The following is a 70,957-nucleotide window of genomic DNA, read 5'->3' as shown; positions in this document are numbered from 1 at the left end:
ATCAGAACTGCTGCCATCCTGCTTCTGCCTTCAGTTAGCAAATCATCTCGTCCCACAGCTTCCTCTCTTCCCTCAAGATGTCCTTTGCAACTCCACAGACCAGCAGGCAAAGCAAGGAAACAGCACAGACCTGTTGCAGCTGGAGCAATTCCAAGGCCAAGAAAAGGCTGCTCTCCAGTCTTTAACCTCTCAATGCTCTGCAGTGGTTTCTCCAGGGCCCTTTGGCCCTCTGGGCTGTCAGGGCTCAGAGGCACTAGCAAGATTCACTTCTAACCTCCCTTAACGCTAAGAGGGAGACAGAGTGACCAGGGCCTTTCTTACCAGTCATCGCTGTCGAGCAGGGAGAGTGCCTCCCGCAAGGACTGCTGTGGATCAGGAGAGGCTGTGTCCTTGTGCCCGTTGCCACAGAGCAGCTCCTCTCGGCGCTCGGCACCAGTGGCCGTCTGCGAGGTCACTGTAAGGAGAGGGTCAGCCCTGAGCGCTGCAGCCCCGGGCAAGGCACCCGCCATGGAGCGGCCTGCAGCCCCAGCTCCCACACAGAGTTCCATGTGCTGCACACTGGCACTGGCTCACACACTTCCCTGCCCTCTGCCTCCTTGGGCTCCGTGCTTTCTGACAGCCGCCCCAGCTGGGCACAGCTCCAGGCTAAACCTGACAATTGCCCACACAGCAATTGCCAGCTCCCAAGTGTCACAGGTAGCACAGCCAGCAACAGTTCCTGAGGCAGCAGAGCTCACACTCCCCGCCACACTGTGCCCAACAGCGGGACTGGCTACCCGAGGAGGGAACCTCCAGGGGCCTCTCTTGTCCCAGCACCCTGATTTCCTCCAGCCCTGAGGACAGAGGCACTCTGCAATTCCCTGAGGAAGACCTGCAGCTGCCTCGTGGCAGCACCAAGCCAAGCATGAGCAACCCAGTCCTGCAGGACCCGGCTGAATCCCCACGGAGCAACTCCCAGGGAACAGCCATACCTGACCCTTCACACCTGACAGCACCTCTGCTCCCATTGACTTCAAATATTCTAGACAGCAGGCAGCTGAATGCACATACATGTTAGCCTACTATTGGGAAAGGAGGAGTTTATAGATTTTGTTCTTTCCTAACATCAGGAACCTTTACTATCTCCAAGGTGCACACTGGCTGTATTTCAAACATGCTGAGGTAGAATTTATTTGCCGTCAAATGGACGTGTGTGCACACTCTGCAATACCTAAGCTTTCTCTTGAGGAAAAATGCAATTTTCAGTATAGATAATACATAAATTTATTTTCCAAAAACAACAGGGCATAAAAACATTCAAAAACAGATGCAAATTGTTGACAGATGCACTCTCTTGATAATATGTTGTCCTGGGTTTACTGTAATTGAATTTTTTTTGTTAGCTAAAAGATTAACAAGGTATGAGCAAAATCAGATGATACATGCATTTCTTATGAAACCCATTTGTCATCAAAAGCACTGTCAATCAAAAATTTCATGTCATGCACTCAAAGCTCATTTTCTAATGTGTAGATGAAAACAGCTGAGCTTTCTAAAATGATGCAGTATAGATATGGCACAGAATCTAGATGAAGTAGTCGAGAATCAGTAGGGTTTTTGTGGTACTTTACATGTTCTCAAAAATTGTGAGGGAAACTGTAATATCAAAAATAGTCAGACGAGAGCTAATCTGGGTATCATTGATGTACCCCTGTCACTGACATCAGTGATGTCCTACAGAAGTATGTAGACATACACATCTAGATTCCATAAGAGTGGAGAGCCATGTAAGGCTAGTTCTGGTCAATTGTGAATGTGGAAGTAGCATCACTAGAAAAGAGCATTGCAAGGATCATTCCTAGATCCCTTCTTCTTATCTCACCTTACTTGGGATCATAGCACAGGCAGACTACCCAAAAAGGAGAGACAAGAGCCACTAGGGACAATGTGCTGTGCATTTCCTGCAGGCAGCAAACAGCCTGGGAGCACCAGGCAGCCCCTCTTGGCTGTCATCTGCTACACATGGCTGCTCCATTTGGGTGCGGTGACACAGGAGACACTGCTTGTTCCCTCTTGGCATTGCAGGACGTGGGATGGCAGCAGCCACGAGCCACTGGGCACTTGTGACAGCAGCAGCACGTCTGCACCAAGCCACTGCCTGCCATGCAGAGACAAGCCTTGCTGGGATAGCAGAAAAGCTGGCTGCAGAGCCGGACAGCAGCACAGGCAGAGGGCCCAGATTGTTACCGTATGGACTAGAAATCCTGAATATTGGAATAGAAAGTGTATAAACCATAATAGCAGTAGTAATGCTAAGGCTTGGAGACTGCAGTTCCCAGAGTAGGCCCTGGGAAACTAACTTAGGAATGTGCTGTGCTGAGGAAACAATGTTCAAAAGATTTAGCAAAGCATGCAGAACTGTTAGTGATAAGGTTAAAGTATAATCATAAATAAAGTACTGGTGGTGGGTAGTGGCGTAAGAGGGAGATTAAGGGGGAGAACACTATAGTCCTAGGGTAAGCAACCATGAAGGATCTATGATGTAAAATGTTATCTACAGGATGAATGCATCTATATTATTTAGAAGAATGTGTACTTCTGCACGTAAACCATTTGTAAAAAAGGGTATAAAAACCCTCTAAAAAAGGGAACCAGTGGGATTCTGACTTTGGACGTGAGTCCGCAGGTCCCCGGGCCCCGAATAAAGCACCGCATAAACTGACACTCTGTTAGTTTTTGTTTTAATTTGGGGTATCGGGCAACAGTTTTCTGGCGACCGTGGCAGGACTCCGGAGGCGGCAGGGGCGGTTCGCGAGCTGATCTACTCCCCGCCGGCACCAGGTGATTTCTGGGGAGACATCAACCCGTGCCCGACCCCGCTCCTGACGGACGACTGTGTGAGGTAAGCCCGAAAAGGTGCTTTATTCTTTGATTAAACGACGTCTTAGAGGTTGTGGAAAGGGAAGCCTAGGCGCTGGTCGTCAGACGCAACAGTGATTGCGCAGATCCAGCACTTGCCACTCGCAGTGACGAGAAAGGCAAGAACTGTGGTAAAGGGTGTGTGAGTGTGGAAATAATAATAAAGTGTGTGAGTGTGAGTGTTATGATGCCTTTTAAAACCTTTAAAGCTCTGGCTAGTTCGGGGATGGAAATTCCGAATGATTCACCCTTGGGCTGTTTGTTGCAACACTGGAAGGTGGGGAATTTTGGTCAAGAACTGAGTAAAAAGAAATTGATTGATTTTTGTAATCATGTGTGGCCTCAATACGAACCTGAGGGTATGCAATGGCCCCGAAATGGTACTCTAAATCCTGATATTATAACTCCTCTTATGCACTTCTTACAAAATAATGAGAAATGGGAAGAAATTCCATATCTTGATTTGTTTTATTATTTGAAAAATAAGCCAGAATGGCAGAAGGAGTGTGGCATTATGGTCTTAAAAACAGCAACAGATGGTTGTGCAGGCTGTAAAGGGTGGCAAAAAGAGAAGGAGTATTCTGTTAAATTTTCAGACCCTGAGGAGGATGTTTCTCTGTTGGTAGCACCTAGTGTCCCTCCCCTGGAGGAGAGTGAATCGAGTGAGTCAGACGAAGAGGTGAATGGGGAAGAAAAGGGAAAGGATTTAAAGAAAGGAAAAGTCGTTGATAAGCCACGTACTCCTCTATGTGAAAGGACCCGTAGTGGGCAGGAGAAGAAAGGAAAAAGGGGTGCACAATTGATGGCTCCGTTGCGGGAAGCGGTTGGACCCCACGGGGAGCAAGTAATAGTGAAAGTTCCTTTTTCTCCTAATGACTTGTTAATTTGGAAGCAGTCTGCCGGGGCTTATCGGGAGGATCCTGAACGGGCGGCAAGGGTAGTGAAAATGGTGATTAAAACACAAAATCCAGACTGGAATGATTTACAGGTCTTACTGGATACAATAATGGACTCTACTGAGAAAGAGATGGTGTTTAAAGCCATGATGGAAAAGGCACGAGAAATGATTAGGTTGCAAATAGCAGACGGTACATTAAATGATTTAGTGCCGCAGGAGGATCCAGAGTGGAATGTTAATTCAACAGGGGGTTACCGTAGACTTAAGGCTTATCAAGAATTGTTGGTAGAAGGAATACGGAGCGGGATACCTAAGACGTTAAACTGGTCCAAGTTGTATTCAGTAAGGCAGGAAAAAATGAGTCCCCGTCAGCTTTCTTAGAAAGGCTTAAGGAAACTGCTCGAAAATATACCAGTTTAGAAATTGAAGGGGAATCAGGGAAATTGCAGCTAGCTTTAATTTTTATGGGACAATCCCAAGAGGATATTCTAAAAAATTGCAGAAATTAGAAGGAGAAGATACACGAAATTTAGATAAACTTTTAGAAGTTGCGTGGAAGGTGTATAATAATAGGGGAAAAGAGACTGCTAAGAAACAACAAGCTAGTATGTTGGCAGTACTACAGCAGATAACGGGGAATGGTATGCGGGGAGGTGGCCGAGGGCGCGGACGGGGACGAGGAATGGTTAGGGGAGGAATTTCGATGGGTGGAAGGGGATTCCCAAACCAATTACAAATGGGACAAGGAAAAATGAGATTGGGATTGGATCAGTGTGCCTTGTGCAAAAACAGAGGACACTGGAAAAACGAATGTCCACTTAATCAAGGTATGGGATTCGGGCTAAATAGCGGGGAAGGATTGATAAATAATTCAAGTGCAGTTCAGGGAGGGCCACAAGGTGTCGCCCAAGCCTTTATGATGGGAAGCTACCAGACTCAACGCTGACTAGATCAGGATCTGAAGGTAGTTTTAGAAGTAGACGGGGAACCATTGGAATTTAGAGTAGATACAGGGGCTACGTATTCTGCAATTAACACCAAATTAGGACCTCTAAGTGATTCTACCATTCGGGTGGTAGGGGTTACAGGACAGGTTGAAGAAAGGGCATTTTTACGTCCGTTGGATATAAAGTTTGGGGGGAAAGAATTTGATCATCAATTTTTATACATGCCAAATAGCCCGGAATCATTAATGGGGAGGGATTTGTTATCAAAGTTAGAGGCAAAAATAATTTTTGAAAAAGGAAGAGTAAAATTAGAAATTCCAGAAGATAATATAGCCAAATTATTTACGGTGAAAGAAGTAGAGGCAACAGAAATCCCCACAGAAATAGAACGGGCTGTGGTACCATGGGTATGGGAAACAGGGATCCCTGGAAAATCAAAAGCAGCACAACCGGTAGTTGTGAAATTGAAGGAAGGAGCACAACCTGTACGGATAAGGCAGTATCCTCTGAAACTAGAGGCTCGGAAAGGAGTGCACCCTTAATAGATCAGTTTGTTAGTTTAGGGGTATTACAGAAATATGAATCAGAATTTAATACCCCCATACTTCCGGTAAAGAAGTCCAATGGTAAGTACAGGTTAGTTCAAGATCTGAGGGCAATCAATAGTATACCAAAGGATATTCATCCAGTAGTAGCAAATCCATATATATTGCTAACAGCTGTCTCGGAGAAATTTAAATGGTTAACGCAATTGACTTGAAAGATGCATTCTTCTGTATCCCTTTGGCATTTGAAAGTAGGAAAATTTTTGCTTTCGAATGGGAAAACCCTGCTACAGGACAAAAAAGACAGCTCACCTGGACACATTTACCACAAGGATTCAAGAATTCTCCAACCATCTTTAGAAACCAACTAGCCCGGGAACTGGAAGAATGGAAACTAACCCAGGTAAAGGAGTCACCTTTCTCATTTATTCTTCTACAGTACGTAGATGATATTTTTCTAGCCTCAACAGAAGAAGACATCTGTCGAAGACTCAGCATTGAACTCCTCAACATGCTCGGACAAGCTGGATACCGAGTGTCAAAAGAAAAGGCCCAGCTGGTAAGAACACAAGTCATTTATTTGGGATGCGAGATATCACAAGGAGTTCGGAAATTAGGGGTGAACCAGATTCAGGCAATATGTGCTATACCGACACCTCGAAATCCACAAGAGTTAAGGTCCTTTTTAGGAATGGCAGGGTGGTGTAGGTTGTGGATTCCAGAATTTGGACTAAAGGCAAAACCTCTATATGAGGCAGTCAAAAATCCTGAATTTAAATGGAATAAAATACAAGAAAAGGCATTTCAGAACTTGAAGCAAGCTCTGAAAGAGGCACCTGCATTAGGGTTGCCAGATCTCACAAAACCCTTTCAACTATATGTAAATGAGAGGCAAAGACTGGGGATTGGGGTGTTGACACAAAAATTGGGAACATGGAAGCGCCCGGTGGGATACCTCTCGAAACAACTGGATTCAGTAAGCGCTGGATGGCCTGGCTGCCTTAGAGCTGTTGCTGCAACAGTGCTTCTGATACAAGAAGCTAGAAAACTAACTATGGGGCAGAAAATGGAAGTGTTTGTCCCACATATGGTAATAGCAGTTTTGGAACAAAAAGGGGGGCATTGGCTCTCCTCCATTGGCAATCCTTAGGAAACATGATGATGTTGAAATGAAGGTAACTAACCATCTCAATCCAGCCGAATTTCTTAGAGCTACCCAAGAAGAAGGCAACCTGGTACACGACTGTGTAGAGACCATCGAACAGGTATACGCTACCCGCAAGGATCTAAAGGATGAGCCCTTAGACGAACCTGAATAGGAGCTTGTAGAGAGCCTGGTGCAGGAATGGCTGGAAGAAAAAGGCCATAGTCAGATCAACTTAGTGAGGCTAGCAAAGTGGGCCTCAGTCTCAAGAATACAGTGTCCTTGAGATAAGGAAGGCACGCAGAATTGAGAAAAACATGAATGCCGAAGTGCTTAGCTAAGCAGCACATCTAGACCAATAAGGAGCTAAGATTTTGCACTATGCATGAGCTAATTAAGCATTGTATTTAATCGCCACTCTGCGTATCAATAAACGAGACTTTGCTGATGACCATATGGTGTCCGCGTCTCCCTTCTCCGACAAATGGTGAACCCCGACGTCCCTCCGTCGCTGAAAAGAAAACGGGGGAGAACGCGCCACGGTCGGTGAAGTAGAGTTGGGGCCTGCTGCAACCGGGTCGGTGTCAAACGACGTAGGGAAGACACCCCCAGGAGCTACAAAGGTGGTCCTGGGCCATACGTGCTGCCGAAGCCGGAGAGTTGCAACAGCGCTGACGACAAAAAATGGACAGGCAAGCAGCATATGATTTATTTATAGTACATTTAGATAAGTTAAGGATAAAAGAGATTAATCCCAGGAAGGACATACCGGGGTTGTTAGCCTGGGGTTATGCTAAAGGTTTATTCTCTAATCCTCACACCGTGCATGATTTGAATGAGTGGCGTAAGTTAGGGGATGCACTGTGGGAGGCGGTATTAGAGGATGATAAAACAGCAAAAAAGCTGGGAAAGATCTGGCGGGTAGTTCATAACGCGCTACTGAAGCAGCAGGCGGAGAGAAGGGCGGCTCGGGAGGCAGTAGAGGCATATAAAAGAAATGCTCAGTATGGCGATAATGAGCCCCGAGCACCCAGCACGACCAGAGTAGAAATACCTGTCGCTGGGGGGGCGGCAGGAATGGCAGACATGGCCAGCTGCGCTTGGCCCTCGGCACCCCCCTTAGAAGAGCTTGAGGAGGATTCCGCCGCGGCGGCGGAGACAATTGCAGAAGGCGGAGCACCTCCGCCTTCCGAGGGCGAAGGACCCCAGCCCAGCGGCAAAAAATCCCTTTGCCGGTCTGAGCCTAGCGTCCCTAAGCCTGCCGCGAAGCCAGACCCTGTCCCTGGGGCGGAAAGCGACCTGTGGGAGGAGATGGCTAAACGGCGAAGGGAGGCGTGGAGTATGTTAGCCAGACACGGCTTGGAGACTGGGGACGAGGGCGCTGTTGACGCAGCGAAAGCCTGGGCTTTTCCCGTCACGTATACACAGGGAATAAATCAACAGGGACAAGCCGTCCAAGTGGGAGCGTATTCGCCTCCCGACTGGAAGCTGCTAGCCCAACTGAGACAGACAGTGAGTCAGTTTGGTTTCCGGAGCGAGCCAGCTAAGCAGATGCTAGATTTCTTGTTTGATACATACCTGCTGTTGCCAAATGATATGAGAAGTATAGTGAAACTGATTTTCACGCAACATCAGCAGTTGCTATTTAACGCGCATTGGCAGGCTCTTGTTCAGGAGTCAGTTGCAGCACAGAGGGGCCCGGGAGATCCGTTAGCTGGAATTACCATAGACGAACTAATGGGATTGGGTCAATACCGCAGGACAGAGGCTCAAATGATTTCAGGACCCGACAAGGTTAGGGAAGCCATGCGTCTAGTAAGGAGTGCCATCGATCAGGTCAAGGATAGCTCAGGCATACCCATGTATATGGGAATAAAACAGGGAAGAAATGAATCCTTTGGGGACTTTGTAGATAAGGCTGCTGCTGCTATTGAAAAGGCAGGAGTCCCAGAGTATATGAGAGGGGCGCTGCTAAAGCAATGTGCGTTGCAGAATAGCAATGAGGCAACAAAAAGGGTATTATCAACTTTGGGGGCCAATTGGACAATAGAAGAGGCATTAGAGAGGATGGCACTACAGCCGTCAGGGGCGCAGGCCTTCCTAGTTAGTGCACTAAAAGAAATAGGCTTGGGGCTACAAAAGCAAGCCGAGTCCACACAGTCGCAGGTGCTAGCCGCTCTTGCTCCGCTCTGTGCTTCTACAGCAGCCCCGGCCACATCGAGCGACCACCGGCCTCCTTCGGCGCGATGCTATAGATGCGGAGGAGGAGGCCACTTCCGACGTGAGTGCCGTGCCCCAGAAGTATGGTGCCAAAACTGCCAAAGCAACACGCACAACACGTCAGCTTGCCGCCGCAAGTCGGGAAACTCCCGGCGGACCGCGCCCGGACACAAGTAGCCGCCGTGACATCAGCGCCATCTCCTGTCTCCAGCCAGCCACAACAGGGAGCCTGGGACTCGACCTAGCAGCCGCTGTAAAGACATCTTTGCTGACAACACGCCCCACCAAAATCCCAACTGAAGTTCGTGGCCCGGTGATCATCAAAGGACAAGCTTTTGGAGGACTAATAGTGGGACGCTCTTCAAGCTCCATTGTAGGACTGTTTGTGCTACCTTGCTTGATAACTTACTTACAAAATTTTATTCAAAAGACTGTTAGCAAAGCTTGACAGGCCACTCTTTTAGCTCAAAAAGAAAACGGGGGAAGTGTAGAGAGCCTGGTGCAGGAATGGCTGGAAGAAAAAGGCCATAGTCAGATCAACTTAGTGAGGCTAGCAAAGTGGGCCTCAGTCTCAAGAATACAGTGTCCTTGAGATAAGGAAGGCACGCAGAATTGAGAAAAACATGAATGCCGAAGTGCTTAGCTAAGCAGCACATCTAGACCAATAAGGAGCTAAGATTTTGCACTATGCATGAGCTAATTAAGCATTGTATTTAATCGCCACTCTGCGTATCAATAAACGAGACTTTGCTGATGACCATATGGTGTCCGCGTCTCCCTTCTCCGACAGGAGCTGTATACCGATGGATCTAGTTTCGTGGAAAATGGAACCAGGTACGCCGGGTATGCAGTGGTAACTCTAAGACAGGTTATAGAAGCCAGAGCCTTGGCTCCCGGAACATCAGCAAAAAAGGTGAAATCCAAGCCCTCATCCGAGCCTTGGAATTGAGTCAAGGGAAAAGAGTAAATATTTGGATTGATTCTAAATATGCATTTGGAGTAATACATGTACATGGGGCATTATGGAAGGAGAGAGGACTATTAAATTCACAGGGTTCGTCAATTAAACACCGAGAACAAATTGTGCAACTACTGGAAGCAGTACATAAGCCCCAGGCGGTGGCAGTAATGCATGTAAAAGGACACCAGCAGGGAGAAGAAAGAGCATTCCAGGGAAATCGTCTGGCTGACAGAGCAGCCAGACAGGCTGCTCGCAAGGTATGGACCCAAATGGCATTGCTACCAGCACGTACCAACCCTGCAGGAGCTTTTATGGACAAAGTACCAGTATACCTACCAGAAGACGAAAAATTAGCACGGCTAGTACAAGCTAAGAAGAATGCGGTCGGATGGTATGTAACTGCCGTAGGACAAGTGATATTGCCGACAAAAATAATGAAAATGATATTAGAAATTGAACATAACAAATGCCATTGGGGAGCAGAAGCTTTAGTGCAATTTCTAAAACGAGAAATAATCTCCAATCAGATGTTAACAATGGCCAAAAGGATCAATGCAATGTGTCCAGTTTGTATTGAGAACAACCCAGTGACACGTAGGCAAATGCAAATGGGAAAATTGCAAATAGGCCCACAGCCAGGAGATTATTGGCAAATAGATTTTTCAGAATTACCAAAAGCACAGGGGTATAAGTATGTTTTAGTCTATGTATGTACCTTCTCAGGCTGGCCAGAGGCATTCCCATGTCAAACAAACCAAGCAAAAGAAGTGATTAAAACTTTACTTCGAGAGATCATCCCTAGGTTTGGAATCCCACTAGGGATGTCCTCAAATAGGGGACCTCATTTTGTAGCAAGAATAGTGCGAGAAGTGGCTAAGGTACTTGGGATAACATGGAATCTCCATACACCTTGGAGACCTCAGTCTAGTGGACAAGTAGAAAAGATGAATCAAACACTAAAAGGCCAGATTAAGAAAATCTGCCAAGAAGCAAAGATACAATGGCCTCAAGCATTACCTTTAGCTCTGTTAAGGGTCAGGATCAAACCTAGAGACAAAGTAGGGGTAAGTCCGTATGAAATTTTATACGGCAAACCCTATCATGCTGTAACTTACAAAGGGGACCCTGATGTGGGGGGAGATCAAGTACTGTTAAATTACATTTTGTCTCTTAATAAGACTCTTACAGCACTACGGGGGGCGTTGCAGTGGAATCGACCTTTGCCTCTGCAGAATCCCGTCCACGATATACAGCCTGGAGACCAAGTCTACATAAAGAACTGGAATGTGGAACAGCTAAAAGAAACATGGGATGGTCCCCAACAAGTGATTATGACTACATACACAGCCGTAAAGGTCCAGGGGATCGACAACTGGATACACTACACCCGAATCAAGAAAGTCCCATCACGATGGGAAGTCCAACCTTTAACCGACACAAAACTGGTGTTCAGGGCAAGGCCTTGATTGCGATGTTAATGTTAAGCATTGCTCGCATCGGAGATGCTTTTGTTAAAGTTACTGCTCCTGAACCAACTGTGATTGTACCACAAGGGGCAAATGTAAATCTAACCTGTTTGTTTTCTGATGACCAGGGAGCTGGATTCAATGAAGTAAATGCGAGATGGAAATTAATCACTACAAATAAGGTATTTTCAGAAGGGATTGTGACAATTTGGGATATGAAACAACAGAAAAGTAATACTACCCTAATAATCTCACACCTGCAAAAAGCTCAGGTTGGTCAATTTTCATGCATAGTATGGATCAAGGAAAGTTTCGATTATGGGAACTTAGATGTAAAAATTTTGGCGGAAGGTTTTAAGACAGAAGGGCATCCTTATCCAATACAAGTAATACCCACAAGTATGAGAGTTGACATGTGGGATGGTCCTTCATTGAGAATCAATTGCACTCTCAAATTAGGGAATCTTTGCAAGATAAGAGAAACTAGAACGGTCTGACAAGCAAAAGAAACGGAAAATGTGCAACAGGAATTGGGGCAAGAGAATTTGGTAGTGGGATTAGTTAGGGATTTTGGGAAAATACAAAATGTAACAGCAATAACAGCATGTTTGCCCTTGCCAAAGGCAGCAGGTGACCCTATACCGTGGGGAATCATCCCATTAGGAGAAATGCCCCCAAAAATAGCAAATGGAACGAGGAAATGCAACAAAGAGCTACGAAATCGCACTAGAATAATAGAAGAGGTTCATACCTATCGAAGACAGTGGTCAACCCCAGGGCAAAGATCGGAATGTTTAAAATTACCAAATCCTGTATTCACTAAAATAGGTCGATACAAAAATGTTGGGTGGTGCACATTTGAAGTAAATCAGAAAAGGAGAAAACCTGTAGTAAATTATTATTATGAAATAGTGTGTCAAGAAAGAAAAGAAGAGTGGGAACAATGGAAAACAATTTGGGGTCCTAGCCTACTGGAACCCTATAGTTATATCGGATCAATACACTAGTGTATCGAATGGATTGGGTCAAGAAAACAGGAACACCCAGGGGTCCTCGGAGCTGAAACAGTGCACCAAGACAAACTAGACCAAACATCAAGTTGGAATTGTAGTAAAGTCATAACCTGTGATACCCCAGAATCCCAAATTGGATTAGTACCCGTCCGGGTGTTGTTAAAATGGGGATGTGAATGTCAGAGATACAACCATACAATAACGGGAGAATTAAAAGGAGCTTGGAAAGATTGTCAATCAACCACAGTACGAAGCCCCGAAAATTCAGTCTGGGTAATGGGACATGGCCAATGGACTACACATTTACCGATAGGTGGTCCGATTACTCAAATAACGTTAGGGATACCAACCTTATGTCCATTTTTGGAAACAGTCCAAATTAACCAAGGAAGACCAAGAGAAAAGTACAAAAAGGGGATTAAGCCCTAAGACAGACGAGACAGTAAATCTGGAGAACGAATGGCACGAGCCAGGGGGGAGTGTAAAATTCGGTTGGATGCTTGAATCTTTATTTGCACCTGTATCTACATATAGGAACTGGGAAATGTTATATAAATTGCTAGGGCAGACGGAAAGATTGGCGGCAGTGACAAAGAAGGGATTTAAAGATCTTAATCTACAATTACAAGCTACAACCAGGATGACAATCCAGAATAGAATGGCATTAGATCTGCTCTTATTAAAGGAACACGGGGTTTGTGGATATTTACAAGGAAGGGATGATCACTGTTGTGTACATATCCCAAATGTCACGAAGGAAGTAGAAAAGGATATAGGTCAATTGGAACAAATTGAATCAAAAATACACGGAGTACAAAAGGATGCGGAACATAATTGGGTTGGAGCTTTATTCAGTTCTTTGGGAATCCAGGTCTCTAGTTGGTTATCCTCAATTATTCAATATGGAATAATGATTGTAATAATCATTGTAGTAATCGTGATTATGTATAGATGTCTTTTAGGAATGATTGCTAAAGAAGGAACACACACAAATCATGAAGGCCCTGACTCGAAAAGAAGTGATTCAACCAACTTCTCGAAACAACCCTCCACCATCATATCTAGAAACTATCACTTAGAAGAATTGAGCATCCTTGTAGAAGACTCTGAAGAATGCTCAAAAGGGGGGAGTTGTTACCATATGGACTAGAAATCCTGAATATTGGAATAGAAAGTGTATAAACCATAATAGCAGTAGTAATGCTAAGGCTTGGAGACTGCAGTTCCCAGAGTAGGCCCTGGGAAACTAACTTAGGAATGTGCTGTGCTGAGGAAACAATGTTCAAAAGATTTAGCAAAGCATGCAGAACTGTTAGTGATAAGGTTAAAGTATAGTCATAAATAAAGTACTGGTGGTGGGTAGTGGCGTAAGAGGGAGATTAAGGGGGAGAACACTATAGTCCTAGGGTAAGCAACCATGAAGGATCTATGATGTAAAATGTTATCTACAAGATAAATGTACCTATATTATTTAGAAGAATGTGTACTTCTGCACGTAAACCACTTGTAAAAAAGGGTATAAAAACCCTCTAAAAAAGGGAACCAGTGGGATTCTGACTTTGGACGTGAGTCTGCAGGTCCCCGGGCCCCGAATAAAGCACCGCATAAACTGACACTCTGTTAGTTTGTGTTTTAATTTGGGGTATCGGGCAACAAGATGGTCAGTGGACAAGTGATGGTGGTGGCACTCGTAGGTGCACAGTGAGTACACCGTGGCACACTGCCCCACACCTCATCCCTGCAGTTACAGCTGCCTCCTGGCACCAGTGCTGTACTTTGTTCTATCAGGATGGGCAAAAGCCAGAGCTTAGGCCTTTACCACTATTTTATTCAGCTCAGCTTTCCAATGGATCTCTAAGAACCAACTGCTGATGTACTACCAAGCTGGAGTAACTGCAAAGTAGATTTGCTGTTCATTCTCAGGACTGGTTATGGACCAAAGAGCCCAGCTGTGCTGGCTGAGGCAGGAGGCAATTTGTGCTCCTTGTGCAAGGAAAAACCCATATGGGAAAGAGCTGCCATGGAGCAGGCTTACCTGAGGAGTTGCATGGGACGCTGCCTTCCTCCTGGATGATGGGCATACTGGGCAGTATTGGCACCTTGTCCTGCTTCCTCAAGACCTTCTTCTTCAAGGCATTACCAGGGTGTTTTCTCTGCACACTGGAAGCTGTGCCATTGACAGGTGGTAGGCTAAAGCCTGCAGGGGCCAAAGAGGAGCTTGTAAGTGGAGGGTGCTCGAGACGGTGACTATGGAAAGGGACAAATAACATGCTCAGGCTGTCTAACTTCTCTTTGTTATGCCACAGAACTTCAAAGTAGTACACTGGAACACTAACGTGGGACAAGAATCACAGAATCACAGAGGAGTTTGGGTTGGAAGGCCCCTTTAACCACCATCTAGTCCAACCCCTGGGAGCAGGGACATTTTCATCAAGATCAGGTTCCTCAGAGGCCAATATCAACCGGCCCTGAACACCTTCAAGGATGGAGCAACAACAGATACTCTGGGCAACACCTTTCAGCATTTCATCCTCTTCATTATAAAAAATACTCTCTAATATCTAATCTAAATCTACCCTCTTCTAGTTTAAATCCAAACTGCAGTGATTCTTCCCCTAAGAAACAAGGAAAACCCAGTATTGCTTTACTTTCCTGATTTAGGTACTGGCTGGAGAAGCTCCCAAAAGAAAGTGCAGATAACCTTGTGTGATGCCCTCCGGCTGAGTGCTGCCCCCAAGGTCCCTGCTGCCGCCCCCGGGGCAGAGCAAACAGCACTGCAGCCAGAGCCCCTCAGCCGGGATTCACTCGGGAACGCTGCTTGCTCCTGGGGCTACAACAGAAGCACTGGCTCGGGGCTTCAGCACAGCTCTACAGCGCCAGCTCCTTGGCAGGGAGTGGCGGGAGAAGGATCTCTGGTGTTTTCATTAGAGGGAATTGAATTTGGTTTCTTCCAGGTTGCACCTTGGCTGAAAAGCATTCTCCTGGACTCACCTTCCCTGGAAGCCCAAGTCTCTCCAAATCTTTTTCCAAGACAGAGACTGAAGACCCTGGCGACTTTGCAAAAGAGAATTCTCCACTCTGAAAGACTTTAGAGGTGAAGGTGGGAAGCTGATATTCTGTTCCTGACTCTGTGAGGCCATGGGCAAGACACTTCATGCCTCTGGATTTTTCTTTGGACAATGGAAATCAATCCATGCAAGCTTCCACTCAGATGCAAGTGGAATAGCCACCCAGTCTGATTGCAACACTGCAAAGGGCAAGCAGGGGTCAAAAAGGACCACAAGTGTAGGCACCACTTACTTGCTTCAGCTGCCTCCCTGGGCTCAACTCTCTGTGGAGGCAGCTGCAAGGATTTTTTCTCCTCTCTCCTTTTCTTCATCTCTTCCTCAAAATGCTCCACATCCTTTGGCTCTAAGTTCCTTTCAGCCAACATGCACAGTGCACCACGGATCTAGTTGCAATGGAAATACATCACAGCCTGTAAGCAGAGACTAACAAACCAGGCACAACATCTCATCAGGAGCACAGAGTCCATAGAGTGCCATAGTCTTGAATCCAGCTCCATACACTTTCCAACAGTTTGAGGAGAATATCTCCCATCCTCACTATGACAATTACACACAGTGAGATGGAACACTTTGGTGCCACAACCTTACACTGCTCCAAATGCCATCTATGATAGGAAGCCCTGCTTGATGCATGAAAATCATAGGAATGCTCCAAGACAAATGAAGAGCTCCCATGACCAGTGAGCAGACAGTTCAGTTCCTACAGACCATGTCAGGAGAATAAAAACCATGTGCAATATGCAGCAAGAAGGAGTAATTGGGTGTTGCTTAACACTCCTGGCCAGGAATTGCAGCTGTTTCTCACTTCCTGGCTTCTGAAGGACTCAGCTCCAAAGGACTCTGAATGACGTGGTCTCTGAGACCAGGAGACCAAAAGGAAGGAACATGTGAAAAGAAGTTGAAGGATCATTGATATTGATCAGCAGAAAATTTGACAATGAGGGAGCTGTGAGATACAGCCAGAAAGGTAACCAGGAAAAACAAATGCTCCCATTTTATTTGCAGCACTGCTTATATTCAGCATTAGAATCTTTGCTTCTCTGCTTCTCAGGGTGCCCTTTGCCCACCTTCACTGATGTGCAGCTTGCTCAGCCATTCAGCACTTCTCTAAAATGGCTTTTGCACATAAGGATTGCTTCAGCCATGACCTTAGCACCATCTCCAAAACAGTGACTTTGGCACCACTGGAAATAGCCAAGCCATTCATTGCTCTGTAGCAGTCAAATACATTCCCAAGAGAATCCCCATCCCTCAAGAACGGACAATGATGATTTTCAGGGACATTTTGGGCCAAGCACTAAACAGCCACTGGAAAGGAACTCTGCTCATCCCTGTGCTTATCCCTTACCTTTCCAAAGCCGTCCCTCAGGTCTTTGTCACTTATGAGACCAGGACTGGTGGGATGATCCATCTCCGTGGCCTGGCTCAGTGGGAGGCCTGCTACTGGAAGCAAAGGTTCTTGTAAATCTCTGGCAGACTCAAGCCCTCAAAAACATCATGCTGGGCAACAGGCAAGACAGGTTCCAGACTGCAGAGCTCTCATAAGACAGAGATGGTGCATGAGATCAGCAAGGCACATATGCCTGGACCGTATCCCAGTGGATGGGGTACTGGCAGCAGACATGACATTACTGTGTTGGCCAGCAGACTGAAACCTGCTACATGATGTAGGTCTCAGCCCCCCAATGCTGGAGAGCCTCTGTGTTTGATAGGGAAGGGCAGAGATGGAGATTGCTCTTGACAGAGATTCTTATCTGCCCTGATGCTGATTTTAGTAAACATCTTCTTTCCGTTTCCTAAAAGAACTCCCAGATTCTAATACCTTATGCATTTAGATCAACATCTTCTTGACTTCGTTGGAATGTTTTAGAGGACATGAAAAGAAAAACTTAGGATTGCAGGAGTGTTACCCAAACATAAATTGCTTTCTTAACTCTAGATAATTCGTTTTTCCCAAGGATTTTCATTCAAAACTGTATGAGCTTGGTCCACTTTCGGGCCAGCCTGACTAAAGGCTGATTTTCTTATTGTAAGTAGAAATATGTAACTCATTCTGAAACACTCTCCAACACAGCTGTTTAACTTCAGACCATTATTCATTCTATAGAACACCTTTAACCTTTAAAAGCTTAAAATCAAGTGGCTGCAAAGTGTAAAAAAATGAGTGTTGTAAATCAATATTATTTAACCGTGCAGATTGGCCAGCTGAATAAGTAGGGGGAGATAGATATGGGTTTTATGACGAAGAAGGGCAATTTCAGGTAGAAGACAGCAAGGCCTTGGAAATAAGGGCATCAGGGAAGTTGGCAGGGAAACTCCTGAACCCAGGGTAACCTCCTTGGAAACACTGCAGCCAGTCAGGTCTGCAAAATGGACACGTAAAATGGACACAGAAAATATAACAGAGGCTCCAGTTCAAATTTAAGCATCTGAAGCTCCATATATCAAGAGACACATTTCCTGGAAACTTCTAAATAGCTGCACAGGGAAACATGCTCCTGTCAGCAGCCACTTGAGGCAGGACAGGGGCACACCATCACCCCCTTCCACAGAGCTCCCAGGGCAACACCCTGGCCTCTAGGCTGCCCTGGTACAGCAGGGAGCCCAGAGCCCTGTGCTTTCCAGCAATGGCTCAGCTGCGCATGCAGCCTCCTGCTCCTCTCCCTGCCTCACAACACAGCAGCCCTACAGCTCCACGGGGCACTGGGAGCAGCAGAGCTGATGGCAGGGGGCACCTGCAGGGCAGAACTGTTCCTTGGCAATGTGCACAGGCTCTCCAGGCAGGCACAAAACCCTTCCATACAAATACAGCTCCTTCTACCCTGAGCCAGTGCTTCTGTTGTAGTCCCAGGATCAAGCAGAGTTCCCTAGTGAATCGTGCCTGAGTGGCTCTGGCTGCAGTGCTGTTTGCTCTGCCCCGGGGGCGGCAGCAGGGACCTTGGGGGCAGCACTCAGCCCGAGGGCATCACACAAGGTTATCTGCACTTTCTTTTGGGAACTTCCCCGGCCGGACTCTCAAAGAGGAAAAGAAAAGCAATACTGGGTTTTCCTTGTTTCTTAGGGGAAGAATCACTGCAGTTTGGATTTAAACTAGAAGAGGGTAGATTTAGATTAGATATTAGAGAGTATTTTTTATAATGAAGAGGATGAAAGGCTGTAAGGGATTTCCCAGAGAATCTGTTGTTGCTCCATCCTTGAAGGTGTTCAGGGCCGGTTGACATGGGCCTCTGAGGAACCTGATCTTGATGAAAATGTCCCTGCTCCCAGGGGTTGGACTAGATGGTGGTTAAAGGGGCCATCCAACTGAATCTCTTCTAGGATTCTGTGATTCTGTGATTCTTGTCCCACGTTAGTGTTCCAGTGTACTACTTTGAAGTTCTGTGGCATAACAAAGAGAAGTTAGACAGCCTGAGCATGTTATTTGTCCCTTTCCATAGTCACCGTCTCGAGCACCCTCCACTTGCAAGCTCCTCTTTGGTCCCTGCAGGCTTTAGCCTACCACCTGTCAATGGCACAGCTTCCAGTGTGCAGAGAAAACACCCTGGTAATGCCTTGAAGAAGAAGGTCTTGAGGAAGCAGGACAAGGTGCCAATACTGCCCAGTATGCCCATCATCCAGGAGGAAGGCAGCGTCCCATGCAACTCCTCAGGTAAGCCTGCTCCATGGCAGCTCTTTCCCATACGGGTTTTTCCTTGCACAAGGAGCACAAATTGCCTCCTGCCTCAGCCAGCACAGCTGGGCTCTTTGGTCCATAACCAGTCCTGAGAATGAACAGCAAATCTACTTTGCAGTTACTCCAGCTTGGTAGTACATCAGCAGTTGGTTCTTAGAGATCCATTGGAAAGCTGAGCTGAATAAAATAGTGGTAAAGGCCTAAGCTCTGGCTTTTGCCCATCCGGATAGAACAAAGTACAGCACTGGTGCCAGGAGGCAGCTGTAACTGCAGGGATGAGGTGTGGGGCAGTGTGCCACGGTGTGCTCACTGTGCACCTATGAGTGCCACCACCATCACTTGTCCACTGACCATCTGGGCCCTCTGCCTGTGCTGCTGTCCGGCTCTGCAGCCAGCTTTTCTGCTATCCCAGCAAGGCTTGTCTCTGCATGGCAGGCAGTGGCTTGGTGCAGACGTGCTGCAGCTGCCACAAGTGCACAATGGTTCGTGGCTGCTGCCATCCCATGGCCTGCAATGCCAAGAGGGGACAAGCAGCGCCTCCAGTGTCACCGCACCCAAATACAGTGGCGGTTTGTAGCAGATGACAGCCAGGAGGGGCTGCCTGGTGCTCCCAGGCTGTTTGCTGCCTGCAGGAAATGCACAGCAGATAGTCCTTAGTAGCTCTTGTCTCTCCTTTTTGGGTAGCCTGCCGGTGCTATGATCCCAAGTACGGTGAGATAAGAAGAAGGGAGTTTGGAATGATCCTTGCAATGCTCTTTTTTAGTGATGCTATTTCCAAGTTCAGCATTGACCAGAATTGAATCTGGGTTGTTCACGCTTGGCTTGGTGCTGCCACGAGGCAGCTGCACGTCTTTCCTCAGGCAATTGCAGAGTGCCTCTGTCCTCAGGGCTGGAGGAAATCAGGGTGCTGGGACAAGAGAGGCCCCTGGGGGTTCCCTCCTCGGGTAGCCAGTCCCGCTGTTGGGCACAGTGTGGCGGGGAGTGTGAGCTCTGCTGCCTCAGGAACTGTTGCTGGCTGTGCTACCTGTGGCACTTGGGAGCTGGCAATTGCTGTGTGGGCAATTGTCAGGTTTAGCCTGGAGCTGTGCCCAGCTGGGGCGGCTGTCAGAAAGCACGGAGCCCAAGGAGGCAGAGGGCAGGGAAGTGTGTGAGCCAGTGCCAGTGTGCAGCACATGGAACTCTGTGTGGGAGCTGGGGCTGCAGGCCGCTCCATGGCGGGTGCCTTGCCCGGGGCTGCAGCGCTCAGGGCTGACCCTCTCCTTACAGTGACCTCGCAGATGGCCACTGGTGCCGAGCGCCGAGAGGAGCTGCTCTGTGGCAACGGGTACAAGGACACAGCCTCTCCTGTTCCACAGCAGTCCTTGCGGGAGGCACTCTCCCTGCTCGACAGCGATGACTGGTAAGAAAGGCCCCGGTCACTCTGTCTCCCTCCTAGCGTTAAGGGAGGTTAGAAGAGAATCTTGCTAGTGCCTCTGAGCCCTGACAGCCCAGAGGGCCAAAGGGCCCTGGAGAAACCACTGCAGAGCAGTGAGGGGATAAAGACTGGAGTGCAGCCTTGTCTTGGCGTTGGTCAGGAATCTTACACTTTTGGAATTGAATCTTTCTTTCTCAGTTTCATATTGGCCTGAGATGTTTTCTCAATATTCATCACGTGTCCCACCATTAGACAGAATGAGGCCCAGATGTGATAAGCCTACAATGTTAGATGATGCTGACTGTCTTTTTGATGTCTAGTTTAGCATCCACTCACTGGTGGATGCTTCATTCACTCAGGGGTTAGGACTCCATTCACACTGGGATAAGCATGAAAAATCTGCCACATCTGCCACGTCTGCCATATCCTTGTGCAGAGTCATTTCCTTTGCTTTCTCTCCCCCATTTCTGTTTGGTGCCCTGTGAGGTGCAGAGAGCTTCTGCAGGTGTGGGAGGGTGCAGGTGACATTCAGGACTGCCTGTGGGATCTGTCACTAGCCCTGTGCAGCAGCCCTGATGCCTCCCACACCTTCCTGTAGCTCTGGGCCTGCACAGAGCAAGAGCTGAGAGACAGAGTTGTCTGCACCTTTTAAATGACATGTGTCTGTTGTGTGGATTGTTTTAGATAGAGGATTTTGGGAAAAGGCAGAATTTTGACTATTCTTGCCCAAGTGTGGAATCTTCTGGGACATTCTGCTGCTGTTTGGGGAATGTGGAGTTGGAGTGGAAGGGAGTGGGTGACAGATAGGCCTAGACTGTAGAGTGGAAATTCAGCTCCAGAGTGCCAGTGCAGACTCTCACAGCTGAACTGCCTGCAGGGGCTGGCAAAGAAGGAAAATGTCCCAGTGGGACATTTTCCAATTGGATTGTGTCTTAGGTACAGGTGCAGGGAGGTGACAAAAACCAGCTGCATGGGCCACTCTCACAGCTTGTAGGAAGCAATGCCATAGGGGCCAGAGATTACAGAAATGTTGTCTTCTAAAATATCCACAAATGAAGACTCTGAAGGTCCTGTATTTGCCTCTTGGATTTGTGGAAGCTTTTGAATGTCACAGCATCCTGTGGAAATGAGATCCATTGCATTAAGTACTCCTTGAAAAGCACCTCCCATTGTTTGACTGAGCTGCCAGCCTGGTAATTTCAGGGGTTGCTTCCTAGTTCTCAGTTGGAGAGAAAAATAAATCCTTTTGGTACTTGCCTTTCAGGGAGACGAAGGAGAAGGGACTTGGGCATCATCAAACACCTGGCTGGGTCCCATTCCGAAGTCCTGCTTTCAAGACTTCGTGAGATTTGCTTGGCTGTTACCAGTGAGGTGAGGACACTGTTCTGAATTGTCCCCTGTACTTCATACACGATGTGTAGGGTAGATATGTGCTTGTTCATCTCCATGTGTGCTCAGGGACTACCTTCATTTCTGTTTTTCTACCTTCTATTTCTAATGTCTCTCAGCTATCTGTAGGATCTATGTGTACATGTAGCTGTATTTACTGGTAGGTTGGCTATCTGACACTCATCTTTGAGTGAGCTGCCATTAGAATGAAATGTGCAATGCAGAAACAGATCCACTAGTTATGTTATTTGCCAGCGTTCTAAGCTCTGCCCGAGCTGCAATTCAATACTGCAAATTAGTCTGTAGACCTGAGTCTGTGTTTTCTGTGTCCTGGCTGCGTGCTTCACCTGCTGGTGTTCTGTGTTGCTTTTTCAAACAGGAGCACGTGACTCTTTTATCGTTATGTCTTGTGCCTTTACGGTTTGAACGCAGCACTTGCTTTCATTTGGTTCTTTGTTTTTCAAATAAAACAGGCTAAAAGCAAAGCACATGTCATTATAGAAGGGTTAAGTAGAACATTTCAGTGAAATGGGGCTACTTTTAGGCCAGCTAAAAGGAGGACTGAGGCCAGAAATTGGTGCCAGAGGAAGTGCCTTTCTGTGCCTGTGCTCTTCTGCTCATTGGGTGCTCTCATGTTCCTCTGTACACAGTGGGATATGTTGTCATTTCCTGGGACTTTTGTCGAAGGCCACTGGTTTTCTATTCAAGGTGATTCTTCTGTTTCCCCTTATGACTTCCCCAGGTGGCCAACCTCCGGTCTAAGGTGTCCCACTCGGCCATTATCACTCTGGGAGAGCTCTTTGTGACCTTGAAAAAGGACATGGAGTCGGAGGTGGATGAGGTTGCTCGGGTCCTTCTCCAGGTGTTGTGTAACTGCCCAGAGTTTGTTGAGAAAGCAGCCAGTCAGACCCTGGGGATCATGGTGGACAATGTGAATCCTGCACGAGCAATGACTGCTCTCGTGGACAGTGGAGTCAGGTAGGTTCTTCTTCTTTCAGTGGTATTGTTCAGCTTCTAGTGTGCAGGTGGGAGAAGGATGAGAGAAAAAATGGGAATGGTGTGAAAGAAGGGTCCTGTATCCTTCATCTTCTGTCAACTCAGTGGCTGGATTCTCCAATCCACCTCATTTCTTTCCTCTTGTCCCCAGTTTCTGCCCTCCTGCAGCCAATGAGTTTTCAGAATCACAGAACTGTAGAATATGGGGAGTTGGAAGGCACCCATCAGGATCATTTAGTCCAGCTCCCGACATTGCACAGAACACGCCAAGGGTCACACCATGTGCCTGAGATTGTTGTCCAAATGCTTCTTGAACTCTGTCAGGCTTGGTGCTGTGACCACAGGTCTGGGGACCCTGTCCCAGTGCCCAACCACCCTCTGGGTGAAACATCTTTTCCTGATCTCCAACCTAAACCTCCTCTGTCTCTGCTTCCTGCTGCTTCCTGGAGTTCTCCCAGTCTGTCAGAGTTGCCTAAATGTGGTGAATGGTGGGGAAGTGAAAGTGCCTGCAAAGGCTAAGGATTTGTTCTTTTGTGCTTTTGTGGGAAGAGGAACAATTGCAATTGCAGGTGTGATCACTCTTAAATAATTCAGAGCACTAAGCACAGAGGCCTTGGGAAAAACCATGCATCCTCATTATTCCATTAACTTGAGAACTAGGGAGGGGACTTGATGGAGCATGGAGCACATGGGGGAGAATATACTGCATGTGGCACAGGCTGCACAGCAGGTGCAGCTCCTGCCAAAAGGAGGCTTGTATGACTGTCCTGGCCATAGAGCTCTATTTTCTATTCAAACTGATATTTCATGTTAGCCTTGAGATGATGAATCACTTCACAGGCACCTTCACAGGCCGACTGCCATGAGACAGCTGAAGCAAATGCTGCCTTAAGTGTTTGTGCTGGGCCTGATATTTCCCAGAAGACATTCCCTAGAACAGGACATCCTGTCTAAAATGACTGCCATCCTTTCCTCAGCTTTGGAATAGGGAAAAACATTCAGATGTATCCCTTGCCTAGCCTCAGAGAAGAAACAGGCTGTATTGCTGTATATTTTGCAACTTCACAGCTCACAGCATGTTTTCTCTGAAATTGTTGTTTTAGAAAAATCTGCAGATTTGCAGAGAAATTGCTGCAAAGAGCCTCAGTCCTGCTGTAGCTCTGTGTATTAGGTGCCGTCTGATGGGTCAGCAGGAATTGTCTTACATTTCTAAAGAAGTCATATGTAATCTATTTCTTTAATCTTTCTCAGAGTAAATATTGAGAAAGCAATTGAGTATCAAATAGTGCAGGGAGACTGAATTCTTCCCTCTTCCTTGCAGGCAGTCCTTCTGTCCAATGCTAACTTTGAGTTTGTCTGAGGACAGAACCTTCTACAGGTTTCTAAAGTGTCAGGGAGAGCCCAGGCCTCCATCCCCCAGCAAGGACAGGGAGCACGCTCTGGCCAAGGCCTGTGCTGCTCTTGCTCCTTCTCCCTGTGCCCCAGTGTTTGCTCTCCTGTTCCCAGGAGCCGCCACGTCCAGGTGCGGAAGTGTGCGGCCAAACTGCTCCTGTCCCTGATGGAGAAAACTGGAGTCACGAAGCTCCCAGGCACAGCCAGGGCGGAGAGGCTGGCGCACGCGGCAGGGACCCTTGCTCAGGACCGTCACAAGGACACAAGGTAATGATCTTCATTTCACCTCCTGAGACAGGAAAACTCTTTTGTGTCTGTCTATAAAGGTAAAACCATAAAAGAGTGGAAATGAAAGGAAATGTGAAGTTACCTCACTGTGTGGAGAAGGGCCATACAAGCATGGAATTTGCTGAGTTGTATGGGACCCATGAGGGTTATTGATTCCAGCTCCTGGCCATGTGCAGGACATGCCAAGAGTCACTCCATGTGCCCAAGAGCATTGTCCAAACGCTTCTCGAGCTCTGTCAGGCTTGGTGCTGTGACCACTGCTCTGGCTTGCCTGGGGAAATGACTGTACTGGGTAACCTGAGGTTGTCCAATATAAATTAGTATTGCCAACTTCCTGTGACTTGAAGGATTCTTTCCTTCAATGCCTAAAGTGGCAGGTTGAGGTACAATCTGACTATTGCTTATTTTGAACCCCACATATCTCCAAGGCATTTGCTTCTGTACTTTCTCTGGGACAATGATTAAATCAAAAGTTTCCAAATTTGTCACAGCACATTAATCAAAATTTGACAATTATCATTCATGTTCAGATGCCAACAAGGTATCATCCATGTAATGATTTGCCAAGGTCCGCATAATTCAGAGAAGGCACAATATATGTCAATTTTTCCTTCTCTTGTTCAGTCAATAGAATAGTAAAAAAGACCGTCTTTTTAATCAATGATAACTATTTTCCATCCCTATGAAATCATTGTGGATGTTGGAAGGCCTGATTGTAAAGCTCCCATTGTGACCATCACAGCATTTACTTGCCGTATATCATGTAAAAGTCTCCATTTCCCAGATTTCTTTTTTATAACAAAAACAGGGGTATTCCTTGGGATGAATCATTCTTCAATATGCTCAGCTTGCAACTTTTCTGCTACTAAATTTTTACAGGGCAATAAGCCTTGCAATAGGGATGGCCCAGACAGGCTTCTCTGTTAACCATGTCAAGATTTCCACTGCACACTTAAGACCCTGCAGCACAGTGGCCCTTGCTAAAAGCCCGCAGTGATTTCTAGACCCCATTGAGAGAAACAGTCTCGTCCCCATAAATTATATGGAGCATTGGTAACATAAGGCCTGATGTTAGCTTGTTGGCCCTCAGGATGTTTCACATTAATTACAACAGCAGGCATATCACCTACAGTTGCATCACTCAATCCTACGACTCTAAAATCTGCTCGAGTGAGGGGCCATGATGAAGGCCAAAAAAGTTGTGAAATGACAGTCACACCTGCTCCTGTGTCAATCAAACCTGTGATAATTATAGTCTCTGGATGATGGCCCTTAGCCGTGGCAATGCACTCTTGTTCCAGACGATGATCTGTCATTTTCTTAAGTCCAAAATACCAGAGGTGCTCCTGCAGATGCCAAAACCCCCTGTGCCATGACTCCAGTCCATTACAATTGGAACACAACTCACAAAAGGAATAAGTTGAACAATAAAAGTTCCTTTTTGAATAACAACAGGAGGATCACTAACTGATACCATAGCATGAATCTGTCCCAAATAATCAGAATCAATAATACCTAAATGGACATTAATACCCTGAATAGTACTACTAGATCTTCCTAGTAAAAGAGCACTTAAACTCTCCCCTACATGACCATAGGCACCAAAGGGGCACCTTATATATTTGCTTTGTCAAAATAGTCACTGTCTCTGCAAGGAAGATATCAATTCCTACAGATCCTTACAACTCAGTGTATTGCCTGGGTTTATCTTAGGCTTTACTTTTTGTTCATTCAAGCAAGCAGACCTCGCTGTATAATAACATATCTCTCTTTCAGAGATGCCATTTCCATTGTCTTAATTAAAGCACTCAGGCCTAACTGTTGAACCTGTGCCAAGACAAAAGATCTCAGCTGGCCTGTAAGTCCCAATTAGTAAAAGATTTCTCTAAAGCCTTTTGCTCAGCTAACTGTCTTCAGGTGTTTTGAAATACACGCTATTTGTTAACATGGTTCAAGCAAAATCACAGCAAAATACATAATGAAAATATTTTATTACATTTGCGAAGCAAAAAGCAAGCAAATTGGCAAAATTAACACAATATCGTCTACCCATGATGTGGAATTCCGTGTACCAATTATAGCTAAGCTTCAAATACCTATGGTAGATAAAATTCAAGGTTACAGAACCTAGATAACAGCTCTGCAGTCTGGGCATGAAAATTAATTGCTCTTCTACTAACATGCAAGTAAAACATTGGCAAAAAAATTCCCAGAAGTAAAAAGACATAAATATTATCTACTTATCAATATTTTTAAGTATATAAGTTTCCAAATCATAACCTAGCAAAAAAACCAATATCAATTTAGTGTACTTCTATATGGTAAATTTTATCAACATTTCTGTTAAAAAGAATAGATATTGCCATATTACACACAGACAGATAACTTCAAATAACTCTAGGAAGTCCTATTAAAATCACAAATCATTAAAAGGACAAAGTTAACTTTATCAAACATATTTCAATGCCACTTTTAGACAGTCTGATAACAGTGCATCATAGCTTCAGCAAACAGAGCTGGTCGGCTGCTCTCCAGCAAGCACTGGGGGGGAAGGAGAGGGGTAAAAGGGGGAAATTGCACTGTGCCGAGGAAAGCCAAGCGGTGCAGGGCTCGGGGGGAGGCAAAAGAGCTCAAAGGAGCTGGTGGGGCCTCCCAGCCCAGGGAACCAACACAGTTCTGTGGGGTTTTTTGGTTGTTTGTTTTTTTTTTTTTCTCTTTCTTCATCCAGTAAATACCAGAAGCCCAATCTTTTTAAGCTGTACTGGCATCTTGCTTTCTGTCAGATTGCAAACAGTCCTTCTCATTATAGTCTTATCTCTCATTGTTTGTAGGCAGAGGAAAAAGGAATGATTCTATGAAAACAAGTTGTCTTAAGCCAAGGGTCTCTATGAGCTGGATGGCAGCAGCGGCAACAACCATCACAACTTCTTTCAATTACAGCAATACATTTCAAATCAGATACCACGCAGCTAGTGATTCCACGGCCATCCCATCTTCCCCTGCAGCTGCCCATATCGGCCTACCTCCTCCCACGTTTTGACAAAAATGCAGCTTATAGCAACAGGTTTGCAATGTCTATTTATTGTATTTTTTCAAACTTCTTCAGCTCTTCTCCCGTTTAGATATCATATCCCATAATTAATTTTCAATGTCTTTCCAAGCACTAAAGGCAATGCTTATCAGTATTTAAAGTCATGTGATGCCCACACTTACATACTAGGGCATAGTCACTGGTTAACACCTCTTCTTTCCAATCAGGCTTTCCCTGTCGACAGGCAACACTTTCTTCGCTCAATATATTACTTCCCATTTTCCCCCCTCTTTCTCTCTCTTTATTATTTTTTTTTTTTCTCAGCAGCTCACCTGTATTCCATATACCACCGTTAATTGTGTCTGGACTCGCTGCTGATCCCGCCTCGACCTGGCTCCGCCCTGCAGGCACCCTGCAGTCCAACTGCAGATCACGTCCGGTGTCACCAGATGTCACTGTAGGGGTGGGCGTGAGACACAAATAGACACACTGCATTTCAGAAGGCTAGTATCTGTTTATTACAACAATGCACCATCTCTGATACCCTTTATATAGTTTACACTTTCACCATTGTTTACAATAAGTCAACATAACGGTCATTGGTGGAAAATTCACCACCCTTATTCTTCCCAGGATATTTCTCAAAATACTTTCCACTGCTGCAGGGGTTTTTTTTCCAGGTTATCTTCTTCTCTCCTTTTTCTTCTTGGTCTCCATGCCAACAGCCTTGGTCAGAGAATGCTTCTCAAAACAAATCTCATTCATTAACCCTCTCTAACCCAGAGACCAATTGCGGGTCTCACTATAGGTAATGGCAAGGAGACATGCAGCAGCTGCCAATGTACATATTCTTATCCCTGCTGCCATTTCAACTGAGCTATACTTTCCACTAAGCATTTAGAAAGTGCATATTGGGTCATTTTAGAAGAGCCACATGTACAAAGATGTTCTTTGAAGATCAAAGAACAGAAGGGGTCAAAGCAAATCTGCACTTTGATTATACTCAGCCTCCTGACTTGCAAGAAGTCTCCTGAATGTGGGTCCAGCAGAACTTCAGTGTAATGAGATATTTCATGGGGCTTTTCCATGCCTTGGAAATATCAGCCAAACTACAACTGGTAAGTCAAAGTGAAAAATAGATGTCGCTTTAAAAAGAAAAGATCTTGATTTGAGGCCTTTGCTATATTTCATTATATTCCTAATATACACATTTGAACACAGTATTGTTAAGGAGTGTTAAAAATCAAGGAAGAAGAATCATAAGACTTTTCAGGGTTTCATTACCCTTACTAGAGACTAATCCCTTGATAGTCAGCAGGACAATATAAAATACCCTGTATGGGACAATCCATTAAAAATTCTATCATTTTATGAATGCATAAATATCAAACTTGTGTCTTTCCCACGGAGCAAACACTAGAAGATTCTGCACACAAGAAAAAGCCCTCAAATTCACATACGATCCTGACCACTGCATCCCCACCCTTGGGACTTACCAAAAGTGTGTCTTAATTCTGCTCAAAGACAAGATTATCTGGAAAAGCCTCATCTGAATTTCTTTGCCTCTTGCAGTGAAAATATGAGCATCCTTTGGCCTAATAATTAATGACAACACTCGATGGACCCTGATCCATGCAGATGCAAGTCATCTCAGTTGTACTCTTCTTACCTAGAAAACAAAGAGCACCAGTATTTTATGCATGAGCACAATATACCATAAAGCCATATTCTATAGGGTAGAGGAGGGCTTTCAGAGCTCTAAAATGATGCTGTTGTAGGCTTGAGCTCTTCTTGTATTCTACATTTCTAAAAAAACATTAGCCAAACAATACTCAGAAAAAAAAATGACAGGCTGTGCTGGCATTAACGTTTGCACATGACAGAGATCTGATGTCTGCAAAGCATGGGATTGATGCCACTGCCCTCTATCCCTGCCTTCAAACTGGCATCCCTATACGTTCATTATTGTTTCCAATAATGACAAAGCATGGAGGCTCTTTTAGGAATGCTAACAATTTGTATTCATCCTGCAGACAGACCTTTGTGAAGAAAATGAAATGCTGAAATGAATGAGTGGATCAGTGCTCCTAAAACATCAGACTTAAACACAAAATCTTTCTTTTCCCTGCATGAGGAAAATATAATTCATGTGATTATTTTATCTAAAAATCACTTCTATTTTTTTCTAGGTAGGTTTTTTTTGAAGTTATACCATACTATTTCACCCCCAAATGAACCAATCCCCTTTCTGTTCATATTGCATAGAACAAACCTGATTTTTCAGTTTTGTTTTATCAGTTGGGTAGATGGTTGGGGTGGTTTTTTCCAGTCTGCAGGATCAATGTGACAAATCTAATACTAGGCATGTATTTCTTACTTCTTAGTTTTTAAAAGAATATAATTAATGTTTCTATTTTTAAGATGAGAGATTCTTTCATTAATACCAAGACTAAAAGATCCACATCCTGAGGATGTTACACTTTCTCCTGTTGGAGAAATATGGCTTTTGAACTTTCTTACCACTAAACTGAGGCAGAGCTGTTGTAGTTTAGCAGCTAGGAAGTTACTAATGTCAGGAAAACAGGAAAAGGAGATGCTTTTGATATCTTATACTGTGGTGAATGCACAAGAATAGAGGATTGCTTCTTTAAAGAGCACGTCCTCCTTGCGATAAACACGTATCATAGTTTTGGCTTTTCACCAATATTAAAGTGGGTGCTATGTGTTGTACATTATAATGTAATATAAACTTTTGTGGGAGTAGCTGTAGTTGTGAAATAATAACTAATGCTTTTATTTTTGTAATTAACATTATTTGGCAATAGTGAAAATAACTCAGATATACTTGCGAAATAGCAGATGTTGATTTAGAGTACTTGTGGTTAACTTACAGTAACTGAAATAGCTAAAACCACCTGCATGGTCAGATAATATTTGGGGAATGGACATGATGAGGGCCCTGGCTACTGACACTATCAAGAACTGTCACCTGCTGAAACCACTGAGTCCTTGTGAGGAGGTGACACACGACCCTTAAAACCACATCCACGATTACTGCACATGCTCTAGAAAGGTGGGTCAGGAGCCAAACCATGCTAAAGAGTTCCTGGAACATGTACAGGAGTTCAAAGAAATGTTTGAATATGTATAACCTGTATGAATATGTATTTGACAGATGCAATTGCAAGGGTATATAAGAAGAGCTGCTATGGTTAGCTGGTGTGCCTCTGGCTGCAGCTACACACCCAGCGCTGTTACTTTGGCTTTATTGATTTTGTCCCTATTGTCCTTTACTAAATTTTTAAAAATTCAGATGAGGAGTGAGGGTCATTTTCTCACATCCTTGATGTTCAAGCAGGCAAGAGGGAGAAAGGCAATGAAGAAAGAGTGACACAAGTGTTTTCAAATAAAACATATTTGCTCTTCTTTTCCCTTTCTCCTGTTTGAGAGGCTCTGAACTGAATGGCAATCCTAGACAAGGCAAGGGGTCTCCCCACAGTAATTCAGTGCTACTACAGTGTGGGAGCTAAGAGAGTACTGTGGATTTAATCAGTATATGCAGTTTGATAAACAAGATGCCTTGGCAAGAGCAAACAGAGCTTTGAAAATTCCACAAGACTGCATAAAGACTGGCTGACAGGAAAGAAGATTTAACTAAGTAGAAATGTAATGTTTGTCTGTGTGATGTTTAACCCAATGAATGTAGTAAAAAAAATACTAGCCTTCCTGAAGATGTTATATAAGCATATGTAGCTCACAGTAAAATTCAGATTCTGATCATGAATCAGCAGTCCCTGTCCCTGTCTCAATCATTGACACCCCAGAGGACTGCATACCTTACTGGTGTGCTGGTGTTATGGACCAGTTTAAACCCAGAAGAGCAAAGAAAGCTAAGTCTCTGAGTACAAAATGCAAAGAACTTCAAAGGTTCAAAATACTCTTAAATGAGATTAAAACCAAACGAGATTAAATGTTGATGCCAAAGAATTGGTATCTTTTTAATTAATAGTGAAAGAGGCAGAGAGAAGAAAGAAAGCAAAAAATCATGAAAGAAAAGAAAGAAAGAAAGAAAGAAAGAAAGAAAGAAAGAAAGAAAGAAAGAAAGAAAGAAAGAAAGAAAGAAAGAAAGAAAGAAAGAAAGAAAGAAAGAAAGAAAGAAAGAAAGAAAGAAAGAAAGAAAGAAAGAAAGAAAGAAAGAAAGAAAGAAAGAAAGAAAGAAAGAAAGAAAGAAAGAAAGAAAGAAAGAAAGAAAGAAAGAAAGAAAGAAAGAAAGAAAGAAAGAAAGAAAGAAAGAAAGAAAGAAAGAAAGAAAGAAAGAAAGAAAGAAAGAAAGAAAGAAAGAAAGAAAGAAAGAAAGAAAGAAAGAAAGAAAGAAAGAAAGAAAGAAATAGAGAAAGAAGTGTGTGGTGGGGGGACAGGGAAAGAGTGACATGGTTAGGTGGAAGCATATAATCATTCCAGGGGTTCCAACGACATCTCATTTCTCCCTTCCATATGGTCTTCTTGTTGGTGAGGGTCCCCATCACCACACCACACTGGAGAGTATAGAATCCAGGGGATTAATACACGTTTTGGGCCACGTGGAATACCCACGTACCTCCCTTGCAGGGGGCCAGTTGGACACTGTCCCTTGGAACACTATGGATCTGCTACATCATGCTGCAGTGCTCTAGTGCAGGGTCTGGGGACTCCTTGGGGTGCCTTTGATGGGCCATGACACCCCCTCTGCTGTGGAAAAGCCTTTTCCCCGGGGTGAAGGGGCCCCACAGCTGGGCTGCTCTGCACAGCAGAGGATGGGCTGTCACTGCCTCTCACCAGAGTCTTTCTCGACAAGTGCCCAAAGCCTCTTTCCCCCCACCCTTCGGCGTGAGAGTCTGTTCCAAGCCTTGCAGCTGAAAGCCCTGGGACTGTGGTCCCCACCCCGAAGATATTAGGCTTGTGCTTTGTGAATGTCCCCAGCCCTGAGCTGTTACTTTTTCATCAGCGAGTGATATAGGGCCTCAGTCAAAGTGTGGTGGTCTCCTCCGCAGCTTTTGTAATACAATTTTCAAATTCCTTCATGAAAATATTGAAGTCATAAACTATAATATTTCAGTCTCTGACAGCTGGGGACTTTGCTGTCCATCAGACACTTCTCTCATTTGCACTTGTAATCTGAAATGGTATCCACTAAGAAGGATGCTTTTCAGTCTAGAGAAAATCTGGACTGATTAAAAAAAAAACCCAACTAAAATAATCAAAAATATTTCTGCTGAATTAGGATTGGAAAGAGAGTATTTGGAAAGAGAGAGGAAAAGACTCTTCTTTCCTGTTATTGGTTACAGAGAACTTCCAGCAGTATTGTGATCCCAGGAGACATCTCTCTTTCATTTCCATTATGTTGGTTATATTGGATTATGCAGGGAATCTGGATCCTCTGAGGAACATGTTCCTTGGTTCTCACTCCTCCAAACCTCCCTCCCCAGCCCTGGTAAGGCTTTAGTTAATGTTGAGGTGTTTAACAAATTAATAGACCTCTATGCACTGTGTCTGTCTTCTCCAAGAACTTGTTCATACTGAAATATTGTCAGCTTCACAGCATGTAGAGGCAGAGGAGATATATTGCATGGTCTTAACATTGAGGAAAAAAACCAAACCTGTATTGACAAATCTATACCCAGGTTTGTATTGATACTGTCAATAATTTAATGTTGTAAGGCAAAATTTGTTAGACTTTAAAAAGATTGGAGCATAACCTGTGGAGGTCTGGGGGCCTGCCAGAGAGATATCAATCTCCATGCCCTGGAAGGAAAGATGAGGAGTCGCCTAAAGGACATTTAACTCATGGAGACAAAAAGCTTCTCCTCACAGTTCTTTGCAATTTTTTGTTAATGTACCCTAGTTTTGTTTTCCCCATTGGTCCTTGGCCCGGACCCCCTTGTTATCCCTATATGGCCTTTCCCTAGAATGTTCTCCCTTACCTTTATTCCCATTGGTCCCAGTTTGGTGCAGTGTTCCACCCTGGTTACCCCATTGGTTTTCCCAGTCCCTTACCCCACCTCTGTGCCAATTTCCCCTATTCCCATTGGACCCTGATCCCATGTTCCACCCCTCTGTCCTCCTATATAAACCTGGACCCTTGCTTGTTTGTGATCTTCTATCCCTGGACCCCTTTGGTGTTTGGCTGCATTAAACCTCATCGGAACTCCATATAGAAGACCTCTCTTGTCTTTTTCTGTCAGCTCCATTTTGCTAGCTGTGGCTGTGTGGTCCTTGTGTGTGTTCGTGTGCCTGCCTGACTGCCTTCTACTAAAAGCACTTTTCAGGAAGGTAGCAGCACTCTACCATGTAGCACACACCACTTCAGTAACCTGCAACAGTCAATTTTCTGTGGGTTTCTCTCTGGCAGCTGGCTCTGGTTTGAAGTCCAGGCAAAGGCATTTTTTTGATCATTAACATTGCCCTATGATGGAGATTTTTTCTCCTGCAATGGTGTTTTCTTGGATAAAACTGTCCAGGTATTGAGAAAATTAGTAATGTGTTTCAATCACACTTAGCAGATCTAAAGCACAGTTTCCCTTTGCTGTAATATATGGCTCTGGCTGTGTTAGACCAAAATGAGTTTAAGATGGATTTCCTGAAGGAATGGTTCATGGCATATAGTCTGGCTGCTGAACAGAATTTCTTAGGGTGACAGCATCCTCAGCCAATGCACTCAAAGGCTGTAACTGCTGGACAAAATCAGCATGAGAACATCCCCTGTGTATAAGCAGATGTTCAACAAAAAAACCCCCAACATTTTGAAGGGCTCATTGAAGTACAGAAAAGCAATCCCTGAGATAGGAGCTGCAACAGAATCCACGACTGTTGTCATTCATAAACATATGGTCTCATTATGCAGAGGCAAGAGTTGACACCACCACAACCATAATGAACTGGGGAAAGTCGCATAGAGATGTAAGGATCAAGCAGTGGGGAGTGTTATTCTTTCTCTCTTAATTGACAGACCCACTTGGGCTAAAAGACAGTTTGCTTCCTTCCAAGAATGTGCGTTTCTCCCTTTGATTATTGCCTGAAATTTAGAGTTCAAACTTTCTGAATTCCAAAGGGGCAGTAGCAGTAAGAAGTCTTGTTTGCTGCTTAATTATGAAGAGTAGGCATGGATGCAGAGTGATATTGATCAACAAATGTGACCCATTATTGATCAACAAATGTGACTCTCCCTGAGACTTGTTTTGGATGCCAGTTCCCACTCACAGTTCCTGTTTTCAGGAGATCAAAGGCTAATTTGGCAGAGCTGAGAAGCTATGGGCTGTTCCTCACAGGACTGGCTGCCTATCAGCATCGCGTGCTTGGATGGAAACCAAGGCAAAGGCAATCTTTAGTGGGAATACCCAAATCCATTACAGGAGAATGTGATCAGAAGTATCTTTATGCCTTTATGTAATGCTGTAACATTGCACAGGACTAGCTGTAGAAACTTTTAATTTTTCCAAGAAAATTCATTTTCAGCCCCCAGATTTCAATTTTTCATTATATGTGACTGGTTAACGCTGCTTTATTCCTAACACAGTGTTAGGGAGGACTAAATATGCACAAAGGCTGATGGATTTTTAAAAACCTAGATCAAAAAACAAACCCCAAAACCCTAAAATATTTTGCAATCAGCAAACAGCAAGAGACTATTATATTTCTAACATTCTGTTGCAGGCTAGGGAAAGGGCGATCTAGAAGGCAGCACAGTATTCTCAGGCAATGCCACCCAATAAGTGCACCTGCACTGACAAACTGATCTCAGCTGGCTCTGCCCTGCCAGTCCTGCCCCTGGTGTCCTCGGACGGAGGGTAGGTGAGCAGATCACTTTTCTCAGCTGCTCTATGGCTGCATCTCTCTGTACATTCTCAGATAATTTCAGCACCTGGCTGAATCAAGGAGGGGAGAGGAAGCAGGAGTAGGACTTGACAGTACCTTTGTCTTGCCAGAAAAAAAAAATTACCTTTTTAAATAAAATTTTTCAATGCTAGAAAGTATTCAAGTGTTTTGATGAAGAACAAAAACCTTTTACCAAAATTCAGTATAATTTATGAGAGCACTCACGAGCACGTAAACAAATGTCTTGGTTTGAAAGCCATGTGTCTGCCAAGGGAGGCAGGAACCTCCCTTGGAATGGAGGATATGACCGCTTTCCCTCTGAATTATTATAACTTTGAAATTAAGGGACTTTCAGGCACAGATATGGGACAAGGAATAACAGTTCCTTGCTGGAATGTGTGTGTATAACACGGCAAACAAACAGCAATGCTAACAACAGCAAACAAGAAGAGAAATCCCAATGAAGTCTTCCCACCCTGGAAGGCGATTTCCCCTTGGTGCAGTTCCGGGCACAGCCGGCGGGGGGCTCTGTGGCGCGGGCTCGGCCTCCTCTCCCTCACGGAAATGGCGGGCGGGCTGAGCAGCGAGAATGCGCTGCAGCAGGAACCTGGGAGCGGCGGCTGGCACTGCGGGGTGGGCTCACCTGCGGGAGCAAGCGAGAGGCAGCAGAAACTCCACAGCTGTAGCAGGGGCCGCGGAGTGTCCTGGCAGGCAGGGGGACAGTGGTTACAGTGTAGTAAAAACGGCGAAGCAGGGCCAGAGAAATGGCGGGGCTGGGCAGTGGCTGCCCGGCTCCCAAACACGGCAGGGAGAGGCGGGGACGGGCTCAGAGTCCCAGGGTTTCCCCTGAGGCCTTAAAAGGATACACCTGGGGCAGTACAAGAGCCTGGCCAGAGCTACACCCAGGATGGATCCAAGGTGGATCCCACTCATGAGTTTTTACACCTTATTTATAAAGTTTTGGTCCATTTACATATTGGGGGTTAGTTGCCCAATTACAGCTTCAGGTCACGAAGTTCCATCCTCCTGGTCCGCTCCCTTCACTTTGCCATGGTTTATGCTTTTTGGGTAATGATTGTCTTCGATTCTGAAGCTGGAAAAGGATTGTTGTGACTAACTCCCCTGTGAAGAGAACCTAGCAACACTTAATATGAAGTTCACAGTCCCACACCTAGTCAGCACAGAATCTGAGAAATGTGAAGCCTTAAACATAAGGCATCAGTAGAAAAGGACTCTTGAGACCTTTTCCTGTGGTGTGAGCCCAGGGAAGCAACAGACTCAAGTAAGAGCTGAGCTGGAAACTGTGCTTCAGGCTGTTTTTTGTTGTTTTTAGGGGTTCTCCACACTCACTTTAAATTTTTTGTCTAGCTTTTTCCTGCTTAGCAGGTCTTCTCACTCCCTTTAGATTTCTGTCCAGCTTTTTGCTGCTTTTTATGGCTCTGCTGGCACGCTGTTTGTCTCCCCTGTTCTACACACACATGGGATGGCTAAGTCAGATCACGCCGTGGTCACCAGATATAATGCTGGATGGAGCTGTGGTTGCAGACAGACGACATGACTGTGATTCATGTGACAAAAAGCCTCTTTATTGTTCTGAGCCCTCCTTTAATAGAGGGTCTGGATTTCCTGGGTATCCACATGTGATTGGATAGGAGTTCGGATTGCTCAGGTCTCTGATCAATGGGTGTCTGCAGCTTAGGATGGAACGACATTGGGTGAAATCCCTGTTTGGATTTGCATAGATGCTATCATTGTTCACCAAGGGGGCTTACTTGTGGAACCAGGCTAATCAAACGAATCTCTTAGCTATGGCCGAATTACTTGCTTAGCTACAAGCCAGCTTGTGCTGTGACAGGAGTGTTGATCTGTTGCAGGGTAGAAAGATTCTGCAGAGAGATCTGGGCAGGCTGGATCACAGGCTGAGGCCACTTGCATGAGGTTTAACAAGGTGAAGTGCCCCATCCTGCACTTTGGCCACAACAAACCCATGGGAGGCTGCAGGCTGGGGGCAGAGTGGCTGGAATGTCACCCAGCAGAAAAGGACCTGGGGATGCTGGTTGGCAGTGACTGAACGTGAGCCAGCAAGTGCCCAGGTCGCCAAGAAGTCCAATAGCATCCTGTCCTGGGATATGCTTTAGTGGTGGCCTTGGCAGTCTTAGCAGTCTCAGCTTATTGGAAGAATTCTCTGGTCTTAAAGGTGTTTTCCAATGGAAACATTTCTGCAGCTCTAAGCGTCCATTCCTTGTTTTGAAGGATGCAGTCCCAAAAAGATCATCATTTGTGTTTTTAAGGAATTAACATCTACCTTTCCTTGAAAAGAAAGGGAATCAGGCTTTAAATGCTCTCAAAACACTTTTATTCCTTGACCTTAAGCTGTGCGTTTGAATTGAGGTGCTTTTGTACAGTAAGGTTGGACCATGGGATAAATGCAGGAAACTTAGCTGCAATGGCCTTTATTTCATGTTCTTTCCTGCTTTGTTTCCTAATGGGTGGCAGATTTGTGATTACTTGTCTTGTCCATTGAGTTCTGGCTTAGACTTGCTCATGGACGTGCTGTAAAATCTTAACTACTCCTTTCTCCTGAAGAAACCTTGCAGACTGGTGGGAATTGCTGGAGACAAGGCTTACAAACCAGTCCCCAGTAGGATTAGCTCAATGTCCCTACTTAAATCCAGGTATGCTGGTATTAGAAAGGAGCAGACAATTCAAACTCCCTTGCCCCTTCCCTTTTAATTTTTTAATAGCTCTTGTGCCAAGTCCTGTATCCCATTCAAAGCCTTTGTTATCAAAAGTCTGAGGAGATGTTCCTGCTGTAGCAGCATCTGGAGTTCAGTGGGAACAGCTCCAGAGCACCGGGTAGCACAGCAGTGGGCACAGTGAGAGACTTGCCTCTGCTGCCATGGGCATCCAGCCATGGGGAGAGCAGCTGCTGGGGCTTCCCCCATTCTGCCAACAGCAGTCTGCCTCCAACATGTGGACTGTGGCCATGATTTTGACAGAATGTGGAAAATGCATGGTTTGAATGTATTTTTATGTTGTCTAACATCAGTTGGACAGTTTGGTAGGATTGGAGCAGTTTGGTAGGCAGGATGCCCTGTGGGCAGGGCCATGGCAGGGATCGGTGGCTGTCACTTGCACTGGCAGTGTCATTTTTCCAGGCAGGCTCCTGGTACAGCTGAGGGGAAGGCACCAGCACCTGAATCAGGCCCAGCGAGCAGCAGCAGCACATCGAGGAGACCCTCATCTGCAAAGAGCCCGTCACCCCCTTTGCTCCCCCCATGGCAGTGCAAGATGATTCTGCTGCAGGTGAAGGGCTGCAGCAGACTGGAGACTCCTTCAGCCAGGTCTTGCTGCAATCTCGTTCCTGCCGCTGTGCTGGGAGGATGCTGGCCTGTAGAGGTGGTGTTGATGCCCAGGAATGCTGCTCAGCTCAGGGAGGCAGAGTGTATACAAAAGCTGCATTCAAAGCACTGATTGTGAGCCCCCAGAGCCACTGGCAAGTGCAGCAGCTCTTCTTCATTCCATGCAAGTGAGAGCCCAGCCTTGGAGCCTGTCCCTGGGAGCAGGGAAACACTCTGAATATAGTTCTGAATTTTTAGGGACAGTCAAAATGAGAATCATTTTGAGGCAGGTATTGCACTGTTGGGTTTGGGTGTGCCTGCATGAAAGAAAGAAGGAATAAACCCCAGTCACAAGGAAGGAAAGCCTTGGCATGGCCAAATTACACCCTACAGGAACACTGATAACATTGGCCAACTGAATACTGGGGGCATCTAATGCAGAGTGCAAAGCTTCTTTGAATAGATTGGAGAGATGAGAATTTTGCTGATGCAGAAAATGGGAACAGACCAATTGGTCCCTTGGCTCAGGCTTAGTTCTGCCCAATCAAGCACGATTAGTTTTAACTTCTGTGTTGCAGAGTATTTCAGAATGACCTGCCCCAAGCTATTTCCATTAAGAAAATTTTGAATTGTCAGGAACTGCCAAGATGGGAAATGTTTGGAGGCAAATCATGTTTATGTTGGGTTTGGGTGTCCCTGCAATAACGAAATCAGGAAATAAATGCCTGAAGCAGTGCAAAGGTGGAACGTTGGGACGGTCAATTTGTTCCCTACAGATATCAGCCAACTGAATTCAGGGGTCATCTACTGGGGAGCGCAAAGCATCTTTTACTTCCAAGGTCTGGGCCATTGTTTGTGTCCCACAACTTTATTTGCTGTGATGAGAAATAAACAAAATCCCCAAGCAACAAGCTGCAATCCAGAACTGATTGGGAAATACAGAAATAAAGGCCTTGAAAAGTAGCTTTGGAAAGCAGCTACTTCGTAGACAGTGTCAAATCCTCAGGCCTGGCCTGGCCAGGCCTAGGGCTGGCTGCTCTTGGGAAGGGAAAGGGATGGAGTTGGGGCGGGGGCTCTGTGGCCATGGAAACGAGAGAACCAGGGGCGAGTGCGTCACAAAGGGGCAGCCCCGCGCTGGGGCTGTGAAGGTTGTGGTTGACACAGACACAGCGGCAGGAGACGCGTCTGGCTCTGCCTGTCTGTGCCGACTGCTGGCGATTGGAGTCACGCCACCTTGTTCTAGGGCTGGGCACCAAGCTCCAATTGCTGTCTAGTGCCAGAGTGCTTCCAAATACAACCCCAGATACTTCTTCGAGACAGAAGTACTGGTTCAAACATGGATTCGACTAGAAAAGGAAAGACCACAGAAGGAAAAGGTGAGGATGGAAAGGAGCTGAAAGGCCTGAGCCAGATGGAAAAAAAAGTCCCACCAGATTTCAGGGAAAATTGGTCCCTGTTGGTTAGTGCTGATTCTCTCTCAGAGTTGATGGCTAACAGCTACAGGTGTTCCTGCAAGGACACCCATGGCATCACAACATTCTGTCATCAGTTTACTCTGCTTCCTCCTTTTTGACAGTAGCCAAATCACTCATAATGTCAACCAGGTCAGGGACTGTGGCCACAGCTGACCTCAAATTAGACATGGTCATGAGATGCAAGTTCTAGTTCTTTCTTTGCCATCAATGTAGGGTCTCACTACAGATAAATTTCTTGTTCTTCCTCTGCTTGGTGGTTGAATCTATCACTGAGGAAGATATTCAAGTGCTATAAAAACAGCAGCAAGGCCTGCCTGTTTGCTGAGGTCTCTTTGTGGTTTGCAGGAATAGCAGTCACAGCTGTGAGGGTCTTTACAGGGTATTCACAAAAGGCCAATGTCAAGGAGTCTTTTTTCCCCTCTTATCATTTGAGGCTTCTACCTTTCCTTTCAGACGTGATAAACACAATACTGTTCAGAGGAATTAAACACAGGCTAGTTCCATGAAAACTGAAACCAAAGAAATTTTCTCAGAAATTCAAAAATCCCTCTAGTGCCTCAACCATTAGATGTGTTTATTTTGGGATAAAGTGAGAGTTCACCTAACTCTCTTGTTCCCCTGTGAGCATGGCTCAGCCTCACACAGAGGTAAGGTGGGAGCTGGACCGCTCTCTGGCAGGAGGAAGGCTCTTGTGCCAGCCTGGAGAGCCTGTGCACATTGCCAGGGAACAGTTCTGCCCTGCAGGTGCCCCCTGCCATCAGCTCTGCTGCTCCCAGTGCCCCGTGGAGCTGTAGGGTTGCTGAGCTGTGGGGCAGGGAGAGGAGCAGGAGGCTGCATGTGCAGCTGAGCCATTCCTGGAAAGCACAGGGCTCTGGGCTCCGTGCTGTCCCAGGACAGCCCAGAGGCCAGGGTGTTCCCCTGGGAGCTCTGTGCAAGGGGGGTCAGGGTGTGCCCCTGTCCTGCCTCAAGTGGCTGCTGACAGGAGCATGTTTCCCTGTGCAGCTATGTAGAAGTTTCCAGGAAATGTTTTCCATGTAATATGGAGCTTCGGGTGCTTTAGTTTTGAATTGCTGCTTCTGTTACATTTTATGTCTCCACTTTGCAGGCCTAACTGGCTACCCTCTTGCCAAGAGGTTTGCCCTGGCAAATCCCGCTATGCTCCTTCCCTCCAAACCGTTGATTCCCATCTGGAAGGGCTCTCCTTCCATCAACCCAAACAAGATGTGCAGTGGAGAGAAGGAGAAAGGGAACAATGGCTCCGTCTGTGATGAGGAAAGTAGAAAAAGCCAGGACCTGAATTCAGTGGGAAAAGAACAAAAGGTAAAGAGACGAAGCAAAGACCTGTGCAGTAGATTTTCAGTTTATGTACTGTAAGCTGACCTCGCAGAACTTTTCATGTGGTATGAGTCCATGGAAACACCTGAGCCAAGGAAGAGCTCAGTTGGACACTTCATTTCAGACTGTCTTTGCAAAGGGTGTGTAGTGCAGACTTCAACTGTATTCCTCAACCTGTATTAATACCAAGAGAGATCTCTAACTGGTTTCCGGGCTCTGTTGCAGCTTCTCCTCTGTCTTATGGCTCAGAAAACCCCAACAAACAGTCAGAGCAGCTAAAGTTGACCAATCTGGCCAAGCAATCTTTCTACATTTAATAACCTATGACTGTCTGTGAACAATGTCTATGTCATGGTGGTGTTTTCTGTGAAATCTGTCAGGTTGGGTTGGAAAATGATGTTTGCTGGAAAACAGGCAGTCCTGTAAAGACAGTTTTAGATCGTCTCAGCTTCTGAGTTGTACAGCCATGGCCTTGTGCACAGTTGTCTCTGATGCTATTTCTAGACTTCATCAGCTACTGGGCAGTTGTGTGCTCTGGCATGGCTTTGTCCAGAGGGAAAGGATGGGAGGTGGCCATGGGGAGAGCAGCCCAGAGCCCAGCCACATGATTGCCTTTGCAGCAGGACCAGCACCTGCAGTTGTTTTGGGTTTGCCATGGGGTGCAGGAGGATGCAGATGAACAACAGCTTTGGAAAACAGAATGTCCAATCAAAGGCGTGTGTACTTGATTTCAGCATTGCTGAGAAAGGGCCCAGTATATCCCTGACAGGTTCTGCGTCTTTCACTGAAGTTTTACTGGTCCCGAGTTGTCTGTTTAGCTGTGCCAGAAAGGATGGGATACTAAGGAAGGCTGTGCATCTGCCCCCACTGCCTCCATTCCCGTTCCTGGCCATGGCATGGCGTCCTGGAGCAAGTTGGGCAGGCAGAGACCTTCCAGAGAGCAGCAGGGCAGGGAGCTGTGCTGATCCTCCTGAATGCCAGTGAGCCTGAGATGATGGAGGTGTGGGAGCTGGAGAGCTCTGAGCATCCTGAGAGTTCAGCAGCTCCTGGGCTGAAAGGCTGCTGGGGAACTGTAAGAGGGAAGGGCAGCAGCAGAAGAAATGAGGGGCTTGAGAAAAGCAGGTTTTGACATCCTGCAGAATGGCTTTGTGGAGACATAGAACGAAATCCGCAGTGGCTGTGAGGTGCCTAGGAGACAGAGAGAGAAGAGTGATCTAAACCCATTACAATACCATCTAAAGGCCAGTGGAGGCAGAGGCACCCCTAAACATCTTGATGCCAAACATGGGGATTCCAGCCGGGAACGTAGCCCCACTTGCTGAGAAGTGGGCATGAGAAGAGAGGTGGCAAATCTGGGACATGGGCTCTCTCTCACCACTTCCCTTTCCACTCCCCATCCTGGGCCATGCTTCCCCATGTGTTTGACTTGTGTTTTCCTGTCAGGTCCCAGGTAAAAGCATGGCTAAATATCTTGGGCCATGAATGGGGGAAGGCTGGATGCTTCATCTGAGCGACGTGTTCTTCTCTTTTCAGGTTTCATTGCTGCATCCCAGTGTTGGGGATATGAAGAAGGGGTTATTGGGACCTCCTCTGATTCCCCCTATACACAAGTCAGTAGATCCCCGTGTTGGCAGTGCTGCAGGGTCTCTGCTCAGCTCTCTGCAGCAGGATGTCCAAGAGTCCCAGGAGATGAGGTAAGCCAAGGTGACTGCTGCTCCACTCTCCTGTTCAGCTTGCTCTTCCCACCTTGTGAGGTTCTTTTGCACAGTCAACTGTCTCCCATGTATTTAAGGAAAGCTCTGTGTATTCCCCATTTTGCCCATCTCTGATGATCCAGCTCAATGTCAAACCCCACACCATATGTCCCAAGAGCAGAGGTGATGATGGGGAAGAGCAGGTATAGCTTAACGGCATCTCAAGATGGGTCCTCTGCTGGGCTTGTCTATTGATTCCCTGTGTAATGTTTGTGGTGTCATTGGGGAACTGTATTGCACGGGGCTGGATACTGCAGCTCATTGAATACTGTGATCCTTGACTGTCTACTGCAGCACCACCCAGGAGAATATATTTGGACAAATACTGCCTGCTGGAGTGGTGTCTGCAAAATCTGGTGTGCTTCTTTTACTTTTAACACGGGGTGCTGTTGTTCATGTGCCAACATTTCCTTTGTTGTAAAGAGAAATATAAACAACCAACAAAACCCAACCCAGAACTCAGTGGGAGTTACAGAGATAAAGGCCATGAAAACTAGCTTTGGAAAGCAATTATTTCCTGGGAGTAATTGTCAGATTCTGGAGAACACTGTGAGTTGCCAGCTGTTTGAAAGGAAAGGGATCTCAAAGTAAATGTCAGGCGTAATTTCCCTCTGCCTGGGCCTGCACTGTGCAATGAGATCAGAGACAAGTTTTGAGGTATAGAATTAAAGTCTGATCAATGTTTAATAATGAGGCTTGGGATTAAAACCAAAAAGGGCAAGGTGCTAGAGACAAGTTATAGGACTGTACCTGATGGAAAGATATCAGTTTGGTAATGTGTGAGAAAATGTAGCTGTCAAGTTTATCTGAACGATAAGGAAAGATAAAAAACAAGAAAGAAGGAGTCACAGAAATATCATTCCAATTGAAAAGCTTAGGTCGGGCTTTTAAAGTGTCATCTAGACATCCTTGCCTAGCAGCTGAGTTGGAAAAAGCCTTTTTCTTCTAGAAAGAGAAAAGAGGTGGAATACCCTTCTCAGGACACAGCAGTGCTCTGACCACATGCAGCACGAGACTGGCGCCAGTGTAAGGCACGAGCAGGCAAAGTCAAGCTTTGGCAGCAGTACCAAAGTAGCTGCCCTCCATACAGACTCGTGTCTCACCTTAGCAGCTCTTGCTGTTTCAGAGAGCGTGTAGGAGCCGCTTGGGTCCAAAAGGAGAGACAGCAGAATTGGGAGTTAGGATGCAAGTTCAAGAATGAGTGCTGTGTTTCAGCTGAAGCTTGGCGAGCTCTGTCAGACTGCAGCAACTGAAAGCTTAAGGACAATTAATCAGCTTTGCATCATGTTGGATTTATGTGTTTCATTTCCTCTGTCACAGTGACCAGTTTGGGAAGTTTTGCTTCATTTCATGCTATACCACTTCCCTTTCCTTCTCCTCATATGTTCTTTTGTGCTCCTTTTTCTCAAGGCCACCATCCATCAGGAGAAGCAGCAAGGAGTCTGAACATGCAGGTAGGTACAGAGCATGTCTGTCCTAAAGTTCCCATTGGAATCTTGACACCCAGGTGACATTTTGAATGCTTGTTTAAAAATCACTCTTAAGAATTTCTTTAAATTTGTTTCAACTCCTTGATTGGCTCCATGGAGTCACCCAGAGCCCAGTCACTGCGAGTGTGGTCCAATGGTGCAGTGAAAATTCCTTCAGTGTTTTCTCCAGTGTGTAGTAGAGTGGCAGGAGCAGGAGTGGTACCTTGAGTCCCTGGACATTCAACATAAGAAAGGGATACATTCCTCTCCATCCTGCACATGCCCTTTATCTCCCTGCAGCATTTCTAGTGTTACAATTAGTAGAAAAAAGAAGGCATTTTTCATGAAATGAAAAATGTTCCCTGTTCTTGATGTAGAAAACCTTTCCTTGGATCAATTTCTGAGTTTGACTCTTTGAGATATGAAGGAGTTTCATGGACATTGCCCGATTATGCACTATGAGAAATAGGGAAACTTCCTGTGACAGAAAGTCCTTATGAATTTTCCAATTAAGGAGAAAAAGATTTCTAAATGGATGCAGCCTATGCAGGGTCTGAGTTTGTCATCCTCTGACAGCACAAGCCCAAAGCCACCTATGGCAGGTTGACGATGACAAATCTCTTGCCTGACTCTCTCTGTCTGTGTCAGTGTTGCAGGCTGAGGCTGGGGGAGGAGATGCCTTCTGCCTTGTCCCCCCATCCCTGCCTTGGCTGATCCCTGAGAAGTAGAATTGTGGCAGACAAAATGGGGTCTCTGGTGCATCTGTGTCAGGCAATGCTTTCAAGTTGAAAGCCTCAGTGAAAGTCTGTTGTTACTGTTTTGCGTTCACTGGGCATGTAAAAATAGAAGAGATGAAATTTGAAGGGACAGTTTTGTTGATGCAGCAGAAGGAATCAGATCCCCTGGTCCCTTGGCTCCGGGTTGGTTCTGAGAAACCCTGGGTACAGCCCAGCAATTTTCTGAATAATTCAAAATCCCCTTGAATTCCTCACCCGTTAGATGAATTAATTATAAAGGTTTGAGATACCTAACTCACTTGTTCCCTTATGAGCATGGCTCGGCCTCACGCAGAGGTAAGGTGGGAGCTGGGCTGCTCTCTGGCAGGAGGAAGGGTCTTGTACCAGCCTGGAGAGCCTATGCACATTGCCAGGGAACAGTTCTGCCCTGCAGCTGCCCCCTGCCATCAGCTCTGCCCCGTGGAGCTGTAGGGTTGCTGAGCTGTGGGGCAGGGAGAGGAGCAGGAGGCTGCATGTGCAGCTGAGCCATTGCTGGCAAGCACAGGGCTCTGGGTTCCCTGCTGTCCCAGGGCATCCCAGAGGCCAGGGTGTTCCCCTGGGAGCTCTGTGCAAGGGGGTCAGGGTGTGCCCCTGTCCTGTCTCAAGTGGCTGCTGGAAGGAGCATGTTTCTCTGTGCAGCTATGTAGAAGTTTCCAGGAAATATGTCCCATCAGTTATGGAGCTTCAGAATCCTTAGGTTTGCATCGTGGCCTCAGTTACCCTTTCTGTGTCCATTTTGCCAACCGGACTGGCTGCAGTGCTCCCGAGGAGATTACCCTAGGATCAGGAGTTTCCCTGCCAAATTCACAGATAACTTTAATTTCCATGGCCTTACCTTCCATCCATAATTGCCCTCCTTCCTCAAAGTCCACATCTAACTCTCTTTTCTTACTAGTCTGCAATGGCAAGAAATCCTTATTTGCAACACTGTTTTTTTCCTACTTTGTTGCCACTTGATTTTAAGCTCTTAAAGTATAAATGGTGTTGTATGGAATGATTAGTTTTCTGAATTTTAATAGCTGTCTTGGAGTGTATTTCAGAATGAGTTACATTGTTCTATTTGTATTAAGAAAATCAGCCTTTAGTCAGGCTGGCCCGAAAGTGGACCAAGCTCATACAGTTTAGAATGAAAATCCTTGGGGAAAATGAATTATCTAGTGTCAAGAAAACCATTTATGTTTGGTAACACTCCTGCAATCTTTTAATGTCCTCTGAAATATTCCAACAAAATGAAGAAGATGTTGATCCAAATACATACAGGTATTAGAATCTGGGACTTCTTTTAGGAACTGGAAAGAAGATGTTTACTCAAATCAGCATAAGGGCAGATAAGAATCTCTGTCAAGAGCAATCTCCATCTCTGCCCTTCCCTATCAAACACAGAGGCTCTCCAGCATTGGGGGGCTGAGGCCTTCATCATGTAGCAGGTTTCAGTCTGCTGGCCAACACAGTAATGTCATGTCTCCTGCCAGTAGCCCATCCACTGGGATAGGGTCCAGGCATATGTACCCTGCTGATCTCATGCACCATCTCAGTGTCTTATGAGAGCTCTGCAATCTGGAACCTGTCTTGCCTGTTGCCCAGCATGATGTTTTTGAGGGCTTGAGTCTGCCAGAGATTTACAGGAACCTTTGCTTCCAGTAGCAGGCCTCCCACTGAGCCAGGCCACGGAGATGGATCATCCCACCAGTCCTGGTCTTACAAGTGACAAAGACCTGAGGGACGGCTTTGGAAAGGTAAGGGATAAGCACAGGGATGAGCAGAGTTCCTTTCCAGTGGCTGTTTAGTGCTTGGCCCAAAATGTCCCTGAAAATCATCATTGTCCGTTCTTGGAGGATGGAGATACTCTTGGGAATGTATTTGACAGCTATAGAGCAATTGCTTGGCTGTTTCCAGTGGTGCCAAAGTCACTGGTTTGGAGATGGTACTAAGGCCATGTCTGAAGCATTTTTTATGTGCAAAGGCCATTTTAGAGAAGTTGTAAATGGCAGAGCAAGCTGTACATCAGTGAAGGTGGGCAAAGGGCACCCTGAGAAGCAGAGATGCAAAGATTCTAATGTTGAGTATTAAGCAAGGCTGCAAAATAAAATGGGAGAGTTTGATTTTTCCTGGTTACCTTTCTGGCTGTATCTCACAGCCCTCTCATTCTAAGATTTTCTGCCCATTAATATCAATGTTTTTGCAACTTGTTTTCACATGACTGCTCCTTTTGGTCTCCTGGTCTCAGAGTCCTTTGGAGTTGAGTCCTTCAGAAGCCAGGAAGTGAGAAACAGCTGCAATTCCTGGCCAGGAGTGTTAAGCAACACCTAATTTCCCCTCCTTGCTGCATATTGCACATGTTTTTTATTCTCCTGCCATGGCCTGTAGGAACTAAACTGCCTGCTCAGTGGTCATGGGAGCTCTTCATTTGTCTTGGAGCATTCCTGTGACTTGAATGCTTCGAGCAGGGCTTCCTGTCATAGGTTGCAGTCAGAGCAGTGTAAGGTTGTGGCACTAAAGTGTTCCACCTCACTGTGTGTAATTGCCATAGTGAGGATGAGAGACATTCTCCTGAAACTCTTGGAATGTATATGGAGCTGGATTAAACACTATGGCACTCTATGGACTCTGTGCTCCTGATGAGATGTTGTGCCTGGTTTGTTAGTCTCTGCTCACAGGCTGTGATGTATTTCCATTACAATTAGGTTTGTCCGCCATTGTGCAAGTTGGCTCAAAAGAACTTAGAGCAGAAGAAAATTGAGCTTTTGGAGAGAGAGATGAAGAAAAGGAGAGAGGAGAAAACATCCTTGCAGCTGCCTCCACAGAGAGTTGAGCCCAGAGATGCAGCTGAAGCAAGTAAGTGGTGCCTACACTTGTGGTCCTTTTTGACCCCTTGCTTGTCATTTGCAGTGTTGCAATCAGACTGGGCGGCTGTTCCTCTTGCATCTGAGTGGAAGCTTGCATAGGATTGACGTCCATTGTCCAAAGAAAAATCCAGAGGCATGAAGTGTCTTGCCCATGACCTCACAGAGTCAGGAACAGAATATCAGCTTCACCTCTAAAGTCTTTTAGAGTAGAAAATTCTCTCTTGCAAAGCAGCCTAGGGCTTCAGACTCTCTCCTGGAGAGCAGCTTCCAGGGAAGGTGAGTCCAGGAGAATGCTTTTCAGCCAAGGTGCAACCCGGAAGAAATCAAATTCAGCTCCTTCTAGCGCTGAGCCAGTGCTTCTGTTGTAGCCCCAGGAGCAAGCAGCGTTCCCTAGTGAAACCTGGCTGAGGGGCTCTGGCTGCAGTGCTGTGTGCTCTGCCCCGGGGGTGGCAGCAGGGACCTTGGGGGCAGCACACAGCCCGAGGGCATGACACAAGGTTATCTGCACTTTCTTTTGGGAACTTCCCCAGCCAGCCTCTGAAACAGGAAAACAAAAGCAATACTGGGTTGTCCTTGTTTCTTAGGGGAAGTATCACTGCAGTTTGGATTTAAACTAGAAGAGGATGAATTTAGATAAGATATTAGTAAGTATTTTTTATAATGAAGTCGATGCAATGCTGGAAGCGTTTGCCCAGAGAATCTGTTGTTGCTCCATCCTTGAAGGTGTTCAAGGCCAGTTAACATGGGCCTCTGAGGAACCTGATCTTGATGAAAATGTCCCTGCTCTCAGAGCTTGGAGTAGGTGGTGGTTAAAGGGGCCATCCAACTGAAACTCTTCTAGGATTCTGTGATTCTGTGATCCTTGTCCCATGTTAGTTTGCCAGTGTTCTACTTTAAGTACTTTGGGATAACAAAGAGAAGCTACCCAGTTCCAGTAAGATTTCTCACCCTTTCCATCGTCAGGATGTCCAGCACACTCCACTTACAAGCTCCTCTTTGGTCCCTGCAGACTTTAGCCTACCACCTGTCAATGGCACAGCTTCCAGTGTGCAGAGAAAACACCCTGGTAATGCCTTGAAGAAGAAGGTCTTGAGGAAGCAGGACAAGATGCCCTCAGTGCCCAGTATTCCCATCATCCAGGAGGAAGGCAGTGTCCCATGCAACTCCTCAGGTAAGCCTGCTCCATGGCAGCTCTTTCCCATACGGGTTTTTCCTTACACAAGGAGCACAAATTGCCTCCTGCCTCAGCCAGCACAGCTGGGCTCTTTGGTCCATAACCTGTCCTGAGAATGAACAGCAAATCTACTTTGCAGTTACTCCAGCTTGGTAGTACATCAGCAGTTGGTTCTTAGAGACCCATTGGAAAGTTGAGCTGAATAAAGCAGTGGTAAAGGCCTAAGCTCTGGCTTCCTAAGCTTCTGCCCATCCTGATAGTCCAAAGTACAGTGCTGGTGCCAGGAGGTATCTGTAACTGCAGGGATGAGGTGCGGGGCAGTGTGCCACGGTGTGCTCACTGTGCACCTATGAGTGCCACCACCATCACTTGTCCACTGACCATCTGGGCCCTCTGCCTGTGCTGCTGTCCGGCTCTGCAGCCAGCTTTTCTGCTATCCCAGCAAGGCTTGTCTCTGCATGGCAGGCAGTGGCTTGGTGCAGACGTGCTGCAGCTGCCACAAGTGCACAATGGTTCGTGGCTGCTGCCATCCCATGGCCTGCAATGCCAAGAGGGGACAAGCAGCGCCTCCAGTGTCACCGCACCCAAATACAGTGGCGGTTTGTAGCAGATGACAGCCAGGAGGGGCTGCCTGGTGCTCCCAGGCTGTTTGCTGCCTGCAGGAAATGCACAGCAGATAGTCCTTAGTAGCTCTTGTCTCTCCTTTTTGGGTAGCCTGCCGGTGCTATGATCCCAAGTACGGTGAGATAAGAAGAAGGGAGTTTGGAATGATCCTTGCAATGCTCTTTTTTAGTGATGCTATTTCCAAGTTCAGCATTGACCAGAATTGAATCTGGGTTGTTCACGCTTGGCTTGGTGCTGCCACGAGGCAGCTGCACGTCTTTCCTCAGGCAATTGCAGAGTGCCTCTGTCCTCAGGGCTGGAGGAAATCAGGGTGCTGGGACAAGAGAGGCCCCTGGGGGTTCCCTCCTGGGGTAGCCAGTCCCGCTGTTGGGCACAGTGTGGCGGGGAGTGTGAGCTCTGCTGCCTCAGGAACTGTTGCTGGCTGTGCTACCTGTGGCACTTGGGAGCTGGCAATTGCTGTGTGGGCAATTGTCAGGTTTAGCCTGGAGCTGTGCCCAGCTGGGGCGGCTGTCAGAAAGCACGGAGCCCAAGGAGGCAGAGGGCAGGGAAGTGTGTGAGCCAGTGCCAGTGTGCAGCACATGGAACTCTGTGTGGGAGCTGGGGCTGCAGGCCGCTCCATGGCGGGTGCCTTGCCCGGGGCTGCAGCGCTCAGGGCTGACCCTCTCCTTACAGTGACCTCGCAGACGGCCACTGGTGCCGAGCGCCGAGAGGAGCTGCTCTGTGGCCATGGGTACAAGGACACAGCCTCTCCTGATCCACAGCAGTCCTTGCGGGAGGCACTCTCCCTGCTCGACAGCGATGACTGGTAAGAAAGGCCCCGGTCACTCTGTCTCCCTCTTAGTGTTAAGGGAGGTTAGAAGTGAATCTTGCTAGTGCCTCTGAGCCCTGACAGCCCAGAGGGCCAAAGGGCCCTGGAGAAACCACTGCAGAGCAGTGAGAGGATAAAGATTGGAGAGCAGCCTTTTCTTGGCCTTGGTCTGTGCTGTTTCCTTATTTTCCCTGCTGCTCCATGGTGCTGCAAAGGACGTCTTGAGGGAAGAGAGGAAGCTGTGGGACGAGATGATTTGCTAGCTGAAGGCAGAAGCAGGATGGCAGCAGTTTTGACTGTAGAGATTTGGGAGCCTTGAGGCACTGGCCCAGTGGGACTGAGTCAGATTTCTCTCTGGTCCCACTGCTGACAGCAATGGCAGGTGACAGGGTCTCCCTGTGACCTGCTGCATGTGCGTCCCAGAAGGAGCTGCAGGGAGTTGCTCTTTCTGAGAAATGGACTGAGCTGTGCTTTCAAGTCTCACAGCGTGTCATTACTCCTGAAGGTGTCATGGCAGAAGAGAAGGAGAAAGAAATGAAATCCTTTAGGAATCTTGCACTTTTGGAATTCAACGTTTTCTTTCTCACTGCTTTATATGGGCCTGGGATGTTTTGTCAATATTCACCATGTGTCCCACAATTAGATACAGAGAGAAGGAGGCCCAGATGTGATAACACTACAAATGTTATGTGATATTGGTTGTCCTTTTGATATCTGAGTTAGCATCCACTCACTGGTGGATTCTTCATTCACCCAACGGTAAAGACACCATTCACACTGGGATAAGCATGAGAAATCTGCCATGGTGCACCCGCTTGTGCCGTTGCATAGGCTTTGCCCTTTCTCTTCTGCTTTCTCTTCCCCATTTTTTTTTTGGTGCCCTGTGAGGTGCAGAGAGCTTCTGCAGGTGTGGGGGGGTCGAGGTAACACTCAGGGCTGCCCGTGGGATCGGTCACCAGCCCAGTGCAGCAGCCTGATGCCTCACAGACCTTCCTGTAGCTCCGGACCTGCACAGAGCAAGTGGCAAGAGATTTCAGAAAGGCTGTCTTCTAAAACAGCCATAAATGAAGACTCTGAAGGCCCTCTATTTGCCTTTTGGATTTGTGTATGCTTTTGAATGTCACAGCTTCCTGTGGAAATGAGATCCACGATTTCATGATGTACTCCTTGAAAAGCACCTCCCATTGCTTGACAGAGCTGCCAGCTTGGTAATTTCAGAGGGTGCTGTCTAGTTCTCGGGTAGAGAGAAAAATCAATCTTTTTGGTACTTGCTTTTCAGGGAGACGAAGGAGAAGGGACTGGGCATCATCAGACACCTGGCTGGGTCCCATTCAGAGGTCCTGCTTTCAAGACTTCGTGAGATTTGCTTGGCTGTTACCAGTGAGGTGAGGACACTGTTCTAATTTGTCCCCTGTACTTCATACACGGTGTGTAGAGTAGATATGGGCTTGTTCATCTCCATGTGTGCTCAGGGACTACCTTCATTTCTGTTTTTAGACCTTCTATTTCTAATGTCTGTCAGCTGTCTATAGGATCTGTGTGTACATGGAGCTGTATTTACCGGTAGGTTGGGTATCTGACACGCATCTTTGAGTGAGCTGCCATTAGAATGAAATGTGCAAATGCAGAAACAGATCCACTAGTTATGTTATTTGCCAGCGTCCTAAGCTCTGCCCGAGCTGCAATTCAACACTGCAAATTAGTCTGTAGACCTGAGTCTGTGTTTTCTGTTTCCTGGCTGAGTGCTTGACCAGCTGGTGTTGCTTTTTTGAAGAGAACAACATGACTCTTTATCTTAATGGCCTGTGCCTTTACGGTTTGAAAGCAGCACTTGCTTTCATTTGGTTCTTTGTTTATCAAATAAAAGAGCTTAAAATCTAAGCACAAGACATTATAGAAGGGTTAAGTAGAACATTTTAATGAAATGGGGTTTTTTTTAGGCCTGCAGTAAGCAGATCTGAGGCCAGAAATTGGTACCAAAGGAAATGCCTTTCTGTGCTTGTGCTTTTCTGCTCATAAGATTCTTTAATATTGCTCTGTACACAGTGGGATCATTTCCTGGGACTTTTTTCAAAGGCAACCGGTTTTCTCTTCATGGTGATTCTTATGTTTCCCCCTCATGACTTCCCTAGGTGGCCAACCTCCGGTCTAAGGTGTCCCACTCGGCCATTGTCACTCTGGGAGAGCTCTTTGTGACCTTGAAAAAGGACATGGAGTCGGAGGTGGATGAGGTTGCTCGGGTCCTTCTCCAGGTGTTGTGTAACTGCCCAGAGTTTGTTGAGAAAGCAGCCAGTCAGACCCTGGGGATCATGGTGGACAATGTGAATCCTGCACGAGCAATGACTGCTCTCGTGGACAGTGGAGTCAGGTAGGTTCTTCTTCTTTCAGTGGTATTGTTCAGCTTCTAGTGTGCAGGTGGGAGAAGGATGAGAGAAAAAATGGGAATGGTGTGAAAGAAGGGTCCTGTATCCTTCATCTTCTGTCAACTCAGTGGCTGGATTCTCCAATCCACCTCATTTCTTTCCTCTTGTCCCCAGTTTCTGCCCTCCTGCAGCCAATGAGTTTTCAGAATCACAGAACTGTAGAATATGGGGAGTTGGAAGGCACCCATCAGGATCATTTAGTCCAGCTCCCGACATTGCACAGAACACGCCAAGGGTCACACCATGTGCCTGAGATTGTTGTCCAAATGCTTCTTGAACTCTGTCAGGCTTGGTGCTGTGACCACAGGTCTGGGGACCCTGTCCCAGTGCCCAACCACCCTCTGGGTGAAACATCTTTTCCTGATCTCCAACCTAAACCTCCTCTGTCTCTGCTTCCTGCTGCTTCCTGGAGTTCTCCCAGTCTGTCAGAGTTGCCTAAATGTGGTGAATGGTGGGGAAGTGAAAGTGCCTGCAAAGGCTAAGGATTTGTTCTTTTGTGCTTTTGTGGGAAGAGGAACAATTGCAATTGCAGGTGTGATCACTCTTAAATAATTCAGAGCACTAAGCACAGAGGCCTTGGGAAAAACCATGCATCCTCATTATTCCATTAACTTGAGAACTAGGGAGGGGACTTGATGGAGCATGGAGCACATGGGGGAGAATATACTGCATGTGGCACAGGCTGCACAGCAGGTGCAGCTCCTGCCAAAAGGAGGCTTGTATGACTGTCCTGGCCATAGAGCTCTATTTTCTATTCAAACTGATATTTCATGTTAGCCTTGAGATGATGAATCACTTCACAGGCACCTTCACAGGCCGACTGCCATGAGACAGCTGAAACAAATGCTGCCTTAAGTGTTTGTGCTAGGCCTGATATTTCCCAAAAGACACTCTCTAGAACAGGACAACCTGTCTAAAATGACTGCCATCCTTTCCTCAGCTTTGGAATAGGGAAAAACATTCAGATGTATCCCTTGCCAAGCCTCAGAGAAGAAACAGGCTGCAGTGCTGTATATTCTGCAACTTCACAGCCCACAGCATGTTTCTCCTGCATTTGTTGTTTTCCAAAGCTCTGCAGATTTGGAGATTAATGGCTGGATGGAGCCTCAGTCCTTCTTCTGCGCTGTGTAGTGGGTACCCTCTGATGGGTCAGCAGGAATTGTCTTACATTTCTAAAGAAGTCATATGTAATCTCTTTCTTCAATCTTTCTCAGAGTAAATATTGAGAAAGCAATTGAGTATCAGATAGTGCAGGGAGATTGAATTCCTTGTTCTTCCTTGCAGGCAGTCCTTCTGTCCAATGCTAACTTTGAGTTTATCTGAGGACAGAACCTTCTATGTGTGTCTATATTTTCAGGGAGAGCCCAAGCCTCCATCCCCCAGCAAGGACAGGGAGCACGCTCTGGCCAAGGCCTGTGCTGCTCTTGCTCCTTCTCCCTGTGCCCCAGTGTTTGCTCTCCTGTTCCCAGGAGCCGCCACGTCCAGGTGCGGAAGTGTGCGGCCGAACTGCTCCTGTCCCTGATGGAGAAAATTGGAGTCACGAAGCTCCCAGGCACAGCCAGGGCTGAGAGGCTGGCACACGCGGCAAGGACGCTTGCTCAGGACCGTCACAAGGACACAAGGTAATGATCTTCATTTCACCTCCTGAGACAGGAAAACTCTTTTGTGTCTGTCTGTAAAGGCAAAACCACAAAAGAGTGGAAACAAAAGGAAATGTGAAGTTACCTCAATGTGTGGATGAAAGCCAAAGAATCTTGGAATGCACTGAGTTTTATGGTACCCATGAGGGTCATTGAGTCCAGCTCCTGGCCATGTGCAGGACATGCCAAGAGTCACTCCATGTGCCCAAGAGCATTGTCCAAACGCTTCTCGAGCTCTGTCAGGCTTGGTGCTGTGACCACTGCTCTGGCTTGCCTGGGGAAATGACTGTACTGGGTATCCTGAGGTTGTCCAATAGGAATGAGTATTGCCAACTTCCTGTGACTTGAAGGATTCTTTTCTGAGATCAGAAGAGCTCCAATTAGCCAGTCAAGCAAAGCCAAAGGGCTGGCTAATATTCATCACTGAAGCATACCAAACATCTATTTCTCATTAACTTAAGACTTTCCTAGAAAAATTTCAGGACTCCTTAGCTAATCTATGTAGGCTTTCTAAACTTCTTCTGGAGATTACTCAAATGCTGTTTTCTGAGGCTCAATGACCTCCAAATTTCTTCTTGAAGAAAACTGTGGTTTCCTACTGGCAAAAAAGGGAAAGAGGGGGAGCAGCTGGGATCTCAATCAGTCTCCCTGGCCACTGTTGATGGCCACTCCTCCTCCCTGCTGGGACACTCCAGTTCCCCAGACAAGGGACCCGGTCCTGCCCCCCTGCCAGGCCCGCAGCCTGCAGTGGAGCCAGGCCGGGCCAGTGTTACCTCCATTGCTGCTGGAAGAGAAAGAGAGCTCTTTTCCAGGTTAGCTTCTTCAAAATGTGTGTTCATGGAGTGAACTATCTTTCTCTAATTACTTCCTCAAGCTGTCCATAACCAAACCAGCGTTCAATTAGTTTCATCAACTTGCAAAGCAAGTTCTCATAAAGAAAACCTCTCTCTGGGTCTGTCCTCCCCAGGTGAAACCAGTACAAAAGCATGAGGTGTTTTGTCCTGGCTTCCCTACCAGTTCAAGAAAGGCAAATTATTGTGCAATGGCAGCAAGGCACTGCTAATAGGATCTGATAACCAAGCAGATTTGTTTCACTTGTTCCCTGGGATCCTTAGATCCCACAGAAGCACACCCACAGATGCAGAGTGAAATGGTATTTTTTGTCTCTCTGCTGAGTAGGCAATGCCTTCTCATGCAAGGATTGCACCTAATGAGTTATAAGGTATCAGCCTCTTTGATTAATAGTCTTCCTTTGTTCACTTTTCCTTCCTTCCTTCCTTCCTTCCTTCCTTCCTTCCTTCCTTCCTTCCTTCCTGCCTTCCTGCCTTCCTGCCTTCCTGCCTTCCTCCCTCCCTCCCTCCCTCCCTTCCTCCCTTCCTTCCTCCTTTCCTCCCTCCCTTCCTTCCTGGAATCCTTCCTTCCTGTCTTCCTGTCTTCCTTTCCTTCTTTCCATAGGCATTATGGACAGGAGATGGTGAAGATGTTGATCAATCACCAAAAATGTAAAATGCTTTTGGAACGATCCATTCCCGCCCGTGACCTGGAAGATATTCTGAGAAGAATGAAGAAGAAAGTAAGTGCTTGGCAGGAAAAATGTCTCCTTTTTGCAGATATTGCCACTGCTAATAGGAGATCAAACATGGGATCAAACATCTCATTCCTCTTCTGCTGAATCATTTTGCTCTTGGGAATGAGCTGTTAATTCCTACCCTGTTCATCTGCAGACCATGAAGTAAATTATATTATTAGGGGAAAGGTGAGGTTTTGAATATTTTGAATATTGGTCACAAACAGGAAAGGGGAAGAGGAGAAAATGGGTTTATATTTGGGTGTAACCTCCCATCACATTCTCCATACTCTGCCCCTAGTAAAGCAATTGAGTGAGAATAGTGCATCGGAAGATAAGAGAGTCATTCCAAAACACACTGGAAGCAGTAGTGCCAAGAAAATTTCCAAAAATGCAAAAGATGTCCAAGTCAACCCTAAGTACTAAAATTACCGTCTGTCTTTGGGAATACTGCCTTGCTTTCACGCCCTGTGGAGCTTGAAGAAGCTTGGTGAATTCAGCAGCATTCAGTAGAAAATGATTTCTTTGTTTGAGGGGATTTTTTATTCTTTTTAATATACGAAATAGAAGGGATTGTGCCTTTGTGCAGAACCAGGGAGAGCCAGGTTGAACCAAATCACTATGTAACACAGTGAGCCCACCGCCAAAGAGTCCAAATTTTTCTGCTGCTTCTTTAAGAACATTCGTTGACACCGGTTTGCATTATTCCCATTTATGCTCCGGACTCATGAATTTGGGTTTTAGACTGCTGCTCAGTATTTCATCACCCATAACCTGCCTTGAGCTATTGCAAACAGGGTGTTGGCATCAGTGATTCTCTGGTCTGTTTCCTTCTGTCAGTTTGGAAATATTTCCCTAAGCCTTGGCAGCAGTGATCCTGGTTCTAACTTGCGTTTTAAACAGGCAATTTCCTATTTAATATTCTAAAGATTGATGGGGCTTTCTCTATGTCGTTGTAGGGGATGGAAGAGCAGAAGGGTGAATGCCCATCTGTCAAGAGCCCAGTGAAGAAGAGGAGCGATGGCTCCAAGAAGCCCCAGGCCACATTGCCTTCTAGTCAAAGGTACTGGGCACTTTTGTTAGATGTGACAAAGCACATGACAAGCTGGACATATCTCTTCCTCAGGAAAATCTTTCTGGCTGTGATGGCCTGTGCCAGAGATTGTTTCCTTTCCCTACAAATGCTCTGTGGCACAAAATATTTACTTCTGCATTAATAATATGTGTAGATTGTCTCCTGTAATGAGTGTCGTGAGGTCCACAATGATTTTCAGAGCCTCATGATTTTCTGGCTTGATATCACATCATTAGGAAGGCTCATCTTGATGCTTTGCTCACAATTATCTGCAGGTATTGTCACCAACAAGTTGTAATTTCCTTTTAATTTCCAGGGTGAAGTCAACCTCTGATGGACGCCTCCTCCACTGTCCAAAAGCTCAGGTCACATTACCTCCAGCTAGGGATGAAATGGAGACGCTCCAGAATCTTTACAATCTCCTGGAAGCCAAGGGGTTTGAGGCACGGCTGGAAGGAGTGGCACTCCTCCTAGAGCTGTGCAAAAACAGCCCCAAGCTCGTCACCACTCACATTGTCCAGGTATGTAGGGTATCTTCACTGTTCCTTCCCTTTAGCTCCTCTCCCAAGCCTGTAGCAGTAAAGTTAATTCAGTGTGTCTTGGCACTGCATCCTGGCTGTTTGGGACAGGCTGGTCCCTCTGACCCAGACTGACCCAATTTAATGGAGGTCCAGGCTTCAGGACAAATTCTTTCAGTCCAGCTGCATTTGTCTGGCAGGTGCCTATTGATGCTGTTCATCAGAAGATGCCAGAATTTTCCATTGGTGTAACTTCTGCTGTCTCCTAGTCGCAGTTGGGTTAAGTGAAGGGAATCCAGCCACTGAAAGCATGGCAATTATTCTCTAGACAAAAAAATGGGTTTGGATAGGGAAGTGTCAGGCTGGGCTAGTTTAAACCAAGGGTACTTTTGTAAACTCCATCTTGTCTTGCACAGTCAAAACTCTGGCTATTTCTTTCCATTCTTGTCTCCATTCCACTTGGTAATGATGGTGCTCATCCTAGTTGTTTTTATTTTTCTCTTTGGAAAAGGAGGAAAATGGCCAAGGACAGGTCTCGTCCTTCTCCTCCCAGAAGCTGCTTTTCCCCTTTTTCTAGAAAATGGTGCCTAATAATCACAGAATCACTAGTTTGGAAGAGACCTTCAAGAACATTGAGTCCAGATGTGGCTGTCAAGGGACTGAACCTGCTCTAATGAGAGCTGTACAGCACATTAAATTTCAGAAGTCTACCTGTTAATTAGACAAATTGTCTGGATTCTGGAAGAGTTGATCAGAGGCCTGCATTTCTGCAGACAGGTTCTGAGACAGACAAAATAAAACTTAGATGTCGTCTGGCCATAGTTTTGCAAAATCATGAATTGCTCTCAGTACTTGAGGCAACTACATAGAAAAATGAGCATTGTAAATATCTGCTTCCATACTTGTAAAGCAAAGGTAGTCTTTTGAATGAATAAATGCAATTAATTTAATGATTTATAGGTGAAGAGAGACACCATAGGAACTATTCTGTCCCCACACAAACCTCTAAAAAAGAGATGAAAATCTTTACTCCAGAATGAGGTTGCGCAGCCATTCCAGTGAGTGGCCCATAGGAAAAGAGTGAAATTGTGCAAGCATTTGCTGACCTGACAGAAAGGATTGCATTAATCTTTAACATTGCTGAGTGCTCATTTTTACATCCCTTCTTCAAACAAGGACATTTTAATTCAGCTTCCATGCTCTTTGTTCTCTTCACAGATTTTTGATTATTTTGTCCTGAGAATATCTGACACACATAAGAGAGTGAAGCAAATGGCGCTGGACATGCTGGCAGAAATGATCACTATCCTGGAAGATGCCTTGAACCCGGTGATCATCCGTCTGGTGGAAGGAATGCTAAAGAACCTGAACTCAAAGGACCCCGGGGTTCATGCTTCAGCTGTGAATGCACTGGAAGCATCCATTGCTCATTTAGGTAAGGCTGAGACCTGACATGGACTCTCCCCAGCTGTGTCTCTGCCTCTCTGACACAAGAGAACACTGAGTGCCTTGAGAGCTCTTGGTGCCTGTGGAACACTCCAGCTGACATCCATGGGGCAGGATGGCTGTAGGAAATAGCTACACAGGCAAGGGCTGCTCTAAATTCCTTTGCTGCCGAGATTTATGTCAGCTCTGAAAATGCTGCTCAAGGGAAATAGGCCTGAAAAATGGAGTGTTGAAGAGGCACATCTTCAAGGGCAGTTTCTACTTTCTCCACCTCAGGTGTTCTATGAACTCATGAACTGCCTGATTCAGTGCCTTTCTGTATCCCAAATCTGAGCTGCTTCCTGTTTACTCTGCAATGCAAAACCCTTTCACTTCTTACTTGTGATTTAATTCTTGAGATTTCTGATGTGAAATGTCTAACATAGCTCCAGCAGAAAACTTTTCATTTACAAATGTGAAAGGAGAGGCTGGAAGGAAAGAAGAACAGGATTCAAAAATCAACAGAAATTTACTTGATTTTATAAAATGAGGCTGCCATTGCCCTTGCCCTCCCCACGCTCTTTTCTCCTATGACCTCAGAAGAGTGAGCAGAAATGTGTGTTTCTCTTGTATATAAAGTATCACTGATGAAAGAGTTCAGCCACCAATGGAGTCAACTGAGTGGCCAAGCTCTACTGGATGTGACAGAGCATATCACAGGTATGGCCTCCCCTTCTAAGCCAAGAGGTCTTCCCAGGGAATATTTACAGGGAACTCCTGTGAATAGACAATAGAGTAGCTGCTCCAACTGGGGAGGTGCTGAGCTTGTCCCTGCTGCCCAATCCCCATGGCAGGTGTGTTTGGCAGGTTTTCCCTGGCTGCTGCAGAGGTGTGCAGCACCTGAGATGGGGGTGGCGCTCGGCCTGGGGGCTGAGCTGTCCCTGGGGCATCTCAGAAGCCACGTGCAGGAAAGGGAGGAGCTAAAAATACCCGAACTGGCTCCTCTCTTGGAAGCTCAGGGACATCTGTGATCCATTAGGGAAAATGGTGGCAAGTGCTGTTGCAGGGGATCCGTTTGTTTTGTGCTCACAGGATTCTCGTTTTGCTCTTGGAAAGTTTTGAGGTTGAACCCTGCAGTGCCTGGGGTCACAATTAGGTCGAAATTCTACACACATATTAGAGGCACAGATTTGGTGCAAGGCAGCCTTTGGGGGCAGAGGGGCAGAAGCAGAGTGCTGAGGCTCCCTGTCTGTGCTGTCCAAGTGGCATTGGACTGAATATTTCAAGGTGTGCAAACAGTGTCTTCCTGTGTCGACACTGTCCAAAATGCTACAATTGCAGCTGATAATTGATCCCTCAGAGGAGCTTGCTATGTCAGCAGTAGGCAAGGAATGGGAAAATGATAATCTTAATATATAGTAGAGAAGAAGATTTATAGCCTTGCTTGAACTGGGGCTAAATCCACTGCCAAGTGAGGCAGCATCTTTATGTGCAAGGTTTGATACACTTTGTGTCTTCATTAGGAATCTCAAAACGGCAGTGTTCAGTGATTAGGAATATCAAAGGCCCTTTAAAAGACATTTGTATAAAGGGGATCTCCATGAAGAGGGAATTTAGTTTTGGAGTTATTTTGATCTCCTTTTCAAAGAAAGGAATGAAACATAAATTAGGACTACTTTAGAAAGAGCAGATGTTCTCTCAGAGATTTAGTAGGAACAGCCAGTTGTTTCTCAAGTCCCATAGTGACCAATGTCTTTAATTGCATTTAAACTGAAATTAATTTCCACTTTGAAATTAATTTCCACTTTCCTGCTTAGTAGAATTGGGTTTGGGTACTTTCAGGAGCTGTTTAAATGTGGATGACTGCTGGTGGATTAACAGCCTAGAAAAAATGAAGTCTCTTCCACTACAGAATAAGAAGTGGCTGCTATAAAAGTTTTGGCCTGTGCATAAAATAAGAATGTACTGCCGAGCATTTTAGGGCTTGATCTCTCAGCCAAATCTGCCATACAAGGAGCCAGTTGGTAGGAAATTTTAGTGTGTGTTTGATATAGTTCAGGAAATGAGCAGGGAGCAGGCTTCAGAGAGATTATGAAAAACCCCTCGTGATTTGGTTAAAATTCAGTCCCTTGTCTATTATTTTTTTCTCTCTATTCTGCTGTTTCAGTACACATTGCAAGAAAAAAAGGCCATTAACATTGGAAGGGGAAAGGCTATTAAAATGTGGAGATGCACAAATGCCACAGCAAATGGGTCTGGTTAGTTATCTAAGACACCCTGAGGTTTTAAACAGCTGTTTGTTGGAAGCCACAAAAGCATTCTGCCAAAGACACCAGCTGGTCACTGATGTTTCTAATCCAACTGTCAAGCAGCACCCATCTCTGGTGGGCTGGAGTTTGGAAGTGTAGTCCAATACTGTCCTTTGGTATTTGCCACTGAGCAAAGGGAAGAGCCAGATTAGATTTTTGGCACTTGACATCAAGGGTCACAAAAATGGAATCATCCTTTATATTAGAAATCTCTCAATTGTCTCTCTATGGTGCATTTCCAAATATTCAGTGTGGATTTAGAAACTTCCTAATGGAAATAGAAGAGAAGTTGACATTTCAGTCATTAATCTGTTCACTGCATCAGTCTATTGATGCAGAAACAGATTGTGAAATAATTTACTAAAGGTACAAAGTCTCATAAATATACAAGGCTCTGTTTGGAGAAATTAGTCCTGAGGGCTTGGTGGTTCTGTGTTGGGGAGGCTCAGCTGCTTGGGCCATTTCTGGATCGTGGGGCTCTGTGTGCTATTTTGCTGATCTTGCCAGAGAGGCTTCCCAGAAGCAAAACCAGAGGTAGATCCTGGTTTGCCTTGAGCTTGGTGGTTAAGGAGCTTGTGTCTCTGTCCTGGCAGTGCTTGTGGAAGGGGTTTATGGCAGGAGCCCTGAGGTCGTCCAGCGCTACGCCCTGCCCGTGCTCTGGTCCTTGCTGGAGAACAAGGCGCTGCCTGTCCGAAGCGCCAATGTCCGCACTGTGGTCACCAGGCTTGCCTCTGCCCTCCACGAGGTGATGGGCACCCAGCTGCAGAAGCGTGCTGCCAGCCAGCCTCCACATGTGCGGATAAACCTCTCCAGCATTTTGGGCTGGTGAAGGATGGATGTTCTCCAGAAAGTTGACCAAGTGCTGAGATGGACACCTCCGGATCTGACATTTTAGCTGTGCCAAAAACGACGAAATACTAAAGAAGGTTGTGCATCTGCCCCTGCTCTCTCCACTGCCCTTCATAGTCATGGCATGCTCAGGGGGCCTGAAACAACTGCAGACTGAGGACAAGGGGAAGGCTGAGCAAGGCTCAGCCTCACACAGAGGTAAGGTGGGAGCTGGGCCGCTGTCTGGCAGGAGGAAGGGTCTTGTGCCAGCCTGGAGAGCCTGTGCACATTGCCAGGGAACAGTCCTGCCCTGCAGGTGCCCCCTGCCATCAGCTCTGCTGCTCCCAGTGTCCCGTGGAGCTGTAGGGTTGCTGAGCTGTGGGGCAGGGAGAGGAGCAGGAGGCTGCATGTGCAGCTGATCCATTACTGGCAAGCACAGGGCTCTGGGCTCCCTGCTGTCCCAGGGCATCCCAGAGGCCAGGGTGTTTCCCTGGGAGCTTTGTGCAAGTGGGTCAGGGTGTGCCCCTGGCCTGCCTCAAGTGGCTGCTTGCAGGAGTATGTTTCCATGTGCAGCTATGTAGAAGTTTCCAGGAAATATGTCCCATGAAATATGGAGCTGTGGAGCCTTTAGTTTTGCTTTGTGGCCTGTGTTAATACTTTGTGTCTCCACTTTGCAGACCTTACATGCTGCAGTGTTTCCAAGACGTTTTCTCTGGACATTCCTATGTGGATTAACTCACTAAGTCCTTGCCTCCACTCCAGAAGAGCTCTTTCCTCCAAGATCAGGAAGGAGCTGCCACCTGTCTGAGAACTGATTGAAAGACAGGATTCATACATTAGCCTTTAGAGTTACAGATGTACATATGTTATGATTGGTATCTGTAGGTTTGAAGAAACAGGTTTCAATTGTAGAAATGTGTAAAACAGGGGTCTCTCTCAGAGAGAGATTAGAATGCAGGAATTGAATTAAAACCTTTAGATATTTATCTAAAATATATTCAGCCACTATTATATGAAATAGAGATGCAAGATTAACTTTTGAGTAAATAAGTGAGAATATGTTTTACATGCCTTAATGAGCAAAAGCCTTAGGATCCAGTGTAAAAAACAAGCTTCTAAAAAAAGCTTTAGTAAGAGCTCAAAAACTGTTCTAGACATAATAAAAATACAGTAAGCGTACTGCTTTCATTTGTCACATAAAATAGAAAGGCTCTATGTGCAAGTTATACATGAACTTGCATATTATAGAACTAGAATTCTAATAGGTTTAGTAGAAATGCTTCAGATTCATGTTTTTAGCTCATTGGGTAATTTGTAAATAAGAATCCATGCACTAGGGAGAGACTCTCTCTCCCCCTCTCTCCTCACCACCATCATCACTGTCCGGAAGAAGATTGGAGCTGCTGCTGCAACTTCTGTCTCTGCTTGAGAGTCTGTGCCAGGCCACAGCTTGTACCTCTGCTCAGGAATCTGTACCAGGCTGCAGCTTCTGCTTCTCATCAGGACTCTACTTCAAAACCTTTTAACATAGACTTTAACACCTGGGACTCTTGCTCTTTTGAAACTGATGTGCCTTTACAAGAAACAACTTTATAGCAACCAAGAACTTCTGTGTTCTTTTGAAGACCTAAACCCATGACAATATCAACATTCGATTGTATCTTCAAAATTTTGATGATATATTTTTAATTGTATATATTTTATTTTGATTAAATGCTTATGGTTTTTCTTGAATTATAAATAAACGAAATTTTTTTATAAAACAAGCAGAGAATCCAAGACCAGCACCTGCTAGTCTAGAGGAGATGTGCTGTGTTTACGGGAGTGCAGTTCACTTGGTGTGCCATGTCTCACTGTACCTTTCCTTGCTGGGCCTCTCCTCTTCCTCTTTTGACATGTTTTCTTTGTGGCATTTTGGCTGCCATTTGTGACTTGGCATTACAATGGGGCCACATATTGATATGTTTGCCTGACGCTGGAGTCAACAGATTCTGTATAGTCAAAAGTTTTTCACCTGGATGTATTCTGCGCTCGCAAAAGACCTGAGCAAAGAAACAAAGAGAAGTGTTCCAAAATCCCAAAGCTTTGCTCCTTTGCAATCTCACCCAGATCTGGCTCAGATGTGTCTTCAATCACCATTTCATAGGTAAGAAGAGGTCGTGGGAAAAGATGCACTGCTTTAGAAAAGACATTTGTATGTACATTTAGCCAGCACAGCAGTTCAACAGTGTTGTTTTTAGCTGTTTTGCAGAAGGGTGAGTGGACTGTGAGGCCAACAAAAAGTGACAAGGTTTCCTCAAATCTATTTATACTCCTGAGTGGCAATCAGCTCAGAGCTATGGGATAATACCGTAGAGCATCCCACACACATTCTGCCTCCAAGAAAAGCTAGGCTTGGCTTCTTAGAGTGAAATAAATAGAAGAGTAATCAAATGGACAATGAAACTTGTCACTTTAGAGTTACTCTTCTGCTTTCCAGTGTCAATCCTGTGCCTCATACTCCCAAGCTTAGTTACAAACAAGTGTTTGCTTAAAAATAAAGATATTGCTTAAAAATTCACAGGCAGCTTTATCAGGAAAAACAGATTGAATATTAAGCAACAAAATATTAAGCTCTACAAAATTTGTTGACAACTTATACACTAGTACTTGCTAGTCAGTTGAGGCACAAACAAGGGAAAAAAAAGCAACAAACAAATTGGAGTCAATCAAACCAGAAATGAATCGAGAACTGTGTGCATGTGTGTGAGTGTGTGTGGGTGTGTGTGTGTGTGTGTTTTTAGGTGCATTTGACAAAGGGACAGAAAGGACAAGGATAAAAAGGAATGCGGCCTAAAAGCTTAACAGCACTCACTCAAGCTTAACAGAAGTTAAACTGGAGCCTCCAGGAGAGGGGGGATGGGCCCAGGATCCATTGTTGATGGGCGATCCTGCGAGTGCAGCAAACTGGAGAGCTCGCTGGCTCCGAGAGGCCCCACTGCAAGGGAGGTTGCTGCTGGCAGCCGCTGTGGTCTAGGAGAGCTCCAAGGGCCCCTTTTGGAGCGCTGTTGATGGGCCACAAGAGAGTGGCCTCAGCCATAAAATGCTTTGTCATGGCCGCACTTTGGGGCAGCAGCCTGCCTTTGAAAGCGTGAGGGGAGGGATGTTATGCCATCCAGGCAAGAAAAGCAGTTTCCAAGGTTGTTCATGGGAAAGCCCAGGAGCTCGTTAGGCAGCACAAGTTCCTGGGAGCACTCCGTGTTTGTGATCAGCTCCAGAGGAGCTGAGCCCAGGCGCTGTTCAGCAAGGCCGAGGCCTAACAAGCTTTTCTGAGATCATGGTGTGGCCTGACAAGGCCATGGGGGATTCACCATCACTATCTGTAGCATGAAGTTTTGAGGTAGGGTAAAAAGGCCTTGCCCCAGTGGAAGTCAGCCAATTCCTCATGTGTTGCAGTGTGTTTCTTGTTAATGGTAGGTTTTGTCATTGTCTAATCTTGTGGTTTAGTCCAAAATTATACCCTCTCACCCACCTTGTCAATCTGTCCTCAACTACCTGTCAATCCTGCTTTGTGCCTGCCTCCTGCTTAGAATTCCTCTTTGGAAATGCGTTAAAACTCGATGTCTAATTAGTCCATGTGGCCCAGGTTTACCCCTACCTCTCTCTCTGGACAATGCCTTTGTAAATCCTACCCTTTATCCCCTCCTCAGAATTTCTCCAATTTGCTAAGAAATTGTACCTTCCCCTTGAACCTTCCCCATATTTAAGTTGTTGCAGCTTTGCCATTTTTGTCTTTTGCCCCATGGATTGTCCAAAGTAATAAATCCTTTTTATCCTGTGCAAAAGTCCTCCACCTCCTCCTTGCCTCCTTCAAATGCAATCTGACAGCCAAAAGGCCATGGAGCCATAGCTCGAGCCACATCTAAGGCCTCCTGTTCCCACAGTGTGACCCACTCTGGGCAAGGGACCATAGTGACAAAGTGAGCACAGCTGTGGTCGTTGTGTCACTCAGGCACGTGATGTGGGAGAATCACAATGTGCTACTGATTCCATCTCTCCCCACTTTTCCAAGTTCTTGGTGGCAAGGTCACTTAGCTTAGACACAGAGCTCACAAGAAGTGCTCCTGTAGTTTTCTGCACAATGAATTCAAGTGTGATTACATGTCCCAAATCATGTTCTCTTAAGGTTTAACTGCATGATTTGTGGAATTTCTGGAGCAGCAAAATTGCTTCCTCAAACATTTACTGAGCATGACATGGAATACAGAGGAAAGATTTAACGTTAAAAGCATTGACCTGGCAAAGCTCTTTTGACAAGTTCTGCCCTGAGCTTTCCTTTGGAAGATCTGAAAGATTGAATGGCACCAGCACAAGCTCCTGCAGGGGCCTCTCGCCAGCAGAGCAGGGCTGTCAGCCGTGGAAAAAATGTTGGCACAAGCAGCAGCTTAGCCAGGGCAGCAAATCAAGAGCTGGCAAGAAGCTGATCTGAAGGCCAAACCTCTCAGCTCCTACCAAGAGGGTTGGAACAGTTCTTCATTCCAATGAGGTGGAGTGCTGGATACCCCAGCTCTGTGTGAGGACTGGACGCAAGTTTGCTCCCACTGAGTGCTGTGATGGTTTCTGCAGGAGCTGTGGGCTCCTGTGTATGCCAGACACAATAAGGAGAGAAGGAGCCAAGTGCACTGACACACCTTTGCCTTCAGCACAGCCTGGCCTTGACCAAACACACTGAAAGGTTTCCCTTTTGGCCCATGTCTCGAGATGTCAGATCAGCTGTTAGATGACTCAGGTTGGTTTGGTGTCAAGGAATTTCCCTCAGAAATACCAGGTTTGTCTTCCTCTCTGCCTTCCCCTCAGCAGCCTTGGGGATGTTCCTATGTGAAGCCATCTATCTAACACAGTTTGAGACACCTTAAAACAGGACACTATGGAATAAGTTGTCTCATCCAACATGTTCCAAAAATTCTTTTCCAGCAATAGGAAATCAAAACTAACAGATGAAAGTAGGAAAAAAACAACAGATTATTAACAAACAGAATGCCTACAAAGCAAGGAAAAACAAGTCAGTAACTCCTGGATATCAAACAGTCAGACCTCTGAATCATGGTTTTAAAAAGTTAGAATTTTTGCTAAGAGTAGAAGTAGTTTCCATGACCAAGATGTAAGCTAGGTAGGTAAATGGTAGGTTAATAATTACTATGTGCTTAGGCTAGACCTAATTGGTATAATTATCTGCTATAATAAATTTATGTACAGAAGAATGTAAGATAAGTAAACTGTTAACCATGAAGCATGGGGCCTTGGATCGTGCCAGAGGGTCACAGAGACCTGATGAAGACTCTCCTGACTTCATCCTTCGAGACCACTGACCCATTTTGAGACCACCGACCCAGTTCAAGAGAAGAGCTGCGCACGCGTGAAGGACTAATGGGCTCATTTTAATATGGGATGGGGATGGGAGGTGCTGGGGTTATGCAGATGTATTCTATGTAAGATCTTGGGGAATAAATAGATGGCAAAGAACCTTGTTCGGCACGGTCACGCCTTTTGGAGGTGACTCCCGTGCCACCCGCCAGTGAATAAACATACCACTTTCTAACTTTAATTAGTTAGAGGGTCTTTGTCGGTGATTATACTGTTTTTTTTAATGATTCACCTCACTGTCCTCCCCACTGGAACAAAGACCCAAAATGCCAGAGGAAAATCCCCCCATGACGTGCATTACAAGATGTGCCGGGTTCTCTCTCAGGAAAAACAGGAGCTGTCACGGAGCAGTTCGAGCAGCAGATGAAAGCTCGGTGGCTCGTCCGGTGCCAACTTTCTCCCAATGGCACAGCTCCATGGAACGGTCCCGGCAGGTGAAGCAGCTGGGCTGGAGCCCCTCGGTGTCTTTTCTCCCTGGCACGGCTCAGCTCACAGACTCTTGCGCTGGGAGCGGGGCCGCTCCACTTCTGCCAGCACCATGTCCCTGCTCTTGGACAAACAGTTTTCTGCCAGGAGAGCCCTGCATACTGTTCTACTCATCTTTCATAAAGGCCATCCAACCAGCTCCAAACACTCTGCCTACAGCAGCTTTCTACACAGGGCTGCAGAAATCCAGGACAACTGCAAGTGAGTCTTGGAAGGGTTTTGTCCTGTTCCTGCCAGCAGAATTCTCCATGATCTGATGCAACTTTATTCTGATGGAACATGAGAGCTGAGATTTATTCTTAAAATATTTCATGATGAGTAACACACCTTGGAAGCATGAGGTACAGGGCTGACATGCGAAAGCATGATTATATCCTCCAAACTGACCAGGTAATTGTCCATTTTATTACTCCTTATTTATTTCACACACTAATAAGGGATGCCAAGATTTTCGTGGAGGCAAAACAGGCATGGGATACGCTACGGTGACTTTCAGGATCAACAGGGCTGGCAGTGACAAAGCAGGCAATCTGCTTCATTGTGAGCCACTACAGAGCTACAGCCCAATGTGGGTTTAAGTAGCATGGTATTATTAAGAGCTCCTTTCCTGCATGAGATTCAAAAAGATGGTCCCAAATGATCTTCTTGCAAGCATGCAGTAAAGACCTGATCCAGTGAATCTTTGGCAATTACACTCTTCCCTTTTTTCTTTTGACAAAGACACTTGAGGTTTTTCCCCACTCTTCCAATGCTGGCAATCGCTGTTTCCCATTTACTGTTTTTCGCCAGAGAGTGATGCTACAGCTGCTGCTTTGAAACAAAAAGCCCTGACATCTGGATATCTTGAAGGAGCATGAAATGCCTGTTAAGTGTTAATATTGGAAGCTACTCAGATCTTCACGTACCAGGACTCTGAAGCACCAGCAGGAGGACCAGGCATCATTCCCCTTTGTGGATGTTCATGTTTCTGGTGTGCAAGAGCAATGACTTTGAGGAGGGACAAAAATGCCCCTATTCAAACAGTAGGTGTGCAAGGAGATGTGAAGTTGCACTGCCTTTTCTTAGATATTTGGGAAAGTTCGAAGAGAATATTGGGACATGGAGAGGGTCCCTAATTTTGTCTCCAGAGGAATCCCTCTGCTGGTGATGGCAATCCTATAAGCTCACAGACTAGTTTTCCCTGACACCTGCCACCCTGCCTGGGCTTTACTAGGCCAGGACTAGACCCATAGCTAAGCAAACACATAAGAGTTTGACAGAGAGTTTTTCCTTCAGAAAACCTAATTAACACTGTCACATTCATTTTCTTCTGTAACATCTGAAGCTGGCAACTGTGAGGACTTGGCTGTCAAAAGGTTACAGTTTGCACTGGGCTCAAAACTGTTTTTCCCAAAGGCAAAGCAAATTGAAATGTTTGAAAGTTTAAAAGATTCAAATGACGATGACAGGAAACTGCAAAATAACTCTTCTATTTATTTCACTCTAAGAAGCCAAGCCTAGCTTTTCTTGGAGGCAGAATGTGTGTGGGATGCTCTACGGTATTATCCCATAGCTCTGAGCTGATTGCCACTCAGGAGTATAAATAGATTTGAGGAAACCTTGTCACTTTTTGTTGGCCTCACAGTCCACTCACCCTTCTGCAAAACAGCTAAAAACAACACTGTTGAACTGCTGTGCTGGCTAAATGTACATACAAATGTCTTTTCTAAAGCAGTGCATCTTTTCCCACGACCTCTTCTTACCTATGAAATGGTGATTGAAGACACATCTGAGCCAGATCTGGGTGAGATTGCAAAGGAGCAAAGCTTTGGGATTTTGGAACACTTCTCTTTGTTTCTTTGCTCAGGTCTTTTGCGAGCGCAGAATACATCCAGGTGAAAAACTTTTGACTATACAGAATCTGTTGACTCCAGCGTCAGGCAAACATATCAATATGTGGCCCCATTGTAATGCCAAGTCACAAATGGCAGCCAAAATGCCACAAAGAAAACATGTCAAAAGAGGAAGAGGAGAGGCCCAGCAAGGAAAGGTACAGTGAGACATGGCACACCAAGTGAACTGCACTCCCGTAAACACAGCACATCTCCTCTAGACTAGCAGGTGCTGGTCTTGGATTCTCTGCTTGTTTTATAAAAAAATTTCGTTTATTTATAATTCAAGAAAAACCATAAGCATTTAATCAAAATAAAATATATACAATTAAAAATATATCATCAAAATTTTGAAGATACAATCGAATGTTGATATTGTCATGGGTTTAGGTCTTCAAAAGAACACAGAAGTTCTTGGTTGCTATAAAGTTGTTTCTTGTAAAGGCACATCAGTTTCAAAAGAGCAAGAGTCCCAGGTGTTAAAGTCTATGTTAAAAGGTTTTGAAGTAGAGTCCTGATGAGAAGCAGAAGCTGCAGCCTGGTACAGATTCCTGAGCAGAGGTACAAGCTGTGGCCTGGCACAGACTCTCAAGCAGAGACAGAAGTTGCAGCAGCA

General features: G+C 45.9%; 1 protein-coding gene across 1 annotated transcript; it reads left to right on the top strand.

The window, feature by feature from the left end:
• Positions 1–18,306: 18,306 nt before the first annotated feature.
• On the top strand, positions 18,307–62,582 carry LOC148222964 (TOG array regulator of axonemal microtubules protein 2-like). Its single transcript, XM_088168639.1, has 21 exons — positions 18,307–18,316; positions 18,648–18,809; positions 20,100–20,232; positions 21,184–21,199; positions 22,379–22,614; positions 24,139–24,291; positions 38,400–38,587; positions 41,116–41,330; positions 42,879–43,039; positions 44,510–44,553; positions 49,200–49,361; positions 50,598–50,793; positions 52,076–52,181; positions 52,929–53,164; positions 54,689–54,841; positions 56,315–56,432; positions 57,386–57,489; positions 57,818–58,022; positions 59,238–59,454; positions 60,078–60,164; positions 62,347–62,582. Exons 1-21 carry the CDS (start codon positions 18,307–18,309, stop codon positions 62,580–62,582), a joined length of 3,138 nt encoding a protein of 1,045 aa, XP_088024765.1.
• Positions 62,583–70,957: the final 8,375 nt, after the last annotated feature.

The sequence above is a fragment of the Sturnus vulgaris genome, chromosome 8 (genome assembly GCF_052056855.1).
Source record: "Sturnus vulgaris isolate bStuVul1 chromosome 8, bStuVul1.hap1, whole genome shotgun sequence".
Classification (NCBI taxonomy): Eukaryota; Metazoa; Chordata; class Aves; order Passeriformes; family Sturnidae; genus Sturnus; species Sturnus vulgaris.
The sequence above is the reverse complement of the archived record's forward strand: the minus strand, read 5'-3'. Positions and strand labels throughout refer to the sequence as shown.

Excerpts from the sequence above, each read along its gene's own strand:
- LOC148222964 (XM_088168639.1), top strand. Across the intron at positions 22,615-24,138 it reads CTCGTGGACAGTGGAGTCAG|GAGCCGCCACGTCCAGGTGC; the intron begins GTAGGTTCTTCT and ends TCCTGTTCCCAG. Across the intron at positions 53,165-54,688 it reads CTCGTGGACAGTGGAGTCAG|GAGCCGCCACGTCCAGGTGC; the intron begins GTAGGTTCTTCT and ends TCCTGTTCCCAG.